A 72089-nucleotide genomic window follows, 5' to 3' on the forward strand; every position below is an offset into this window, starting at 1 on the left:
GACCAAACAACAGTAGCATGGATCGTAGGAGATAAGGACCCCGTGCAAGGAAAGGGGGGGGGAAGCAGAGCCCCAGACATCTGCAGCAAAACCACTCGCGTTCAAAAAGAGGGAGGCGGGAAAGTCGTTGGAGGAAGACAGGAGAGCCATAAGTGTTTGTTCTACCACGAGATTCAAGGTAGATGTTAGGAAGGTGGTATTTAGGGGATATCTGATGGATCGCCTCGAGTTGTAATGTCCTCACTTTGATATAATTTAATAATAAATAATTATAATAACAAAAGAATAAAAATTAAAATTAAATTAAAATATAAAAGAATATAATTAAAATTTGATTAAAGTTAATGAATGGTTGAAAAGTATGAAATGATAAGTTGTGACTCCCCTAAATATGAGGTATAAAAGGGAGAAGAGAACTCATTTGAAGGGGGGATAATTTGGTAATTAGAAGTGCATATTTGATTTAAATAGGAAGTGCAGATTTGATTGTGAAAGGTTGTCTTCCTTTCAAAGGGTGCTAATGGTGAAAGGGTGTGTCTCTTGCCAAAGGGCATACATGATGAATAGATGTGACCTTTACCTCACATGGAGAGATATAAAAGAAATGAATCAAAAGCATCCAAGGGAACACTATCAATCAAATTAGATCAGAATTATTATTAAGTTACAGGCAGTAAAATCCTTGTTCTTGGTGGTATGCATGGGGATGTGCTTAATATGCATGTTTATTATATGAAGTCTGATAATGGTGTAAATAATTATTCATCATGGATATTATTACACCTTACTTAAGTTTATTTAGGAAATGCATTTCATAGTAGTTTGGGTATGAGACACTTGGGTGTTTGTGCCACATTGGGATAGTGTGTAGGAGAATTTCCACCTTTTATGGTGTGATCTTGTTGTTACACTCCACATTTAGTGGGTGATCCACCTCATGTGGACTATTATATTGTTTCTCCTACCTACCCACAGCTATTTCCTACCTACCCTTGTTTCTTATTGAGCCACATGTCATGTTTGTGTGCTCACATATCCATATAGCTTTGCCTATATAAGCAGGCTCATATTCATTGTATGTAACATCGATTGATGATCCAATTGATCAGTATTTTCATCTTGATAGAATACAGTTTATTTCTATCATATATTTTGTCTCTCTTATTTGTGCTTTCCATTGCCTCTTAATCTTGGCAAAATCTCGCATGGTATTAGAGTTGGTCCATGTCTCACATGGTATCAGAGTCATTAGAGTGTCATTGGTTTGCCAATTGAGAAAAATTTAATGCTATTTGGGGTTTGCATTTTGAAGATTTTTATTGCAAGTTTTTATTGAAGCTTGATGGATAAAATATGAGGTCACCATTGGACTTAGGAGGTCCAAGAAAGTCAGTTTTGCCTTTTGTTTCATCCAAATTGGACTTTAGAGGCCAAATCTAGAGGCATTTGAAGTTTGACGCTGCGGCAGAAATTTTCCAAAAATTATAATTTTGCAGGCATTTTTCAAATAGTGGTATCTCACTCATCCGGACTCGTTTTTACGAGCAATTTTTTTTGTTTTGAGGTAGAATTTCGTGATCTGTACAGTGGTACAGGAGTTTTCAGATTTTCGGATACAAGTTTTTCAGAAATCATGAAATCCCAATTTTTACAACTTTGGAGGCTTCGTTTGGGCTCATATGGACTCCTTTTCAGGTGCTGGTTTTTTTTAAAGTGCATATTTTTCATCTACTTTCATAATCTGCCATCTGTTTGTAGTGATTTTAAGTAGAAATTGTACTTTCAGTATTTGGCCATTTTTGGCATATTTGGTACTTGTATTTTGCTTGGATCTCAGTTTAAATCACTAGCAGTATTTATTGAAGTCTCTTAGATCTCATTTTGAGAAGTTGTAAATTGAAATCAAAAGTCCACTTTGCCTTGTTTTGCAAGTGGCCCATTGTATACGCACTAAGTATAAAGTGTCAAAATCACCATTTTAGGGGGATTTCTTGATTGAGTATTTTGGGGGGGTATCTTGTGTGACTGTGCCTCTCTCTATCTTGTGTTTTTTCATTTTGGTTCTCCTAAATTTCCACTTTTAACTCCTCATAATTATGCATAATGGAAAATTAAGGCATAGAGTAAACTAAGGGAAAAAGGACTCATTCATTATGTAAATGAAACTATTACAGCACCACCTGATCCTAAGGTTGATCATAATGCTCAAATTGAATGGCTTACTAAGAATGCTATGGCACTTGGAACTCTTAGAAAGTATGTTTCAGATGACCTCATTTTTCACATTGATAAGTGTACAACAATTAAAGAGGCTTGGGATATTTTTCAGAAATTGTATGGTCAAGTTGATGAGATTAAGAGCTACAAGCTTGATAGTGAACTCACAACTTTGGATCCCAAGGATTTTGATACAATCCAAGATTATGTCACAAAAGCAAATAAGCTAAGAGCAAAGCTAAAGGATTGTGGAATGAACAGAAAGGATGCTCAATTGGTTTATAACTTGTTGGACAAGCTTCCTTCAGAGTATGCAGCATTTGTATCTAGCTTTCACACCCATAGGTTAGCTCAAGGTTCCTCATACACTTCTCCCTCATTTGATTCATTCACGGAGATGTTGATACTTGAGCAATATAAGTTGACCACGATAGGGATTCTCAAATCTTCAAAGTCACAAGCTTTGGTGGCTAATAAAGGGAATCAAAGTAATCAAGGAAAAGGCAAGAATCAAAAGCAACCTAAGTCAAAACCACAACAATATGGAGCACAATCTTCCTCTCCACAACAAGGTGATTCACCATTCTCACCTAAGAGGAAATCATATAAGGACAATCTTTTTTGTGGATATTGCAAAAAGTCAAGACACGATGAACATCATTGTTATAAGAAGGATATTGATGAGTTGAAGAATCTTCTTGAGAAGAATAGAATCAACCTACCTTCTAGAATGTCTACATCGGCTTCTTCTTCCAAGGATAAAGGAAAGGATCACTCTTTTGGGACAGATAAAGGAAAGAGACAAGCTCTTTGTGCTACTACAAGTCATGATTCAAGGAGATGGCTTCTAGATTCAAGGGCTTCTCATCATATGGCATCTTCATAGTCTATGTTTTCTACATTTGAGCCTTGCCACATGCCACAAATTTTGATGGGCAATCATACATACATGGATGTGATTGGGAAAGGATCTATTGCCATTGGGGATAACTCCTTCAATGATGTGTTGTGTGTACCCCACTTGACAAATAACCTTATTTCCATCTATCAAATCACACATGGGGCAACTAAGAAAATTGTGGAGTTCACACCTGATTCAGTTATCATTAGAGACTTGGAGAGTGGAGCTATCATTGCGACTGGGGTGGTTGATCATTCATCTCGGTTGTACTCTTTTTCAGATTTTGGTCCTATTGATGAGATTGGTTCTTCTTATGTTGATGATTCAGATTTTGAGGAGAACTTTGGGCATTTGAACTTGGGGGTTCTCACATGTGACCCCATTCTTGAGCCTTGCATTTCATCTCCTTCTATTGATATCACACCACCTATTGCACCTGATGATGCAGCTAGTGCGACAGTTTTGCCTTCTTATGATTCAGTGTAGCAGGATATTTCATGTCTTCCAGCTTCAGTTGATTGGGATGCCTACTTGACAGACATTGCAGGTTTGTTTGTGGACTCCTACATTGCAGATTTAGGAGACACCATTGATGACATTCATCTTCTCTTTGATGAAGATGATCCTTCTTTGATTGTTGTGAGGGATCACTCTGACCCTCTTGTGCATTCTCTACATGATCAATCTTTAGAGGTTGACATGATTGTGGATACTTTTGTACAACACTTAGAGGAGATCTCTTTATCTTTTGAGGAGACATATGAGTCTTTGGGTATTGTTCTACATTCATCTCCACTAGACCTTGAAGTGCCTTTTTCAGCAGTGTGGCACAGTTTACCACCTTTGGAGGGGGTACCTTTCAGCATCAACATGGGGACACTTGAGCAGTTTTCAGAGATTCCTTTCATCATGAGTATTTTTGCTTCATCTTCCCTTCATGGTTGGGGAGACTTCGTGGATACACCTTTGGTTTTGTTTCTTCCTAAGGGGAGGAATGTTGTTCGACGTTCATAGAGCAGTTTTTTCATTCATCTTCGAGCTTCTATCATTGGTGCAAATTCCAGATTGAGGGGGGGCTTCCTAGTCTCTCTTCTTCTTCTCTCATATGGGGGGGACTTTTTCCTCACATGGGGTTTTGTCCTTCACATACTTCTATGAGAGTTATTTCTATCTAGTTTTCATCTCTCTTTTGGGGGAGGGTTTTTTCCCATTGGGTTTTTCTCTCTTTCCCCACTTTGTGAGAGATTTCCTTGCATTGGTTTTCTTGCATTTGCATTTGTTCATGGGTACCTAAAATGGCCTAGTAGCCGGGACCCATCTTGCATTGCTTAGTTGCATTGTAGACTTAAGTGCATTCCCCTAAGTTGCACTTAAAGGGGGGTGTTGGTGTAAATAATTATTCATCGTGGATATTATTACACCTTACTTAAGTTTACTTAGGAAACGCATTTCATAGTAGTTTGGGTATGAGACATTTGGGTGTTTGTGCCACATTGGGATAGTGTGTGTAGGAGAATTTCCACCTTTTATGGTGTGATCTTGTTGTTACACTCCACATTTAGTGGGTGATCCACCTCATGTGGACTATTATATTGTTTCTCCTACCTACCCACAGCTATTTCCTACCTACCCTTGTTTCTTATTGAGACACATGTCATGTTTGTGTGCTCACATATCCACATAGCCTTGCCTATAGAAGCAGGCTCATATTCATTGTATGTAACATCGATTGATGATCCAGTTGATCAGTATTTTCATCTTGATAGAATACAGTTTATTTCTATCTTATATTTTCTCTCTCTTATTTGTGCTTTCCATTGCCTCTTGATCTTGGCAAAATCTCACATGGTATCAGAGCTGGTCCATGTATCACGGTTCTTATGCAAAATTTAATAATAATATTAACATAGACTACAATATGCATGACAGTCATACTTAATTTCATATGCATTCATAATACATGAAAAGATTATTATAATATCGGCTTAGTCTTAATTCATCTACTAAGTCCTATGAGAGGATAGGTTGGTGTGTGTAGGAAAAGGTGAGTAAATCTAATCACAAGTGATGGTAAGCTCAAAATGGGTAGGGACGTATGCTAGGCCTTGAGGGAATCTCCTTGTAGGGGGTGTCAACGCCCTATGAAAATGAATCCCTCATCTCTCATTAGGATTAGGGAAGAAGCTAAGATAAGCCTAAATGTAAAGATTGTTAATGTGATGAATACTAATTCATGTAATATTATTTAGAATTATAAAATAGAAACATAATACTACACAATAATATATGTTATTCATTTGGAAAATGGTAGCTTCCTAGTAGGGGACATTACACAAGTTGTATCAACCAAGGGAACATAGAGCACCTGTAGGCATAAAGTATCGCAATGCCTTATTTCCTCAAAATCTTTTAGCAACAAGCCTAAGTATTATCTTGATAATCTACAACCAATATTAGAAAAGCGTGGTAGAGCTTGTGAGCACAGACCACCGGGAAGACCACCATGTAAAATTTATGAAGACACCATCAAGTTAGAAGAGGGTGCAAATTTTATCATCACAACATCACACAAGAACCCCAAGAAGTTTAAGAATGACATTAAGAAATCTATCAAGAAGATTGAAATGTATAATTTTTGGGGATCTTGATTGAAATGTCTCAGATTAAGTCTTCTTTAATTATAGTATTTCATAACAATAAATCCACTAGACATTTCAATCAAGACCCCAAAAATCATGTATAATCATTAGATTGTGAAGATAGAAGAAATCTTAGAAGGGGAACATTACACTATCCTTTGGGATCACTTCACCACCATTTTCTCAGAATTACCCCCTTCAACTTTTAAAGTTTTAATTTCAAGAATGGAAAAATGAACAATATATGCTCCCTTGGGGCTATAGAAGTTTTTTTTCAGAACGTTGCCTATCCCCTTTATATATCAATAGCACACTACCTATATTACAAAATGTTCTAGTACATAATAGGGCAATTTTCCATATAAAAATCATGGTGTTTGTGCTTTTATCACTTCCTGTCAAATATACAGATTATATTTTATAGTCACTGGAGTAAAATGGCTACCTTCAAAATCCATTGAATAATATATACAATCAGTTAAATAAAAGCACACATGAAAATTGTTCCCATCATGAGCTACATCATTTTGTTTTTTTTAGTTGAAAGAGATTATCTCTCCACAAGTAGGCATTCTCCCTTCTTCTAGAATGAAAAAAACTAGAACCCAAACAAAGTTCAGATGTTTTTGATTAATTACACAACAAACTAGGGTGTAGCGCTTTACAAAAAGAAGTCCCAAAGGCAAAGAAATGCAAGCCAAAAACATGCCACTTACAACATTCCATAGGTCGTTACCAAACCACTTACAGCACATCTTGGGCCACGAACAAACCTCTGACAAAAAATAGACGGGCCACATCAAGAGTGGGTAGGACTTTTGCCCACAACTTGAGGAATAGTTTGGGAAGAGGAAGAAAGACCTTTACTCTGTCGACTAATAGCAACCCAAACAATACTATCATCAAGAACACCATTACAACACAAAATTCAAATGTTAGAAGTATTTGACAACAAAATTATAACTTTTTTAATGTGAATTGAATAATCTAGCAATAGATGAATTAATATTTAATCTCTTCTTCCATGATTCAAATTCTTGGGCCCAATCTTTCATAACTTCGTATATATCAATTTTTGCCAATCAATTATGGGAAAACTCATCAAAATTGAGATTTCAACATTCAAGCAAATTGAGATTTCAAAGATGTCCATAATAATATCTTTCACTGGAGAGTACACAACTCCTACTTTCACCATACAATATTAAAATTTATCTTTAATGAGTTAGGGCGGTGAGATACCTCAAATTTTAAAGCTATAAAATTGTAATGTCCCCTTCTTAGCTCTGAATTGATAGATGGATCTTTAGTCTATTCAAGAAACCCAAAGGCTAATCAAATATTAAATTAAGGTTTCCATCTTCAGGGTGGATTTCAGAGGGGTGTTTGCAGGAGTTTGGTAGTTTGCTCTCTGGGACTTTTTGAGTTTTCAGAGAGCTTTAGAATAGTGTCTCATACATTTCCATCAGAGGAGATTTTTGAACTTACTATTTGTAGTAAGTTACGATGGCTACCTGAATTGTGCTTAAAAGGTGTCTAAATTTACTTACTATTTTTAGCAATATGCTATTTTTTGTAGTATGATACAACACTTGGTTTTTATTTATGGTCGTCTAGTTTGAGGGGTGGTTTATTCAAGTTTCTTGGAGTTCATTTTTGGAAGGTAATAACTGAAGTAATTTTATAATTTTAAGTTCTTTTTTGACCCCCACACCTAGGCTCAATGACTTTAAGTTGTTCTTAAAAGATGTTCTCATGTAGTCATCCAAGTTGGGAATTATTAATATTTTTTATTAAGTTTTTTGTGCACATAAAAAGAGATAAAATAAAGCAAAACATTAATCTCGCATGGCTAGGAGAAGAGGGTTGATTCCTTTGAGAGAGCTATAAAAGTGAGTTTGTGAGGCTCATTTGGATATGCTAAATATTGAGATAACGAAGTGCTACTAAAATGCTTTCAAAGTCTTAGCTTCAACGTTGTATACCTTCCTAGCTGGTTGAAGTTTTCAGTTTGAAAGACAACTCCTAGCTGGTTGCAATTTCGAGTTTGAAAGACAACTCCTAGCTGATTGGAGCAACTTCATTCAGAGGTTGTCATTCGATTCAACGGAGAAGTTCTTGGTTTTTTTGGTTGTGGAAACCCTCTTGTTGATTTCACGTTCTACATTTTCATTCTTCTCCTATGCCCTAGGCATCCATTTGCTCCATTTTGTGTGATTTAAGGAGTGTGATTTTTAAAGCTAATCGGCCCAACTTGTTCATACCATGTTTTTGGGGTTGCATTGGAGTGTTTGCCATCTTTTTGGGTTGATCTTTGGGGCGGTTTGCTATCCTTACCTGGTCGTCCAGCCTCTGTGCTTCATTTGCTTTCAGTTTGGGCTCATTCAGAGGTGATTCAAGAGAGATATGAACATAACAATGATTTTCTGGGTAGCTGTTCAAAAAAATCAGAATATTGCTTTCACAAATCAGAGTTGGTAAATGCTATCCAAATTCCCTGTTTTCATTATATTTGTTTTGGCATCAGGTTTGGATTAGACATCGGGTTTGGATTAGACATTCTATAGATTAGCAATGATATTGTGTTGATATCTCTGAGTTTTTCATAGTTAGCTATTTGTATCACTGATTTAGTAGTACTAAACAACTTGCTTAATTTCAGTTTTTGAAGCTAACTCTTTCTCGCTGAATAAGTGGAAGTGGCTGGTTATACCACCCTTTTTTTGCTACAATAAGTTCCTAGTTATTTTCATTTTGTATTCTCCATTGAAAAGGTGGAAATGGCTGGTTATACTGCCAAGTTTTGTTTTCAATAAGCCTTCAGGTAATCTTAGTAATCCCCAATGAATAAGTGGAAGTGGCTGGTCATGCCATCAAAATGTAGTGCTCTTTGAATGTTATTAACCTCACGCTGTACAAGTAATCAAGATGGTTTATTTTTGCTTGTCGCTAACGCTAATGGGTACTAGTGTTGTGTTCATAAATGGAAAAAACTAAGAGAGATATTTCAACAATGAAGATTTAATGTTGTGATATGTATGGCTTGCTAGGTGAACCTTCTGCTATAAATCTTAAAAAACTTAAGCCTTTGACATGTCCAAAGAGAGAGTGATGTCTCTAAATTCCTCCACAGATGTCTTTGCCAACAATGCTTTGCCTTTGGGTGCCATTTTAATATATAGCTTGAATTTTTTAATCAAAATTGACTTGATCAACCACCAATCACCTTCATGATACTTTGCAATTTGAAATTTGCTCATAGAATACTCATATAATTCTATGAACTCAATATCTCCTTGAAACATATAAACCTCAGTGTTGAGTGCCTTTTATTAATCTAATTATTGTTACTCCAATCTCCATGGTTAGCCAATAATGATCATGATATTAATAATCCAGATTTTGCACCAAACTTACCTTCAAAGAATTAGCATTATATCTCTGCCATATGCATTTACTGTGCACATTTTCAAAATGGCATCTGTTTTTACACCAGAGAAGAGGAAAAACGTTGGCTTTTCAAATTTTCCAGGATGAAGACACATGTAAACATATTGTTTTCTGAAAGAATGGCTTTAATTAACAAAGATATGCAAAAGATCAAATAAGTCTACTAAGATTCACACATAATAATTGCAAAGAGATAATGCAGAATATAGATAGCGCATTCTACAAGAGATGTTTGTGGAGCAAGATGCCCTTATATCCAATATATGTAAAACACAATGAATTCTTAGCGTAGTGTAACACTTAGGATAGAAGCCACTACACATTATATCTACAAAAGATCCCAAACACATCATACTCTTCCCATATCCTTCCAATGATATTCAACTCCATTATATAGACCCCCTAATAACATAATGGAGGGGTAAACAAATAAACCCATGTAACCGTACCCATTACCTAGCATAATTAATTACTCAATATAACTAATTGATGTGTGCCACATGTAAACATCTCCATCAACCTATTAAAAAAATTGATATCATATCCCTTAGCACATAATAGTCCAATGATAACATTCAACCAGATCATGCCACCTTGATAAATCTTGCTATTCCGAAGGATGTATAACCAAGTAGACTCGAAGGTGAAAGATTCAAAAAAAGAAGTGCTAACTAAAATTTAACTAGATTGTGCCACACAACGCCATCTCGCTTTATAGGATATTTTAACATGAACAAAAACAAATAATTGTCAATCAGTCTCATGAAAGTATTTTAATGAGAATGCCACATGGCATGACATGATCTCACTAACTCAAGGGATTGAAGACCTAGAGAACAAGAGAAACCTAATCTCTAAGAACCTAAGCTTTCAAAATTTCCATGGAAGGAATTTGATAGCATTCCACCACATTGTGCAATCTCACTAGTGTGGTGAAATCCTATTAGCTTGGAGGTGATGAAGCAAGAAAAATCTGAACAACTCCATGAAGAAAACCCTAAAGACAAAAGCATGTGTAACAAGATAACAAGATGAGAAATTAATTGAAGCAGCCATACCAAATCCCCAAGGACGGGGTGTCTTCTTAGTCAATTTTGAAGATAATTGCCAGAACTTTGCATGCTGTGAAATGCCACCAAAATAAGATTTAGAGAAGATCTGCCAGGTGTTACAATCTCAATCTCGAAGTAATGCCAAGAAGCTTAAACCCATTACCAAAGAAGTTCCATTTGAAGATAATTGCCAGAACTTTGCATGCTGTGAAATGCCACCAAAATAAGATTTAGCGAAGATCTGCCAGGTGTTACAATCTCAATCTCGAAGTAATGCCAAGAAGTTTAAACCCATTAACAAAGAAGTTCCATGGAAAATAAAGCACCAAGGTATAAACATATGGCATGCTCATGGGAACTCAGAAAAACTAGTAGAGAGATCAAATTTATAAAACAAATGAAATCCCATGGAAAAAAGTATCAACAGCTAAACCTGTGGCCAAATCTCTGAACTCACAGTTTTCAACCAACACACAAAAAGTGGACAATTTTTAAAAAAAAGAAAGGAAAGACCAAGTTAAAAACAATCCACAAGTTACACTGACAATAGAAATCAACATGAAATGACAAGAGAACAAAATCAGAGTAATAAAGTTACTAAATATTTAGAAAATATCACCATTAAAAGCTTCGTGGCTCCAAAATGGATGACTTGGGCATGTTGGTAACAACACTTTCTTTTCTCTATTCTCTTTATTTGATGGGTGAATTTAATAAATAATACCCAAGGATCTTAATTATAAATAAAAATAATCAATAGATGATTACGTTCCATTACAGAAACAAACAAGATCACAATTAGAGATTCAGAACTGTATCATGGAAGCGAATTTAAGCATGTAGGTATACTCTTGCATGGCCAATCAGATTCTGATATTTTATTGGCTAACAACTAGGCACAGAAAGTTACCATATGTGTGTTCCTTTTTAATCACCATCACTGAAGGCAGGACAAACATTTTCCATTTCAGGCATGTTGGAGTATTGACAGTAATTACAAAGCATTTAATTGCAGAATCAGCTAACTTGCAAATAAAAGAATTATATGAATAATCGTACAGCCCAAAATTCTATTAGAATTTTTCAGTCATTAAGTAAAGTTCACAATTTTTGCTGCTTGTTTGTTTTTCTTACTTTGTCCCATCAAATGTTTCTTTTCAGTGCCTTTCAACTTCAGTGGCTCCATCTCAACTTTGGATGATAACTCATCCACTTTACTATAGTCAAATGAATGGCCATTAGCACTGGCTTTAATATTATTATCTTCTAAAGCGAAATCATCTTCTAAATCATCTCCACTACGAAATACAATCCGTTGCCCCTGCTCACCAGGCTTGGCTGCTACTGCAGGTTCTTTTGCTGCAGAAGTAAGCATTTAAAAGAGTAGTGGATCTTGTTAGATTATGTCTATAAATGAGTTAAACGATTTTTTCTTGTTTTTATATGCATATTATTAATGTTCCAAAACATCATCTCTGTGGTAAAAATACACTAGTTCAAAGTTACTTCAAACAATTTGCCTTATAGTGAAAAGTAACTTCTTGTTCAGACGAGAGCAACACTGTTGAGAGTTGACTGCATTTTCCCAATACAACTTACAAATTTGAAGTCTTGTTCTGCCTTGACCACTTGCGATATTCCGCTTAAGCTTCTCTGGGCAATCTTTCGCTAGATGTGTCAAACCACCACATACCTTACATGATCCACCCTGCTTTGCATGAATTATAATTTCAGATCTTAACCCAAAAGAATGTATTTCCTCAATTAAAACAATAAAAAGCAATAACATATTTTTTGTGTATTGACAGAGTAAAGAGGCAAACTTATGAGCTCAAGAATATAACCTAACTCAAACCAAAGCAACATATATGAAACAATGTCTTACCACTCCATGTCTGTTGTAAGAACAAAGCCTTTCTGACAAAACAGAATTTCCACACGACAAATAGAAAGAGCAAATCAAAGGTAGATGCTATTAGAGTACGTAATAAAGAATATTACACTTTGTGATATGTTAATATGAGAAAGTTGGGTGATGAAGGCAAATAAGGAATGAGACAGGCAAAAGAGGTTTCCTTGTTTCATTTTCATTTGGAAGGTAAGCGTCACTTTTAATAATCAAAAGGTGGCCATGCATGATAATTTTCAAATTTGTATGCAAATGGCATTGGATGGGCATATCAATAGTACTTACAATTTTAAGAATGTTAAGGAATTCACACAAACATTTTATTTTCTTCCGGTTCATGTGGGTTTTGACCTACTAATATTTTACAATTTTTTCTGAGCCTTACATAAAAACCACATGGTATCAAAGAGTATTCCTTTGAGTTTCAGCCTTTCAGGGATCGCAAAAAATTCCGGATTTTTGAGGGGGGTGAAATGATAGCTATTAAAATAATATAATAAGAATAATAATTTAAAATTGAAAATACAACAGAATAAAAATTTAAATAACTTTAACGAAACCAAAGAAGCTGAAATTTTAATAGTTAAATACAATGAGCCGCATTTGCAATGATTATGCATTGGTCCAGATTCCAATAATCCATCAATAATCATAACAGAATTTTCAATTCATCAGTCAAAGTTCAAAACTTAAAAGTCGGAGCTCACAATCACAAAATTGAAGTTCTTAAAAATGCCAGAACAGAAAATGCATAGCTGCATTGAGCAACTAGCTCAGAAATAGGCGTCATCATTTTTACAAAAATCTTCAGAGCTGCTCAACAGTAAAAACTGTTAGGTTCAACTGTCTCCTATTATGGGAACCCAACTAATCCTGATGGCATATCTTTCTCCTTATCAATCAGCCTCGACTCCTCAGACTCTACCTCCCACCCTTACTCAAGTATATTGCAATCAATGAGAGCAAGGCCTTGTATACATCAACAAACTTCTTTGCTCTCAACAAAGTGGATACAGCTATCTGATGATCAGTTCCACTAGGTAGTGTTTGTGAGTGTTTTATGACCGTCAACACAGAATAAAATACCAAAGGTACTCTATCCTCTCTTGAACAAAATCTCCAATGTGCTAAACTAAGTGATCAAAAAGTATACTCCAAGGTTCCAAAATGGGCAATTTTGCTATTCGGGATAGACTCAATTGGTTTGATGTATGCTGGTAACCCAAAGGGGACTCACGTAAATGTTCTTGGATTCTTGCTCGATTCCATGTTTTGCCAACTTCCTTCAACACTTTGAATTCGAATGCTATTGCTTTGAGCTCTTTGGACTTACTTCTACGAAAGCTTTTGAAAATAAAATGCAAAAGAGGAGGGTTTTGGGAAGATAATTCTAACCCTAGACTAATCCTATGAATTCAAGAGACCAATATTGCAAAGGTGAAATCAAACCTATCTTTGCTTTGCCAATTTCAACAATTCCACAAAGACGATGCAAACTTCTAAGGTACCTATTAAATTTTCACATTACTCAGGTTCGCCAACATTTCAAACAACAAACAAAGTAATAGAAGTTAAGTTTATCATTCAAGACTTCAAGCTAACCTTATACTATAATTGAAAATCATCCAATCATAAAATATATGAACTTAACAATTTCACCATAAGCAATACTATCAATCCTTCATTCATTTACTGACAACTTGCAAAATAAATCTATTCTAGTAAGAAACAAGATACCATGCTAACTCGTAAAAGCAACCAAGTATTCACCAAACTTCAATGAACTTTGTTTTATTACTTAAGCAATATCTTTGCAACAATTTCTCTGGAATTCTCCTTAACAAATGAAAAGAGGGTTTATATAGGCACCCCAATACAAAGCAATGATCCACATTGATCTAGATCAATGACCAAGATTAAAAGACAAAACCCTAATTAGGGTTTACTGCAAGTGCCCAACTAACTTTCAACTAATTGGTTACTTAACTTTGACACATGGCTCAAGGAGGAAGAGCCATTTGGAACATAGATGATATTGACACCTTGCAAACTAATCAATAGAGCCAAATTCCAAAATGTGAATCCCCTTGTCTCGTTCTCTGTCAACAAATGCAATGATCCTAGCCATCAGCGAATTTAGTTCCTCCATTGCTATGCTTGGCAAGGCATCCAATTGTACTCCCATCACATCCAAGGCTTCAATGCATCACCCAAAAGCATCCTCCCACTTGTCTTCTTGCCTTTGAAAACTATTTATGTAAATCATTAGGGAAAAATGTCATCTAGCTGATTTTCCTTGATAACCTCCATTTCTTTGAGATACACATTTTTCACTCTCCTTTAATTCCTCCAAATTTAATCCATTTGCATCATTGACCTTTTGTCCAGATAATTTGTCAAGTGATCTGAGGACCCTGAGTCATATCCTTTCAAGTGAGTTTTTCATATCCATGCACTCTTCCTTCATCTTATCAAATGCTTTTTTCTTTACTATCAAGGAACAGTACCATCTATTGAAAACATATGAAGCCCTATCATCGATAACACCCTCTTGAACCAACGATTGCACAAATACCTCTTTCAACACCCTAAGACGAGGTATTATCTTGTCTTCTACATCATGGAAATCTTCCCAATTCTCTTCTACTTGATGAGTTTCATTCATGAACATAATTATTCTATAATAGGTTTGAACAAACCTCTCTAAGAATTGCTCCACCTATTTTGAGGTATTTACAACACATCTCCTTGTTGCTTGACTTGCAATTCTCATTGCTTCAAGGTTGTCAACTGATCCCTGAGGAAGAGAAGATGATGGAATAAATGTCTCATTCTCTTGTCTTATTGGAGCCGCTATCCGTTAAATGAATTCTACAAGCCTCATATTCTCCACCTCTAATCTATCCTTCTTCTCTTACGTTTTATCAAACTTATCCTTAATAGCTCTTGATGTATCATCTAACTCTCGGAAGTCTTGATCTTTTGTGGTTGGTCCAATATCAAGTGTTGTGAACTCATAATCCATGGGGGTAACTTCATCTCTAGGCTTATCAACCTTTGGAACTGCCACTTGCAAGACCCTGGATCTTGTATCATCCCTGGTGATTTGAGAATACTGCTTTGGTTTCTTTAGTCTTTTAGCTTTACCAATCCTTTCTAAGAAGTCATGCATATTCTCGATTGGCTAGACCTCATCTACTGGCTTGGGCTTTTTCATCAAACTCTTTGCCAACCAATTTGGCATGGTAGATAGCTCCATTCCATCCTCTAATTGAATGTTATTATTGTCATTTTATGACACCCTTGGTCCATTAGTGAGAATCGATCAAAGATATGTTCCATGGACAAGCGCTGCCCCAATTGATCAAGGAGAAAAGCAGAGGAATCATGAAGTGTGAAGTGTTGCCTTGTCCGGAGGGAGTTCCTCCCTTGGCCTTTTCTTCCTTCCCTAGAACTCCAGAACCCCGAGGTTCCTAAGTTTTTTTTCCTTTGCCTTCTCTCGCTTTTCCCTCTCTGGAACCCCAAGGTTCCGAAGTTCCTTCCCTTTACTGCCTCTTTCTTCTTTTCCCGGAACTTCAGAACCCGGAGTTTCCGAAGTTCCTCTCCTTTCCCTACTGCCTCTCTCTTCTTCTATCCGGAACCCCGAGGTTCCGAAGTTCCTTCTTTTCTTCTCCCCTTTCCCGAAACTCCAGAACCCCGAGGTTTCGAAGTTCCTTTGCGCAGCTCCCTGAAACCCGAAGTCCCGAAGTCCCGAAGTGCCCTTCCCTTGTCTTCCCTGAAACTCCGGAACCCCGAGGTTTTGAAGTTCCCTCCTAGCCTTTCTTCCTTCTTTTCTTCGAAACTCCGAAACCCAGAGGTTCAGAAGTTCTCTTCCTTCACTTCCCCTTCTTCTCCTGAAACTCCGGAACCCCGAGGTTCTGAAGTTCCTCCCCTTGCCTTTTCTCTCTAGTTTCCCCAAAACTCCGAAACCCCGAGGTTCCGAAGTTCCTTTCCTTCTCTCCCTCTCTCTATCCCGGAACTCCGGAACCTCGAGGTTCCGAAGTTCTTTCCCTAGCCTTCTTCTAGTTCTCCGGAACTCCAAAACCCCTGCTGCATCTCTTTCCTCTTCCTCGGAACCCCGAGGTTCTGAGGTTTTCCCTTGTCTTCCCCACTTCAAGAGCCCAAGCTTCCAAAGTCCCCGGACTTCCTTCCGACTGGCGACACTTCCGGATGGCGTGATCAACACTCAAGGCTTTAAATGCTCCGACAGATTTGGTGACTTGTGCACTTTCTTGTGTGGAGCCACAATAGTGCATTTAATGTTTTTGGTAGAATTTCCATCAAGGAAGGTATGGGGCCATGCTTGGTGACTTATGTCATGTCTGACTTTGGAAGGTCAATCAATCCACCTTCTCAAGATTGCCTTATGTGGTATGGCTAGGTTGCTTGCATGTACAAGTCAAGTGCATGCACTTCCCTGCACTTCCAGACTGACATGCAAGGGTCATGATCACCCTTGTAACCATTTTCTATATAAAGGTTGCTAAGCCTCATTGTAAAGGGTTCTCTCCCTTCTAACTTGAGCTATTCCATGCTCTCCCACTTCTCTTGTATTTATTTTGCATTTATGCAACTGTAAGTTTGGCCATTGGCCTTATAATTAATTGAAAATCACCATTCTTACCTTCTTTCAACTTGTGAATGTTGTGTATGTTTTCCTACCTTCATCATAGGTGTATGTCTTGTGGCTTTTTTCTCTATATGTTGTGTTAACTTGTTTTCTGAGTGTGACTTGTGGGAATCCTTCTCCCCTCTTGACACTTAGCAAATTCTAACCTCCATACATGCATTGGAGTCACTCATGCAACTGAAGTTTGTGCATCTCTTGGGTGTTTCAGTTAATTCTTTGTGTCATTTCGGTGGGGAGAGGAACAATCTCTTCTTGGTGCATCACCTCCTTCTATTTCAAGCATTCTCTCTTCCCTTTACCTCTGCAAGTTGTTAGGATAGGCTTAGGAGTTAGTTTTGAAGTGCTGAGTTAGTTCAACACCTGCACCTAGATTGAGACGGAAGTCGGCCTTCTCCGAAGATTCAACCCCCTTGCGCAGGGTCCCACACTTCGGGGTTGTTTCCATGTTTCACAAGATTGTTAAGTTGATAGCTCAACAAGGGTGCAAGCTTTTGTGATAACAGTTTTTGTCACGCCCGGTGGGCCTTAGTTCAACATACATGCTAAGGATTCAGTGTTGTTCTTAGTGTCTCAACCTTTGGAGGCAACATCTCTCAAGCACTTGGGGACTCTGCTCAAAGTCCAGTTCTTGTTCATACGAAGTTCACAACCCCAAAGTCCCCAGGTTCCCAAGTTACCAACTACGGAGCTCCGGAACCCCCAAGTTCCGAAGTTCGCAAATCCGGAACCCGGGAACCCCCAGGTTCCGAAGTGCCTAAGTCCGCAACTCTGGAACCTTGAGGTTCAGAAGTCATGCAGTCCTAAGCCCAAGCCAACTAAAGGTTCGATGTGTTCTTCACATCATCAAGCCTTTGGAGGCAACATCTTTCAAGCACCTGGCGACTCTGCAATCATTTGGTGAATCTGTGGTATGTTATCAGTCTCTGGTTGAGAGGGTCTGTCGGCTCTCTTTAGGCATTTTGATAAACAAGCTCCATCTCTTTCAAATGCTTTAAAATGAGTTCATATCATGGGTGTAACTTCTATTCACCCCCATTCTATGAGAATGCCAGCCATTTTTCCCCTCCTTACCAACAGGACCGAACTAGGATTGCTCGTAGTTTCAACCCAAACAACTTCACTTCAGCAACAGGTGTGTACTTTCCTAATGCTTGCCACCCACCCACCCCTCCTCAACCTTCTTGGCAGCCCAACCAGCCCCAAGATGACGAAAAAAGGCAAATTGCAGAAATCAAAAGTGTGTTGCTTGATTTCACCAAGCAGCTGGAGGAGTTGAAGAGACAACAGTAGTGGGATTTGCAACAGGATCAGCTTGCTTATCAGGCTCAGCTTCAGCAACAACAAATGGGAGCCCAAAGACAACATGAGGAGTTCCTTGCAAGGCAGCTTGCCTTTGCTAGGAAGAAAGAAATTGAGCACCTAGCAGCCATAGAGATGCAGCTCATACAGGAGAAGGTTTCTGCCCCTAAGGTTCCTAAGTTTGAAATCCCAAGCTTCAGGCAGGGAGACCTCCCAAGCCTTCAACTCCCCCCCCTAGTTTTAAAGTTCCAAGTTTCAAGGGAGCTCCAACAGTTGTTATACAAGAGCCTTCTCCTCAGTGCCTTTTGCAAAACACCCCACCACCTAGGCCCTTTCCTGATGCTATCTCCCTTTCTAAGGGCGGACCTGTTGTATGGAGGACGGATGGTTCCCATCCTCATCATGACGAAGGGATTCAATCAGCCATTGGTGAGCCTTCATATGCTCTAAAGGAAGAGGAATCGGCGATGCTGCAGGAGGATATTGAGAATAATCAATTGCAGCAGCAAGTCATTGAACATGAGGAGTGTGAAGGTAAAGAGGAAGACATTGTCCTCTCATTTGCCAATCTTCCTTCTTTATTGATCGTGAGGAGAAGGATATGTCTATACCTCCCCTGGTGGTAGCTCTGGAGCAACATGCTAGTCTTGAGGAGGGCACAAGGGGTAATGTTTTTACTACAGATTGCATGGCGGATGGATCGTGCCATGAACCTGAGGTTGTTGCATTCTGTTGCCAGGAGGAGGAAACAAAAACAAAGAGATAATCTAAAGATTTTAGTTCTTCTTTTGAGGTGTCTCATAAACCTGAGATTTGTGTTGATGAGTTGGATATCAGCACATGTGATTATGATGTATGTTGGTTATCCCCTGTCCCTAAAAATGATGATGTTGAATCTGAGGTCTTCATTCAAGGTGAAGATGTTTCTTTTAGCATTAGAGATGATGTGCCTGAGCTTGAATGTTTCACTTGGGACCAACATGCCAAGTTTGATGACGTTGAGCAACAGCATGTTGGCCATGCCGACAGTCTTTTGGTTGCTCAACTTGACTGTATACCCGAGCTTCAAAGTTTCCAATTTGATGTGTCTGAAGAGCCCCCTTGTGCTGGCCAAGACGGAGATATGGTATACTTTTCATCACCATGTGAGTTCGAGGCATTTTCCTTTGGTTTCAACTCACACCAAGAAGAGATCGGCTATTGTGAGAAAAATGATGCCCCCTTGTATAATAAAGATGCTCTCTTTTGCAAGGAGTAGTTCTTTTGATGCTAGTCGACTCCCAAAAAGCTCCTCCCTTGCTACTATGTGTATACTTCATGCATCCCCAGATGTCTCAGGTGGCAGTTTTCTATGGCTTCCCTATAGTTGCAAGGTAAATGGTGAAGTGTTCTTTCACCACATGAGTGGTATGTGTGATCTAATACATGCATGCAAGAGATTTCAACCATTGCAGCTAGATGGTCAATGTAACAATGGTATGAGGGGGATCAGCTCCTTCAAAAGGTTCCTCTTTGACAGAGGAAAAAGCATCAGTTACCTCTTATTGTAACAATGTAAATATTAGTTAGGTTTCTTGTTTTCCAAGAAGTACACGAGCACAGGTTGTTCCCCTTCAAAATGGCTGATCTTGATCCTTTGCAAGTTACAGAGGAGAGAATTTTTCTTCTTTCTTGTAGTTGTGACTCAATGCCCAATGGATGCTTAAGGCTTCTGGACCTCATGCTTAGCAGGCAAGCATCCTGCAGAAATCGCAAAAAATGTTGTCATTTTATGACACCCTTGGTCCATCAGTGAGAACAGATCAGAGATATGTTCCATGGACCAGCGCTGCCCCAGTTGATCAAGGAGAAAAGTAGAGGAATCATCAAGTGTGAAGTGTTGCCTTGTCCAGAGGAAGTTCCTCCCTTGGCCTTTTCTTCCTTCCTCAGAACCTCGAGGTTCTAAAGTTTTTTTTCCTTTGCCTTCTCTTGCTTTTCCTTCTCCGGAACTTCGGAACCCTTCCTTCCCTTTGCTGCCTCTTTCTTCTTTTCCCAAAACCCCGAGTTTCCAAAGTTCCTCTCCTTTCCCTGCTGCCTTTCTCTTCTTCTCTCCGGAACCTCAAGGTTCCGAAGTTCCTTCTTTTCTTCTCCCCTTTCTTGGAATTCCGGAACCCCGAGATTTCGAAGTTCCTTTGTGCAATTCCCCCAAACCCCGAGGTCTCAAAGTTCTCTTCCCTTGTCTTCCCCGGAACTCCCGAACCTCGAGGTTCTAAAGTTCTCTCCTAGCCTTTCTTCCTTCTTTTCTTCGGAACTCCGAAACCCTAAGGTTCCAAAGTTCTCTTCCTTTGCTTCCCTTTCTTCTCCTGGAACTCCGAAACCCCAAGGTTTTGAAGTTCCTCCCCTCCTTGCCTTTTCTCTCTAGTTTCCCCGGAGCTCCAGGACCCCGAGGTTCCGAAGCTCCTCTTTCCTTCTCTTCCTCTCTCTATCCCAAAACCCCGAGGTTCGAAATTCTTTCCTTAGCCTTCTAGTTCTCCGAAACTCCAAAACCCCGAGGTTCCGAAGTTCCCTGTTGCGTCTCTTTCCTCTTCCCCGGAACTCCAAAACCCCGAGGTTTCAAGGTTTCCCTTGTCTTCCCCACTTTGGGAGCCCGAGCTTCCAAAGTCCCCGGACTTCCTTCCGACTGGCGACACTTCCGGATGGCGTGATCAACACTCAAGGCTTTAAATGCTCCAACAGTTTTGGTGACTTGTGCACTTTCTTGTGTGGAGCCACAATGGTGCATTTAATGTTTTTGGCAGAATTTCCATCAAGGGAGGTACGGGGCCATGCTTGGTGACTTATGTCATGTCTGACTTTGGAAGGTCAATCAATCCACCTTCTCAAGATTGCCTTCTGTGGTATGGCTAGGTTGCTTGCATGTACAAGTCAAGTGCATGCACTTCCCTGCACTTCCAGACTGACATGCAGGGGTCATGATCACCCTTGTAACCATTTTCTATATAAAGGCTGCTAAGCCTCATTGTAAAGGGTTCTCTCCCTGCTGGCTTGAGCTATTCCATGCTCTCCCACTTCTCTTGTATTTATCTTGCATTTATGCAACTATAAGTTTGGCCATTGGCCTTATAATTAATTGAAAATCACCATTCTTGCCTTCTTTCAACTTATGAATGTTGTGTATGTTTTCTTACCTTCATCATAGGTGTATGTCTTGTGGCTTTTCTCTCCATATATGTTGTGTTAACCTGTTTTCTGAGTGTGACTTGTGGGAATCCTTCTCCCCTCTTGACACTTAGTGAATTCTAACCTCCATACATGCATTGGAGTCACTCATGCAACTGAAGTTTGTGCATCTCTTGGGTGTTTCAGTTAATTCTTTGTGCCATTTCGGTGGGGAGAGGAACAATCTCTTCTTGGTGCATCACCTCCTTCTATTTCAAGCATTCTCTCTTCCCTTTACCTCTGCAAGTTGTTAGGATAGGCTTAGGAGTTAGTTTTGAAGTGTTGAGTTGGTTCAACACCTGCACCTAGATTGAGAAGGAAGTCGGCCTTCTCTGGAGATTCAACCCCCTTGCACAAGGTCCCACACTTCGGGGTTGTTTCCATATTTCACAAGGTTGCTCAGTTGATAGCTCAGCAAGGGTGCAAGTTTTTGTGATAGCAGTTATCACTTATTCTCTCCTCAAGGTGGAGATTACCTCCTCATCTATTTTATCATTGGTGTTTAGGATTTTAGTATCCTCTCCATCTTCAAACCCAAGTGCATCATCTCCTTCCACGTAACCTATGACTGGATAAGCTTGCTCTTGAATAGACTCTAGATGTTCCTCATTATAAAGTTCAAGTTCTTGTTCATGGTATGATTCATTCTCTGCAATAGATGTTTCCTCCACTATCCTGGTGGATGATGTGCTCCTAGCTAATCGAGTAACACTAGCCTTTTGCTTCCTAGGCCCGGACTCTTCACTTGCAACTTTTTTTTCCTTTTGTTTGAAAGCTTTCAACCATCTCTTTCCTCTTCCTTGAACCTGGAAATTCGCTTTGAATATCCTGCCCTTCACTATTTTCAACTTCTTCATTCTAGCTAGAGAGAACCCCAACATTGTCTAACTTGGTGTAGGTAAGAGAGGTACCTTCTTTCCTCAACTTGCTGATTTGGCGATCTACCCACTCCTTGGAGCTAGCTTTGATCTCTTTCATCAATGTATTCAAATCTGTTAACTCCAGTTGTATCCAACTTGGTAATAAGATGGGTTTACTTTTGTCTTGTTCATATTGAGGATGCACATAGTCTCCATTATCTTTTACTTGATCGGGCATATAGGAAACTAGTCACATTTCTTTACAAAATCCACTAGGATTTTGGACCACATCTTCTTCCTTACCCCAAATTCATCTATCAATTTGGACCAATTGTCCTCCAATTCCACTACATGTTCTTTCTTCTTTCCATGAACTCTCGAATGTAGACCAAAATTTGATCTCACTTTGTACCCACCAAGCTTGTAAAACTACAATTCTGAATTAGTTGTCTTGGCTGAATGCACCCCTAGCTTGTGTTCCTTCTTTTGAATGGAGTCTAAGTGTACCAACTATCTTGTTACCTCGAGCATGACTACCTTATTTGTTGGGTAACTCGGAAGTTTGTATAGAGCCTCTGAAAACCCTTGGATCCTTATGTAGGTGAAGGTTGGAAATTGTATGAACCACGATCCATACATCTCTATTAATGCCATGTCCTCCTTGAATAAGCTCTTATGAATTCCTCCTTGAAGCGATCGGGTGGCATACATGAGAAAGGCATCATTAGTTATCTTGTAGTTATCCTTATAATGCAACTGCAGATGAGGATAGCAATCATACACTTTGAATTGGTTACTCCTAGGCCCCATTTCTCCTTTACATATCAGCCCTCTATATTTTGTGTACCGGGCTAGGATATACACCATATAGGAGCTCATGCAAAAGGCCTTTGTTCTTTCTAAGTTTCTCAACTGGATGTCAATGTTATCACTTATCAACTTAGCCAATTTATCATTTCCAGTCCCAATACAATCTCCTTTATGTATGAGAACATCCACACTTCAAAGAATGCACCTTGGGAGGTACCCATGACCCTGTTCAGCATGTGAATCATATCATTGTATTCTCCTTTGAAATTGGTGCAAATAAGCCTCTTGGTAACTTGGAATGATGCTTCTTCTATTCCTTCACCCAATTAGTGTTGATTATACCCATGCAGGCTTCTTGTGTTTGATCAAGATTGCTTGTGATTCTTCTTGAATTCTACTCAACATCTTTTGGCAGCAAGGAATACCAAACACGTCCCTAACCTAGTCCTTAGTGAGATAGGCCAAGATTGCTCTATTGGGTGCCTTGATGGATCTTGTTTGTGGATCATACCTCTTGGCACATTCGACCATCAACTCACTACACTGAACTGCTGGTGGGGAACATATTGCATGATGAAGTCCACACTTGAACATGTTGGTTACTACAGATGAGGGCATTGCATCATGTGTGCCAAACAGTCTTCCCTTGTATTAAGCCATGTTGAATTGCTCAAGGTTGGTGTCTCCAACCTTCTTCCATTTAGATGACATTTGGGATTCAGGATAAAATCCTGTAAGGACCTCCTTGACCTGAGTCCTCCTAATTCCTCCTCCCATATTCTTTGGTGCAGACATGGTACCTGTATGAAGCTTGAAATCAATAACATTGACTAAAAATTTGTATTGCAAAGAGTGGTGAATCAATTATCAATTCCAAAATCGTTAAGTTCTGATTTTACATGTGATTCTTAGTTTTGGAAAAGACATGATAATCAAAGAAAGATTTGAAAATAAAAATCCTAAAACCTGACTTTCGATACTCAAACAAAGGTCTGATTTTACATCTGAAATCTGGTTGCCAAAATCTGGGAGGATGCCTTGATAATCCTTGCTTGCAAATGATGAAGGCTTTGTTCTTTGATCAGCCCTTCTCCTTTCCTTTTATTTGCGATTTGAACTTGTGCAATTCCCTTTGAAAATCGCAAGCCTGATGGTTGTAATCTTCGTTCTGCCTTAGAGAAAATTGATCTTGGACTTCGAATGGATTAATCGCTCTTCCTTAAGCCTCCTTATAAGCTTGCAAGCCTTCTCTCAAGGAGGTCGGCTTATGTGATTTTTCTGAAAAAAAAAAATTGAACTCTCTATTCCTCCCTTCTCATAGGCGATTTGTTAAAAAAAGCTTGCTTTAAAGGTTTTGATTTGTTTTTTAACGACTGATTTGCAAAAAAGCTCAAAGGGTGCAACTTTATTTTGTTTAATTTTCTTGCTTGGATTTTGCTTTAGCATTAATGGAAAATTGCACCTCATAGGGATTAATTTGTCCTTATGAAATGCACTTTACCTTTACAACCTTATTTCCACATGGAAAAATCGACTTCATGAGGTAATTAATCTTATTCCATTTAATCTTTATTCTTCACTTGGGAAATTAGACCCCTAAGTGGATTTTTAACTTGGGAAATTCGACCTCCAAGTGAATTTTCTCTTTGGAACTTCATTTTACCTCCAAGTGGAATTTCAACCTCTAAGTGGATTTTTAAAATTTTCTCTTGGGAACTTCATTTTACCTCCAAGTGGATTTTCGACCTCTAAGTGGATTTTTAACTTGGGAAATTCAACCTCCAAGTGGATTTTCGACCTCTCTTTGGAACTTCATTTTACCTCCAAGTGGATTTTCGACCTCTGTGGATTTTTCTCTTTGGCTTAGGTGGGGTTCATGCTTGGAGCAGGAATTTCTACACTTCCTTGGGGAATTTCTTTGCATGGTACCTTTCCACAGTAGTAACCTCTAATACTGGCATTTTCTAAAAATGGAAAAAGCAAAAAAAGCAACTTTCTAACAATAGATAGTTGTCCAAAATCAACCTAGAAAGTTGCATTCTCCTCCATTAACCTGTCTGAACACCTCTGTAGCATCAGTATATCCTTCCAACCATGCTGACACCAACCTGAAGACCAACACTGGTTGTAACATTGTGAGGGTGACCTATTTGTCCTTCCTAGTCAAGACATTTGAGGGCATCTCTAAACCCCATGAAAAACCCCCAAAACTCGACACTTTGCATAGACAAGAGACCAGAGACTAAAACTAAGACACCCTCTCACAAGCAAAGGTTAAAAACAGGAAATTATTGTTAAGCTAAGGCAATCTAAGCAAAGCATCTACCTAAAAAGCGAAAAAAGTGGGGGTCCCCATTTGTAAATGGGGAAATGTGTGAGAAAATCACAACAGGTAGTAACAAACTAGAAAGCTGTGAAAAGAGGTCAATTGCAAGCATATGTAGCAATCTTAGAAGCCCATATAGTTGCCACCAACTAACAAGTTTATCCTGTGTGGAAGTGTGTTTGTACATCTTTTCTAAACTCTTCCAACCATCAAATTAAGTAAATCTAATCCACTCAACTCTTATTAATTAAGCTTCCTCAAAACTGTACATGTTCTTGAGGGCCTTCATGAAGCCTTTCTCAATCTCCTTGTCAACAATGGAAACAACTCTACCAAATGTAAATGGGTATTGAGCTTCTCCCGCCTCCATTGAATGATGGGTTGAGATTGCTTGTTGTAGAATTGTATGGTGAGATTTCTCCCACAAATTACAACTTTCATCTTGTCAAGCACTCTATCTATGTATTCATGGGTCTCTCCCAAGGTTCAATCTGTCAAAATTCCTATATCTGATGATGGTGAAAAGAGGGTCAATGATGTGTGTTGGTTGCATATAAACATCTGCATCTCCCTAGCATTTGTCAGAACCTATTTGATACAAGCAATTTCGCCAATGTCTTTCAATTCACAGCATGCGCACAACATGGGATCTAATAGATGTCTCTATAGATAGCCTTAATTATTTCCTTGCTGCATACATGGTATCTCCCACAATCAGGCATCACATTAGGACCAACCTCCTCAATATCATCTCTTGAAATATAAAGTTGGAACTCTGTCAAGCCTCTCAGAAAAATCAATTTCCACAACAGAAAAATAAGTTGGATAAAAAGTTTACTTCGAAGATTCTAATTCAATATGCTTATTGTAAAAAAATTGGCTGTATCTTGGCTTTCCTTCAATGACATAGGCCCCAATAGAACCTATATTTAACCTATCAAAAAAAATGAGTAGTCAGCAAATATTTCAAATACTCAAAATGAAAAAACCTCTCCATTTATAAGCATCACCTTTTTTATAACAATTTTATATTATGTCTATTTCTGGAAGTACTATTACTCTCATGCTTCCCCAGTCATTGTCAAGTATGACTCATGTGACTCTTCTGTTATACACAGATCTAATCTTATGGGGCTATCAGCTTCCTTCCGTTAGTCTACACTGCAACTTTAACAACCACACCCATCTGATTCCCTTGCTGTTCAAGAATGCTCAGGCTCAATGATCAGAGGCTAATATAGGCAATTCATAAAGTAGGGTTCTCAATTTAGGGATCTGGACCAAGAGGTCTATGCTCAGATAAAGGCCAGCCACCGTAACCATACACAAGCCATATCAAATTTTAATTATTGGAGTGATTTTCAAAGGAAAAACATCAAATAGTATCTTCAGCATGGTTCAAATGAGCAGAAACTATAGGCTTCCAATCAATTTGATGACTAATCTATGAAATCCAAATCAATTTTAGCACCAGGTACCTATTCACACCTTCAAACAAACCCCTACAATGTCTTCTTTTTTTACTCTTGAGAAATCCCACTAAATCCTTGACCCTACCAGTGTCCATGAAAAAATTGTTCAACTTACCGTTTGCCACCAAGCATCTACATCTCTCTTAACTGTTAGGTTTCATCAGTTTTTTAAGGACATGAATATTAATGAAACTCTCAAATTTCAATCTTTGATCTTCCAGAAACTCCATTGGCAGACCTCAACCCTCAACTTACGAGAATGCTTTTGGATACTCAAAAAACATAATTCCAAAGTCAGAAATAAATAAGATTTATCAAATAAAGATACGAAACTCATACCTTTGGATATATTCCATGTGAGTTTGTTGGGCAATTCTTACTCAAGTGTCCACGTTCCTTGCAGAGAAAACATTCTGCAAATGCTGTTCCTCCTGCATCAACAAACTACCTTTTAGTTTCTTCAAACAAAGAACTAAGAAACAAAGAGCAGAACTCAAAGGACGTTTGTAAATGCCTTCAGGAGTGGAATGCTCTTGATAAGCTATAGGAATTTATTATAAGAAAAAAACAAGATGGAGGTTTGACATTATAGTTTCTAATGTTACATCTTCTTTAATTGTTTCTTGTTTCATGATTTACGATATTTTATTTTAATCAAACAGAGAAGAAGAGCATCCTTTGCAATTTGAAGTAAGCTTCAGAGACAGTTTCACACCTAAAAAAAATGTAATTTTACATTTACAAAATTAGATCCAATAAACATTCCAAGATGGTGTTTCTCAAAAGGTGCCAACCCAAAACAGCTTTACAATAGGAAATTCGACAGTTGAATATGAAATCAGTACAATGATTATGTTATAATAACCAAGAGCTAAAAATGGTACATAATATGTTTGAACAGAAAACACCCTTTCGATCAAAGATAACACAATAATAGCAAAGTATAAATGATACAACATAAGTATCAAAGACAATTTGATGGTGTTTCTAAAAAGGTGCCAACCCCAAACAGCTTTACAAAAGGCACTTCGACAATTGAATATGAAATCAGTACAATGATTATGTTATAATAACCAAGAGCTAAAAATGGAACATAATATGTTTGAACAGAAAACACCCTTTCGATCAAAGATAACACAATAATAGCCAAGTATAAATGATACAACATAAGTATCAAAGACAATTTATGATATTCAACAACATGCTCCAATAAAAATGTGCATATAAATGCACAAACACAAACTATAACTGTACACACACACATACACAAACATGTTTTTGAATTGTCTTAAACTATGACCCTTATCATGCCAAAATATTAGCCCATATGACTCTTAATGTTGACGGCACCAAAAACATGGAAAACAGACATAATTTTGCTAATACACACAAGACAAAATAGTCCACAAATCTACTAATCATATTTGCACTACATGACACCTGACACAACCCTTTACTGACCAAATATGTAACAAAAAGAACATAATATTTTAGAACAAGATGCTTTTCTCAATTTGTCAGCTCAATTCTCCAGATTCTTTTTTCTTGGATGAATGATCTCATTTTTATTCTGGATTCATTTGGTTCTATGGACTTTTCACATCTTTTGTTCCTACTTTAAATATTCAGAAACCAGTATGCATAGAGATTAACAATGTAAAATTTGAAAACCGACATAAACATTAGTGTCCTAACCATTGTTTAAAAAATCACAAGGACTGGCAAGTGCTCACCTAAAGGTATTGCCAGTGAATAATTGTAGGAAAGACTGCAGCAGTTTTTTCACACCTCTTCACCAAAAATCACAATGCAGAAAAATTCACCAGCATTTTGAGTTAATTTCATTCATTTTATTCTGACAAATAACAAACCATGAACCTTTCTCCAGCATAGACTAACAGTGAGGGCTTGGGTACAATAACCAGTGCTGTTTAGATTTTAAGGGTTATGGTGTCTGCAAACTTAAAAAAATTCAGGTATTATCATTACTCATAAGTTACTTCTAATTTCTTCCTTTCATTGTTTTGTGCAGACATGTATTATGATGTGTTGATTTTTTTTAGCTATTTTGTTTTAAGCTTTAAATTTAAAATTTTAATTTATAATGATTATCTATGGACCATCACAAACATTTTAAAAAAATTTAGTGACTGTCACCATCCCATGACAGTCATTTTTTAAAAATAGAATGACTTTCATGTGCTATCTGGCATCTGCTATACATCTAAAAAAATTAGATCAACATATAGCCCTATGATGAAGAGATTAGTGCTGAGAAGCTTGATCAATAGATGTCTCAGAGGAAGGTATACTTCAGTTTGCATAAACTATCTCCTCGTCACCAAATTTCTTTTGCTAGGTTAAATCTTAAGGGCATGCTCTTATGTGGTATGACAGCTATGCTCACTCTTTGGAGATTCAAAAAGTGCCACCCACCACAAAGTGGGGTGATTCTAAGACATTAGGTAAGCAATTCTACCCTATATACCAAGAAGAAGAAAGAATAATGCAATGGCATCACTTTAAGCAAGATCAAGGGTAAAAAGCAAGCAGGCTTATACAAGAAATTTAAGGAATAGAGTAGTTGAAATTGGCAAGGATATAATGGACCTTGAAGTGCCAATAAGAAACACTGGTGTCAGATCAGTCCTGATGACTCAGCCCAAAGATATGGACAAGGCATATGCCCAACCGCACTACCTTGAGCTAGACATAAAGGGGGCCTCTTCCTACAAGCATAATCAGCAGGATAAAGAGCAGCAGCTTGGTGGCAAGAAGAATGAAGATGGTAATATGGGAAAAGCAAGAAAAATGCTACATTCACCATCAATTCAAAAGGTAGAGGTGAAGGAGAAAGTCCTTGCGGAAATGATTGGCACATCGAAGTAGGGTGTTAGAAGCTACATTCGGAGTTGGAACCATCTTGGGCAAGGAAGAAGAAAGGGAAGAATACCAATTGCACACAAAAAATAAAAGAAATGGAGTGTGGCTCAGAAGTTGATGAGATGTCAAGGGTATAAAAAGAGAGGATAATAGCTTACAGAGGAGAGAGCTCACTCAACTCTTCCACATCAAGATACAAGTAAAAGGTAAGAAAGTGGATGTAATGTTCGATATGTGTTCAAACCAAATCTCAAAACTCTTCCAATTTGGTTGGTGAACTCGGTTTAGATCTCTTAAATCATCCTCAGCTGTAATATCCCGATTAATTTTTTTTTAATAGACAATGAATTTCTATAAAATGGATAACCCAATTATCAACCCCGGTCTTTTAGAAACAGTTGTACCCAAACTTGCTATATATTAAGCACAGACATGAATTTCCAGTTATGTAGATGAGCAGATTGAATCACAGCTTGTTTGGATGAGTCACCATTTGTAGAAAAGTAATAGATTCCTGAGAACCCTCAACCCTTCTCCTCAAGGATGAAGCATTGGTCCACTTGGTGGTTGTCTGCTTTCTTCCCAATAGCAATTTGACTTCAATCTATTGTTGTACAATTATATGTCACTGGTCTTTGATGTGTAATAAGAATTGCAATCCTTGTGATGTATGCATGCGATTCACAACCCTTTTTAAGACTTTCCCTTCACTGAAATTTCATATCGAATTCAATTGTTGTCCCTGCAGATTGGAATTCAAACCATAAACTACACCTATGACTTCCGCTCAAGGGAGAACATGATCAACTAACCTTCAATAAACTTGTATAAAATTACTGATCTACAATATGTAGTGTTGCTTCCTTCTTGAATGTTATTGTCTTAATTATGATACACATGTGAATTGATGGGTCTGGGTTTATCGAATGATATCAATCTGTCTGTCATATTAACTCATATGCAATCCCTGGATGACATTGCCCGATTTTGAATTAGGGGTTTTCATCCACTAATTTAGTGATAGAAATCAGGGGGGTTTTGTCCTCTAATTCTCGACATAGAGGTGTTTCATCCTCAAGTTATTTGAACCTAAGTTCAATGCTCCAACAAGAACTAGAAATCAGAATATATAATTCTTCAACAACATATACCTCCTCCTCCTTGTTCGACCTTTCTTAAATAGAATTGCCCTCCAAAACCCAAAACTCTTCAAATTTCCTTCATGACCTATTGGGAGGATTTTTTTTTGAATTAACTTTAATTATAAGTAGCCTTTATTTAGTACTCTATAATAACCTCATGATATAATTTATGCAGCCCCTTTTGTGACATTATGGCCCTCTTAATTGTATGACGGATGCTTGTGTTATTCCAAGTTTAATTTTGAAGAGGGAACATTACAATCCACCCTTCCCAAGATTGCTTGTCCTCGAGCAATCGCAAATTACGATGCTGAAGAATTTCCACACCCTCCAATGTAGCATACTCTTCAAGAAGATCTATCTATCGGACTAGATATTCAGTCACTATTTTGTTCCTTAGCTTTTTTTTTTCTTAGATTTAAAATAGCCTCAAGACCCAGAATTAGTTTTCCTTTAGCATCCAATTGGGGTAGCTCTATTGAAGGAATAATTTGACTTCTTAATGCTCTTTTTAAATAAGAGACATGAAATATATCATGAAACTTATTGATCTCTAGTAATTCCAATCCATATGCAACCTCCCCAATTCTCTACTAGCTTTTGTAAGGGCCATAGAACCTTGGTTTCAATTTATTTGCTCCGTTGTGCTTCAAGGAAGACTATTTGTAAGGTTGTAGTCTCAAGAAGATCATATCACCTACGTCGAATGTTCTTTCAATTCAATGTTGATCAACATATAACTTTTGTTGATTACGTGTGCTCTCTATAGGTTTTCCTTCAGTGATTTCAAAATTCCCTAACTTTGCTTGATTAAATTTCCTTGATGTTGAGGCCATAGCAGATTTGGAGAATTGGAACAGACAGTCAAATGGACGGAAGGGCCACTGGCATGGATAGCATGGATGGAGGGCCAACTGGACCAATAAAACAGATGCTATCATTTGGAGATTCATTTTTTGGCATAATATCTTTTTGTATAGAAGATCAGATATTGTCAATCTTTTGCACAAATTTTGTAAAGATGAAATTACTGTGTAGTCCTCTTGAATGTGAATATGTAGCATGACAGTAGGATATTAGAAAGTTTATAGATATGATGTAAAACATTCTCTTTCCATACTTAATATAAAAAATAATTGTTAATTTTAACATTTTTAATATTTTAATATTTTTTTAATTTTTAAAATTTGATTAGTTTTGTTAAATGTTTAGTTTTATAAATGTTAATTTGCTCTAGCATGATAATTATAGACATTGTTATTATTTTAAATTTATATTGACTTCCAAAATGTGTATATTTTATATCCACTTTTAAGTTTAGATTTTCTAATCTATTTGATATTTCCACGTATGCCTTTATTTTTTAGGTTGAACTTAACACGAAACATACTTAAAATACAATAATCTTTAAATATATATATATGTAATTTTTACTATTTAATTCTAATCAAAATAGTAAAATTCTAAGTTGCCAGTTCTGGTACAAATTGGGTACAGCTATATAACATAAATTCAAAAAATTATAAAAATATATGGAATTGAGAATACATTTGATTACTGATTAAACAATTACAATCAGTCTAACGACAAAGATTACCGAAAATGAGTTTCAAAAACACATGTCAGTTGCACCATAATTAGGCAGCGTGCATATATGAATTGCAACAATTTATATCAACGGTTTATTGTTAATTAATGAGCATTTGGCATTTTTTTTACAGTATTTTAGGTTCTTGCCTATGTGCTAGTTCTAGTACAATAAAAATGCTGAGGAAAGGAATCCACCCTGAGGAGCCAGAACAATAGAGATACTGTAGACCTGAAGCCAAACTTAACAGTAGTAAAGCATACAACTTCCATCTAAGCAAACTTATTTTTGGAGATATCCATTTCTTAAGAAACTATGAACTCAAATTTTTTGGTTCACAAGAACAGACATCATATAAGGCATGCAACAGATGATAACTTCAAATAATGCAACACAGTAATTATGAAGAGTAAAAGATCCAGATACATCAAAAAAGCTCACTGTACCAAACGTAAGTGTTTATGGCATTATCATCTGTATTATAATGCGAAGGCCCTTACCATTTTTAATTGGCTCAGGGCATTTAGAGAGCCGATGTCCTGTCTCACCACAATTATAACAATATGCAGTTTCTTGACTTTCTTGACTGTTAGGACAATGCTTCAAAGTGTGGCCTCGTTCCCGACAAAGTAAACATATCTGCCAGCAATATCAGTGGTACTGTCATGATGTGTAGCAAGATTACTAATGAATTCTTCAACTAAAATTATGATTAGAAACTTCAACAAAGCAGGAATTCAGAAAATTAAACGCTGCAAGATTGAAACATTGCCACAGGCTGGCAGTTAATAAAGGAAAAAAGATGCAATTGCAAAATCAGGCACAGAGCAATCTGCATAAATGTAATTAGCTGGATTGATTCAAATGATGTTGACTGTAAATTTGCAATGAAGTAACAAAACCATTGGGAATTCCATGAAACCAAAAAAACAATTAAATTGGAAGGAAGCAACAAAACCTTAATATCCAGATTCAATGAAAGAAAATAATCATAAATAAAGGGTATGAAATCTACCAAATTGTAATGGAAGTTTATGGTTTTTCAGACCCTAGGGCATTGATCAGTTAAGGACATTTAAAGAGTTGTTTTTATACCAGTTCGCTTCATGAATACTAGATTATTCCTGAAACAGTTTGACCAGATGTTTTATGATACTTTAAAACGCAGAAGCAGATCACAATATATCATTTATCGGCCCACACCCCAATTTTTTTATGAATACTTTAAAGCACAGAAGCAGATATCTTTAATTTTTCCATGATTTTGGTCAAGAAAAAGTATGGTACTATGAGAATGTGCATCAATTATAGAGCATTCAACAAAAAGACTATCAAGAACTTCTAACCAATTCCCAAGATCAATGAGTTGATAGATGGAGCTTCACAATGTAGTGTACTCCAAGATTGATCTATGATCAAGTTATCATCAAATAAGGGTAAGAGATGAGAATGTGCATAAGACAACTTTCAAGTGTCCTTATGGGCATTATGAGTTCTTTGTCATGCCATTTAAATTGACTAATGCACGAAACACATTTCAATCTTGCATGAATCAGGTGTTCAATAAGCAGTTTAGGAAATTTATGCTAGTTTTCTTTGATGACATCTTGATTTATAGTAAGACATGGGAGGATCATCTAAGACACATAGATGAGCTACTCGGTATTCTAGAGCAGCAATCACTGTTTGCCAAGGCATCAAAACATGAGTTTGGGTTAATAGAGACATTATATCTAGGGCATTAAATTAGTGCCAAAGGGGTTCGCATGGATGATGAGAAGATTAAAGTGATCATGGATTGGCCTTCACCTAAAATTTAACACACCTTTAGAGGGATTTTTTTATTTTTGCAGCTATTATAAGAGATTCGTCAAGGGATTTTCATAGCTAGCTGTGCCATTGATAGACTTGATGAAAAAGGGAGCTTTCACTTGAAGTGATTCACCACAAAGCTTTTGATATGCTCAAGGAAGTAATGAGCTCATGTCCTGTTTAGGCTATTCCAGATTTTTCACTTCCTTTTGTTTGAGTGCAATGCTTTAAGAGAGGGGATCAAAGTAGTTTTGATGCAAAACAACCAACTAATAGCATTTGAGAGAGAAGTTTTATTCTATCCACAATAAGAAGATAATAGCCACCATGCAGTTCAAACAATATTTGGTTTGTGGGAGATTTGTGGTCAAAATAAATCATAAGAGTTTGAATTTTTTCCTCAATCAAAACAATTTGAATGATAGACATCAAAAGTGAGTAAGCTACAGGCCTATACTTTTGATTTGAAAATGTTAAAATAAAGAATAATGTTGTGGTTGATGCATTATCTAGGAAGCCTTATTTGTGTTCCATGACTGATGAATTTGCTAATTGGATGGCCTCTGTAGTAGCTAAGCATGCCAAAACACATTTGCTATTGATATATTGGATGGTAAGCTACAAGATTACAAGTACTAGGAGGTTGATGAGCTCATCCTCTATAGGGATCAAGTGTATTTATTCCAAAAGTGAAGATGGAGCAAATCTTGAGGACATGTAATGACACACCATTAGCTGGTCACCCAATGTACTACAAGACATACAAGCAGGTGAGAAAGCATTTTTGCTAGAGGGGCTCAAGAGTGATGTTTTGAGGCATATTTAAGAATCTTTGGCCTGTCAACATACAAGGCAAAACGTGTATTTCCAGCTGTATTATTGCAGCCACTACCAACTCCACATCAGAAACTGGGGAGTATCTCTATGGATTTTATCACAAGCCTTCTAAGAGAACAGGGTAAGGATTGTATTTCCGTGGTAGCTGATAGACTCCCAAAGCATGCTCATTTTATGCTACATCTTCAAAGTATAAGGCTCCTCAAGTGGCTGATTTGTTTATTAAACAGGTGTTTATACTTACATGGGCTGCCAAGAAAAAATTGTGAGTGACAGCTGGTTCAGTAGTTTGTTTTGGCAAGAAATTTTTCGATTGATTGGTATCGAGTTGATTCCAAGCAATAGTCGTCACCACCAAACGGATGGACAAGCAAAGATTGTGAATAAATGGATCAAGCTTTTTGAGGAAATATGTTACGAGACAGCATATAGCATGGATTAAGTGGCTCCAACTTGGGGAGTATTGCTACAAATCTACTCATCATATGTCTATAGGTATGACTCTTTTCAAGGAACTTTATGGTTATGATGCTTTTTCATTTGTGGATTTGACTCTTTCAAATAGTAGAGTACTTAGAGTTAAAGCTTTTGTACAGCGAAATTTGGATATTTTGACTGCGCTTGAGGAGAATCTACAATATGCCCAATATCAGCAAAAAAAAGTATGCTGATCAACACCATTCAGAAAGGACTTTCCAGTTTGGAGACATGGTCTTTCTGAGGTTACAACCTTATAGGCAATCATCCCTCAAAGGGAGTAGGGCAAAAAATCTTAAGCCACAATTTTATGGACTTTATAAGTAGGAGAGGTTACATATGAGCTAGAACAACCGACAAACAGCAGAACACACCATGTTTTTTATGTGTCATGCCTTAAAAGGGCTCTTGGACAGCATGTTACACCTTCCTACCACCCCTTGATGATGAGGGGAAATTGATCCTAGAGCCTAATGCTATCATTGACATGAGTGTGAGATGACTAAGAAATAAGGTCATTCTAGAATATTGGTGAAATGAAAAAACCTTCAAGTCGACAATGCTACATGGGAAGGAAGGGAAATTTTGACCATACAATATGAAATCGCTTGATGGCAAGCAATCAAGGGAAAGGAGAACTGTCATAACCCTTTCCTCCGGCCAACCCTAACACCACAATACGGTTAATTAAAAGTGTTTTTCAACCATAAGACATATACATTACAAAATATAAATATAAAGGGTAGGCAGCTCATGCGCCCTATATGGAAGCATATTTATATAATTTCTTGTGTTGGATACACACGAATTCATTTTTTTGGCGAATTCCGTTTGATTTCAAAAGGCACAATGACGAAAACCCTACGTTTTCTTGTCAATTCTGCTCTTACCTACAACATTCCAATAATATCACATTTTAAACTGCATATGACTTGGAAACAATATTGCATCGTTAAACCTTCCTCGAACTAGGCAAGAACCAAGTCAACATTCCAAACCATTCAATTGCCACTCAAGAGGCATCTTTAATCAAAAAGAAAGTCAACGATGCTAGGAAGATTATTGTTTGCCACAAATTGACATAGAAAAGCAAGAAGAGCCAATAGGCAACCAAGGCAATAGTGATCAAGGTGGTGCAATTCATCTAGTATTATTGGCGAAGATACCTCTCAAATAACCAACAACCCCCAAATAGGAGACACTCAACGCAATCACCTCTGCAATTGCATCCACCCACAACCCCCAAATAGGAGACACTCAACGCAATCACCTCTGCAATTGCATCCACCCACCCTGCCTATAGCTATCAAAACTATTGCACCTACAATCAGATCACTATCCCAGCTAAGCAACATAGGAACAACACATTGCTCATAATAGGTGACCCAACCAATGAAAGAAAACTCCCAATTGTAAAAGGTGTGAGGGGCTCAATTCGACAATTGAATTAGAATAATTTATTTCCTCTAGTTACTCCGAATAAGTGTTTTTATGTAATCCAATGAAAAGCTAGTGATTTAAATATAGGAACAACACAATTACACAAAATAAAATGGAAACACCAATTAAATGAGAAATGAGACCCAAACTTTTGTGGGGTGTAAGAAAAGGTCTTTCCCCTACATTGAGTACAAAGGGCAATGAACCCTTCCAAGACTTCAAAGGTAAACAATGTAGATTGTTATTGTATAGGCATCAAACGTGGTTGATTATTGGATATCTTCGTTATTGCCAAGATGGGCATTTCTAATAGTCATGCAATAAGCAAACAATACTTTTGAAAATCTCAATGTCAATTTGATAAGGAAAGCATCGTGTGCATTTTACACAACTAATAGGATCACAGGTCACCTATCTATCCACTATTGGCGACATCCAATAATAAACCACTTTAAATGCTTGCATCAAGACTTTACTTATGGATGAATCATGCCAATGCAAACTAGCACCAAGGTCAACCCTACATTTAGGATAGTGGTGCCAGCCTTCTAAACTCAACTTCACGAGCCAATTATTGTCCAATTGAATAGTCTTAGATTCCCACATTGTTTGTTGGCTAGCAAGTACTAATTTTATAATGGTTGATCAAAGGTATTTCCACCTACAGCCTCCATGTTAGAGGGATCCAGCCTCTTTCATTGATAACAAATGCAAATACAAAAGTACCTCATCAATTCATTAGAGATCATTGTTCACACTATAACAATAACACCAATTCTTCTCCAACTATTACTCATCATAGTGCCCACATTGAATGTGAAAGATGGACAATACTACCAACTCCAACCCAAACCTATTTCCTGGTAAGTTAGACATAAAGCATTCCAAGCTGACATATTCCTTTATGTTTGGTAAAAATGAGGTTTGAGTTCATCAAACTGATTATGGCATGACTCCCGTTGGATGGGTGTCAACAACTTACTCCAGAACACAGTTCTATAATCTAAGACTGTCATTCTTGCCTTGGCACCACCTAGCTGTATATAATTAGGAAAGCAAGAGGTCTTACCCAATCAAACAAGTGCCAGCTGATGCCGCAAACACAAAAACAATTATTTTCCGAAAAAAAAAAACCCACACATAGTATATGGCTACAATTTGAAAAAAGGCACAAATATTATCATTATCGACTTCTATTTTAGGTCGATTTATTGAATTTATGGATGTTTAATATGATGGCATGGTCAATGTATTATGAAAAAGCTGCTGATCAGTGAGTATTATTTTTTTTGAAAAAGTAGAAAATTAATAAATAGCTACTATAAAATTTCCCCTAATGAACAGTTCGACATTCAACCTCCAGGACTAAGAGTTGGGACCAACAATCAACTTAATGGAAAAGCTTTATCTAAAATAGACCCCTACTCTTTTCTGGGAATGAGAATATATATTTTGCAATTCGACTATTTAGTTTTGAGGCAAGTGACAGTGATCTCTGATGAAAATAGGGCATGGCCACAACCGCATGTGACTACAGCACATTTTAGAACAGGTCATTGGATACTGAAAAATTTCTTTGTGGCTCATTAAACGGTAGTCGGTACAATGTAATAATACTTATTTTCTAGAACAAATATTTTCGCAGCAATAGGTTTGCCCAAGCTCTGCTAATAACCTCTCTTATCATTCGAGGTTTTATAAAAGATATAAAATAATTAAGTTGGCACAAAGTAAGGAAGGAAAAAGCTTACCTTTTTGTTATCTGCTTGAGCTTTTTGGGGGCAGTACTTTGCAATGTGATCTTTGGAGTGACAAAAAAAGCACCCGTCTCCTGGTTTCATTCCAGGCACTCTCAGAGGATGTTTCCCCAGGGTTTTAGTCCGCGCTCTTTTGAATCCCTTCTCACCCGCTTTTCCTCCTCCTCCTTCGCGCTTGCGCTTCTTCTTCTTCTTGGTGTTTTCATCTCCTGCTGGAGGAGGAGGATTAGGGTTTGGGTGAGACTCTATAAACTTCTGCCGAGCCAAACGCTGTCTCTTGTTGCCCATGCTGAAGCTAATGCCGACAACTCTATTCGATTTGTCTCCTTTACGTAAATCTTATATCGTCAGAACCAGCTCTCAAGATCTATCTAATATGCACTTTGATCTTCTTTACTGTGATCTCGCCGTCAGCGAGAAAAATTCTGTCAACTCCTATGTTGCTTCTTGAGCAATGTTAACTAGGGGGCTGATCCCTAATATACCAAGAATTATAAGCAGCATCATAACAGCATTAAGACAACATTTTAGTAGGAGTCATTCAAATATTAAAAACATACGAAGAGTTTGAAACAATAAAACAAGGGGAATCTGACCAAAACAAAGATCAAAAAGAAAAAAAAGAATTAAGGGCTGACTTGCAGATTCCAATCATCTCAATGATCTTATTCTAGACATTGTACATAAATTTATAAAGCTTCTTGGCCTCCTCTTTATCCACATCATCAGCAGCAGTGCGCTTCCGTAGGAGGGAGAGATATAACATCGAGCTATGCAGCACCTTATAACGACCTTCCAGTGTGAAATACTTCATAATTATCATACAAATCTGGTTCCAAGGGTATTTCAACTCTTCTAGCGAACCCACTTTGCATTTTCACCAATTTCTCCTTGCCCTTGAAAAATCTTTGCAGCCCCTCATTGTTGGCGACATGACTGGTTCTCTTCCATCTCTTCCTGTCCAAGGAAAGGTTCGTCAACTAAGTAATAGATTCTACAAAGACATCAAAAGAGACCCCCCCAACAGTAACCTCCCCCTCCCCCCTAGTATTAGTAGAGAGAGTGTTTTCAAAGTAGACATGAGCAGCAACACACAGGATGTGTCGAGAGTATTGCACTTAGCAAAAATAGAAACAAGTTTTTCGCAAGAGTCGGAGATTTTAATAATGATTTGGTGATCAAGGTGCCTTGTAGCAAAATTATTACCATAATTGTCCTTGGGAGTAGGAAGTTTGTGAGAGCCACAAATCACCTCTTGAGATATGACTTTAGGCATGTAGAAATCATCATGAAATCGAAACAATATCGATAAGATTGCAAGGAGCACGTGGCGCAATTTGCATGCAACAACCAATCAAATCTATCCAACCAAGTTGGTTGATTTGCATGGGATCACACTTCAGATCCATCATAAGGAAATACCCAAGAAAAGTGTACCAAAAAATAATTGTGGTGTACACCTCACACTTAGTAGCCATGTTGGCAGTCCACCTCAGCAGACCGTTGGTGCTGGTCATCAAAGGATTGTACTTATTCAAATTTGAAAAATAATTCCTCTCGAGGTCCTAGAAAGGCAAAAGGAGAATGCAGTAGAGAACAAAGGAGAGTTTAATCATGAGGAGTAAGCTTAGTGCACTCTCCCTTCAAGAGGGAGTTAACATTAAGAGGCAAAGAGTGGGGATTCCTCCAGTATTTTAGACCTGAGTCCATTAATCCGAGTGTTGCAAGAGCATCAGCAACCCCATTTCCTTCTCTATAGATATGCATGATGCAGAAGTAATCAAGCCCTTAAATGAGTCTAAGGATATCTCTGACGATATGTAATGCCCTGCCAGGAACCCCAAAGGAATAACCACACATCTAGGCAACTAAGGGTGAAATAATTTTATTTTTTAAAGTATAAAACACATTAAGTGCATTAACTACTACATTGCACAAAATAACACAAGTGGAATACTTACACCAGAATTCCTAAAGGGTTACCAATGAAGATTTAAAACTAAAAGTTAAATCCCACGATTACGATTAATCCAATTAATCCAACATTACTCAATTAACATGAGAAACCATATACAATAACAGGTCACACCATTTAAAGATTGAAAGAGTATCAATATAATTTCTTTTAAAATAAAGTGCTTACACATATCATAATGAAAGCTGAAAAATAACATCCAAATCTCAGGGTTACATTGACCATAGAAATACATGGCTTCCAAAATTACATTAAAAGATAACATCTAAATCAATTACAAGGTTACATAAATTTATTGATACAATTGACCACATAGGTCTCATAATAATAATTTCCAACATGAAATAGAGTATGAATCACGAACCACAGGAAAACCAACGAAGCCAATCCTCGCATGAAGGTATGAACAAGAATATCCAATGGGAAGTGGCACTACCACCTAACCATGTGATCCCAAAATGGAATCACCCCACCATGCCAAGAGATAGAAGAGAACCCTCAAGCAAGCATAAACAAGACAAAGACAACAGTACAAAATGACTCCACAATACTCCACGTGACTCGAACTCACAATACTCTAGTGACCCTAAAGAGAGTGTCATCGCATGGCTTAAGATGGTTACCCTAGGTAGGCCTCCATAGGTCCCAGCCCCCATCCTGGGTTATCTTGGTAACCTTTCCCAAACCCCCAGCTCCATCTAAGCCTCATGCGGACCCTACCAACCCTTCATGAAGACAAGGTGGTCGGTTTGCCATTCCAAGCCTTCCCACTACATCTTGAGCCTATACAAGCACTCAACCATGTGCGGAGTACAATATCTTAATTAATATTACAATTACCCACCCCCTAATCAATTACTAGGTTATCACTTATTAACAGACTTTCGAGGGGTTATCCTACCAACCACTTCGCGTGTGACCCCCACTCGAAAGCCACTCTCTCATAGGACACTAACAAACATGATCACTCTACGAGGACCATATGGCAAAACAAAAAGTCATAATACCACTATCCAAATACAAGTGGCCAAAAACAAAGACATACTAACCCCTGGCTAATCATAAGGAACAAGCACTACATGGTTAAGACAACGAGGTCATACTACATTACTTGGTCAAGAGATAACAAAATACGCCACAATAGGATGACTGACATGAACAAGGGATAATAACCAATTAAACCCCCTTGCAAGAAAAACTAAATTCACTAAGGCCCAACACAGTCAATCTTTGAAAAGAACAACAACATATATACTTGCAATTTTCATCGTTTAAATTAAACAAATCAACACCATGAAAAAACTACGAGAAAATCAAGTCACATTGCACTGATAGGGCTAGAAATCTAACTAATCACAATAATCCATTTAATTATTTTAATTTTGAAACAATAACAATCACAATGAAAAAATGGACAAACACTTCCAATTTAAATAGCTCATTTATTCTAAGCATCATTTGATCTAAAAAAATTAAACCATTTTATTAAATTATTTAAAAAATCAATAAAAACTATTATATATAAATATATATATAATAATTTTTTATTTTTTTTTTGTCGGTAATAATAATTTTTATTTCATTATACAATATATTTCTTACATCTTCAAAATGTCAAAAAATCAGGTTTTCATATGTTCATTTAGCCCGACACATATGCTTACAAACCTTCAAGCTCCTCACATATCCATCCTTAGCAATTAGAGCACCACCAACATTACAAAAAACCACTCACCTACCCTTCACCCTCGAAACCCATAAAATGCTTTATAATTTTGTTACTGAAAACTACAACTGCTAATCAAACCCATAACGAGTTTACATAGTTACTGTTAATCTTATAAACCCTATTTGAATTCTAAAAAATGAATTCCATTACACATCAAAAGGACTACACCCACCTATCCCCTCGCCTCCACCAAACACCAGTCGGATATTCGGAAGTGTTCATCTACTGCTGCCAATTGCCTTGGAATGTCCTCCGCTTCCGCATTCCTTTGCGCCTGCCTTTAGGGTGCGCCTTTGGCCATGCTTTAATGAGGTCATTCTCTTCCATCTCGTGTTGTTGAATCAACCTTTGCAAATTCTTATATAATAATAATTATTAACAATTAATAAAATACAAATTTAATCATAAACATTAATTTATCCACAAAAATTAATTAATACATAAATTTGTATTAAAAATATTATTTCACACTTTATTATTATTATTATTATTTCTTTAAAAAAAATAATAAATAAATAAACTTAATTATACAATTATTTATTAAATTAAAAAAATGTATGAAAAAAACCTTACCTTGTGGTGGGGCCCACGACCCACCACTGCAACCACATGCTACCACAGCGCTGCAGGGCAGCAAAGCCTGGTAGCAACTCTGTCTGCTACCACACAGCGCTGTTGCTTGGGGTGCGTGGCTGGGTCGAGCCCAGCTCCCCGCCACGCAACCCAATACAAATAAAAAAAATAAAAAAATTAATACTTTATATATATATATATATATATATATATATATATATATATATATATATATATATATATATATATATATATATTCTTTATTACAAACTAAAACAATGTAAAGAAAATTATTGGTAAAAAAAATATTTCATTTTAAACGAATCTCTGTGACAAAACAGAGAGTATGAAAACTATTTTTTTTTTTAAATTTCCTTTCATAAAAGCCCAATTGACTGAAAACTCGAGAGATTGACAAATTCCAATTAAAATTTTGGGCAAAATAACAATGGCAATGGACAGAGAAAGAGGAAGTTTTAACTCAATTTCTTCACTCGTCTATTTTTTTAAAAACTTGAAACACACTTAGAAAATCAATTCCATCCACATGACACAAATGGAGGAAATGATTACAAGCTAAATTTTAAACATGAAATAGACAAGGAAGAAGATTGGAGAAGCTTTCAAAAACAATATTGAACTGAAATTTCATTGAATCTCATAGCAACTACTCCAAATCAATTTTCAACTACATTTTAAAAATCTCAAAGCAACACACAGGAAGAACCAAATTTCTCAAACCCAATTCCTTCTTCCAAATGGATTTTCAAATTTGCCTTCCAAAAATAATCTCCTCTCTTCCAGTGAATTCATAGACATAAATTCAAAAATATTTCAACCTAAACTTTTAGGTTGGAAAGTTTTTCCCCAACCAATCAAAATAAAGCTATTAAAAAAAAGGAAATCTGATTTACCTTTTTCCATGAATTAATCTTTTTTCTTTCAACAAATACAAAACCAAAAGTTAAATAGAAAGGTAAGAGAGGAAAAGCTTTTACTCATTTATTTTACATTTACCATTTTCTAAAAGACTTTAACTTAACATGGCATTGGAAATTTAAATAGGAAAGAATATACTTGCATCTTTATCCAATATTTAATACAACTTAATACAATATATATTAAGCAAATTTTACCATTTAATTCTAGCAACTTCATCTAATTAATCAAATCAAATAATCAAGGCATATTAAACAACTATTACACCATCACAAAAATAGCATCATTCACTCACTTTAACAACCATTTAAATAATCAAAAGCACGCAAAATGGAGAATGATCAAACGACGACACACAAAGCGAAAATACTAAAACACTATGACTCGCATACCGGTCAAACGGGAAAGACGACCGACTGACAACACTCACATGAGTGTGATTGCGAGTCAAGTTAGGGTCCAACCACTATCTCCTCCACTCCCATTGGACAAATAAGGTATGCTCAGACCTGTGAAACCAGGTGGAGTCGATACCCCGTACCTACCTAGTACTTGTACCGGCAATGTCCTGCATCAATGAACCACACATGCATATAGACAAATATATAATCAAACACAACACGCACACCGATGAAGGAGAATCGTGACGTTCCCTGTCTCACCAAAGTGAGTGAAGGAAAATCATCCCCTCGCATCCCATATACATGCAAACACGCAACATATGAATAACACATCATATATGTAAGGTAAAAGTGTCAGTCCATGACAATAATCCATACAAAAATAACATTAATCATAAGTACTGAAATACTGCAAGAAAGCATACATCGCATATCCAAAACATGAAATAACATCGAATAAGGTCTGAATAAAGTATAGCAGCAATGTATCAATTGAAGTCAAACATAAGTCCAAAAAGAGTTTGATCGAGGAGGGGTACTGCACGATACCTTCAATCGACCAGTTGAGTCTATTTCGCCCTTTGATAACATAAATTATAAGCTTAGAGGCTCTAATAAGCCTAAATAATGGATCTATTTTGATAGATTTTTTATATAATACTCCTGCCTAGGTCTTGTGATTAGATGACATTTGGATTATAATACTCTCCTAAGTTGATACCTTTTAAGTGTTTTTGAAACTGGTTTGACTTATACATAAGGATGTCATATAATGGTTTTAAATGATTTATCTATGCAAATATTTAAAATCAATTTAAAATATGGTTTATATTATATCATGTTAGCATTCGTATATACACATGTTTGTTGTGCACATTGATATCATGATGCAAGGTCAGCAAAGGTGAAGTAAAGACTAAATGGCGGTTTAAAGGAGCATCAAGTATATAACCACAATGCAGACCCAGTCAGAGAAATGCAGTAATGATTGAAACCACTGGACTGATTCTTCAGCAGACTAATTTATGAAAACATTTATAACTGTTCTTAGTGGAGCTTAGATCCAGGAAGCAGTCATGCTAAATTTTCTCAGCTGCAGGACAGATGTTGTTCTGTTTTCCTGCAATGACTTCTTCTTCTTCTCTTGTTAATAAATCATGTTCACTTATTCTGTAGGAATGTGGTCGATCAGTTAGAAGTTTGTTATAAGTTTTCTTATAAATAAAGGGATCTCTCTCCTCTCAAAAATAGGAGAGAACGATCATAATATTTGTAATACGCAGTCTTTTGGTATTTTATGTATTTTTTACAGTCAAGATGAAATAAAGAGATTGATATGATTTTGAATGCTTAAACAATTGTAATCTGAAGTTTTGGAGATACTCACTCAAGGGGGGCCCACTTGGTGAGTAATCTTTTGTATGTTCTAGTTAGTTTTCATACTTCTATAATAGTTGTTTCTACAATTGTCTGTTCCTACAGCCATTGGAAACAGTTCATGTGTCTGTTCCTACAGCCACAGCAACAGAGTAGTTCTTGTTGCTTGCCAGAACTTTATCATTTAACAGTAGTTGTTTAAAGTAATTTCCAGTTGTAAGATTAAGTATTAGTTCATTGAGATTCTGTGTGTTTGCTTCAGAAGAATTTCCTTTCTTGCAGTAATATAGAATGGTTGTGATATGAACTTGGCACACATACAGTGCTGGCCCATTTCAAGTTTACTTCCCTGGTTGATAAATAAATGAGCCTTTTCCACAAGAAAGTTAGCTATTCAAGGATATTCAATCTCTGAATTGTGTTTTATTACCTAGTTGCAATTCCAGTTGTGAGGACCAACAATCCCCTTTAATGTCCACAGTCCTTATGCCCATGGAGAGGGCGAAACGAACCCCCCAAGCCAAGGCCATAGCTTCCGCTTGATCGCTGGAGTGGTCGTTCAAGTTCCTCGTATAGGCTGCAACCAGGGCCCCGCTATGAGTTCTAATGACACCGCCCCTATGTTGTTTGGCGCTCTTCTCCTTGAGGATTTTGAGTGTGAAGAAAATAAACTATTGTTTTCTTAATTATTTACATTAATTGAATAAACTCATGCGATTAGCAAATAGTTAACCTAAATAAAAATAGTGGAGATTTGTATGAAAATAATTTAAATTAAATGCATGTGTATTTGGTTCCAATTTTACATAGAAATCATAAATAGGTTCTTGTTGTGTTGGTCGGGTTGAATACTTTCAAATGAGTCAATTAAGGTTCAAGTCTTGTTGAATGCAAGGTAAGGATGTTAGAAAATTATTTCATTAATGCTTTGAAATTTAGGATAATATAAACTCTTCCATTAATAAAATTGTTTGCTTACTTTCTTGAGTGTGAAACTAATCCTAATACATGGAAGTGATCTTGAAGTTTGCAAACTTGATCTAGTTGTTTTCTATAGACTATAATCTACTTGCCTTGAGTTCTAGGAATTTATTACATTGCGAGGTTATCGGCTTGTCCTTGGTCAAACTCCTAGCAAACCAATTTCTTAGCTCTTAGTGATAGATTCAAAGGTAGCAAACAAACATGCAATAATATGTATATGTATATGTATATGTATATGGGTGCATGTACATATATTAAAAAAATATGCATACGTATTCATGTATGTGTATGTGTATGTGTATGTGTGTGAGTGCATGATCGTGATAGGTCAAATAGTGGCAATAAAAAAAAACATATTTTTACTTAGTCAAAATCTTGAAACAAATATTTGACTTTTTTGTGTGAATCAAATAAAAAGTTATTTTTTGTTTGGTCATACTAAACCAACACTGCTATTTGTTACTAATGGATATCCACTTTGACAAAATAGATATGATAAAATAAATATCCATTATTGCAGTGCAAATATTTGTTATCTAAAAGCCCCAAAAAACACACTTTAATCAAATGGGTGTAACTTTACATTGCTTGTTGAATTTTTTATTTTTTATAGGCATTGAAAAGATGATTAAAAAATCTACACAATTGATCATGTATTTTTTATAGATTTTGCACAAAAAAAATAGGTACAATCTTTCTAAATTCATCCTTCATTTTTTAAACTACAAATGCTCACAATTTTTTATATGAAGTCCTTTTTTCGTGATGTGTTTGCAGCAATTGTCCCAAAAGGCTTGAAACATAAAATGAATAATCAATAATGAAACATTTATATTTGGTGTATTTAGAATAACAAATTTATATAAATCATCATAGAAGGCTTCCTTATTTTTTTTGATCTTATGCACACCTTTCCCCGAGTAGAGCTAGGAGAACATGTGTCCCTTGCAACGTAATGACAACTCTTCCAGGGTATTTTTAATACTATCAATCATTTAATACTAGAAATGAGTAGAGAATATGAATCTATAAAGGTGGGAAGAAGAGTAGTAGTAGACATTGTGTAAGGTTGAGTCCAAACTCAAAGGATGAATCCATAATTGTGGATAGACATAGACTAAAGAACTTACCCTAGATAAATCAAAAGATCAACACAAAATATAATAAATTAAACTAATATGAAAATCACATCTTACGAAAAAAGAAATGGTGATATAGAATCATTTTTTAATTACACGTTATTTGATCATCAAATCAAGTACCTTGTTTATTTATTTACTTTTCATACCTCGGCATGGGTAATCCCACGATAATGGGTTACAAATTTTGGTACATCCTGATTTTGCCTAAAATCACACATTTTTAATAAAATATAATGATTTAAGCTTTGAGAGGTTCAATTAAATAAATTAATTGAAAAGGGATAGATCAAAGCCTCTTGGATAGAACCTCTCTATTCTTAACCCATACCTTCAATGGAGTGTTATTTGCCCTATCAAAATGCTGACAAAAAACCACTTGTACATTAGACTTTGGAGGTCAAATGAATTCATTTAGAAGTTTCATTTTGTAACTAAAAAGTCCTCATTATAAGCTTTCCAAATAACATAATTTTGAATATATTTAATTTCAATAATATATTTATTTTTTATTTCTTATGAATGTAGGTTTTTAATCAAACATTAAGGTCTTTGTTTCACACATGCGGAAAAAATAGGAAAATAGACAAAAAAGTTGTAAAAAACTATCTTTTCCCTAGGTACTGATATCCTTGTTTCAACACAAAAAGAAGTTTATTCAAATGTGAATACAAAAAGGTTATGCATGACATAATACACCTCTATCCAAATTACAATTGCTCTGACTTCAAAAATTAATTAAAAAAAATATATGTAACAAAAAAATTATGAAAAAATATCCATACACTGTATATTGGTGTGTCAAATCTATATTCTAAAAATTAGAATTTAACTTTCTATACAAAAATATTATGCATGACATTATAAATGTCACTTTTGAAAAATATTGATTTCCATTAAAAATAAATTATTATAAGCTATGCAAAAATGTGCACAATTTATTTTTAATTTTTTAATAATATATATTTATAATCTGCACGAAAAATCTCACAAACTAATAGTTTTCTTCATCTTTAAATTATTAATGGTTTAGCTACTATGAGTGTTAGAAAGTGAAGATTTGGTACAAAATACTGATTTCGATGTCAAGTTTGGCCAAAAACTGTAACCCAATATTGTGGGATAACCTGCATTTAATACCATAAAATATTAGCCCACCCAAGAACAACAATCTGCAAACCAAAGAACCTTCACAAAATAAGAGAGAAGCAACTTGAAAGATGTTATTTCACCAATATGAGAAATGAAATTGAGATGATACAAAATGCACAAACACTTCATATAAATAGCAAAGGTGTTTTGAGGTGCGAGCTATAGTCGGCTAGCTACCTACAACAAAAATCAAATACATTATAAAAAATATTAAATATTATGTGACTAATATCTAACAATGAGATATGTTGGCCACCTAAGTAAACTTAAGCCTATGTGAGTGGAATAAAACCACATTCGCACTAACACCCTTCCTTAAGTGCAACTTAGGGAGTGGCATTATTATGTCATATGGGTCCTGACAATTAAGCCATGTTAGGTACCCATGCACAACTACAATGCAATGAAATCTCACAAATGAAGAAGAGGAGAAAAACCCTATGGGAGAAAAGTTATTTTCAAAAGAGAAATTTTGTGGACTAAGAAACCTCCAAAACTATGTCCCAAAACATAAGAACATGAAGAACATCGGTGAATCACAAAGAAGTTGTAGACAAATATCAAAGGATGACTGACATGGTGTTTTAACTGAAGAACCTCCTCTAAAATAAGATGATGATCAAGATCAAGAAGACAACAATCTGCATGAGTTCCCCAAATGACACTACTCAAACAATGATTAGATGGCAACAGTTGCAAAACATTTGTCAATTGAAAATACAAAAGATACATGAATATACATGAGTGACCTCAACATCACTACTCAACCAATGAAGTTGCATGAGAGATCACATCAACACTACTCAATCCGTGAAGTTGCATGAGTGATCTCATCATCACTACTCAAATAATGCAAGTTGAAAATACATGTGCAATAGTCTAAACAACCATGACCAACTAAGGATAGAAGGTTGCCTCCACAAAATAGGAATGCAAGAGTGTATTAGCTCAATCCAAGTGAAACCAAGGAAGCATTAGCACAAAGGAGAAGCATGACATGGCCATTAATATTGTGTGTCACCAAGCAATGCATGAAGGAGATGATACAAGAACTGAAGTTGTTAGGATTTAGTTGACATCAACCTTGTAAATCTTTGTATTAATTATTTTCCTATTGTTGTTTGTAAATTAACCATAAGAATTGAAATTGTTGCACCGACAATAATAAAAGATCTCATGTAAAGATGAAGTTACCTTCACCATTTGGACTTTGAGAAAATGACAAAATAACTAAGAATCCCATTTGGTATCTTCTAATTTTAGGTTGTTGGACACATGTAAGGTGTTGTAAGTGCATGCATGATAGTTATCACATATGTCATAGGTTATCACGAGTCACTATGAGTGCATTTATGACATATGATTGTCATATTGGTCCAATTTAGTGAAATACCTTACAAAAAATTTAAGAACATTTGTAAGTGGCTATTTCAGGTTACATGCATGATTCCAATATGGTGGGTCATATGGATTTCTACCATGGTGGTTTGGCACCTTTTTTTTGACCCATGTCAAGGTTCTATAATGGTAGTTTATGCCTCCATAAGTCTATGTATTAATAGATTGAGATGGAGATGAGATGAGAGCTCATTTTTGTACACAAGTGTTGTTGGATTGAAGGTTTGAGAGAAGGAAGGAAGGATTCTAGGTAATAACTCTTTCATGAAGATAATACAAGCATTGGCTTCTCTCCTCAGGTGGAGTTTTTGGGTTTCTTCATGTAAATCATGTGTTGTAAGATGTTCTTCTTATGTTTTTGATTTATAATTTTCTATTAATTTGATCTTATGATAAGTAATGCTCATTTCCATGATGTTTTATGTTCATGTAAGATAGGCTTATTAAGCATGTTAAAGTGGTGATTTTGGCATAACAAAGAGATGAATATCTTAATGGTTTCTCGTATTAAGTCAACTTAACTTTCATATTTGCATACTATCACATACTTTCATTGGGTATAGTTTAAGCATTGAATCTCATCCATACTTTTATAGGATTAGATATTATTGATAATTTCCAACAATTTTCCAACACAAGTAACCAAAAGAGTACATGTAACTAAGAAAAGGGTGTGCAATAACAAGGCACACATACATGAGGCAAGAATCCCAAAGATCTTGTTGTTGTTGTGGAGGGACACTCACTTGACAAAGCTATGAGTGGCAAACCAAAAAGGCACTACACAACCCCCCATTACACTTTATAATATGGTAAGAGTACAATAGTATGGTAAACCATTTGTGCAAATCACCCAAAATACATGAACAAGATGTGACACTTTATCTTAGTGAGTCTACAAAAGATGCTCAAGTAATATAAAAGGATAAAAACATTGTATGTACATATGATGTAGCCAAAATGAAGCTAACCCACACAAACAAAATGTTTCCAAGTGCCAAAACAACCAAGAAATTAACCCAAGTGTCAAAGCATAAGATCTTGAATTAATTGTACTTGGGAAAAAATCTAGAAAATTCACATGGATAGATTGAAAGTGATATGGAAACCTTTTCGAATGCCATAAGAATTGTGAGAAATAGAGAAATTGGTCAAAAGTTATGAGCTCGGGAGCCTGAAATGCACTTATAACTTTGACAGGCTACAAAATGCACCAACAATAAAATCTGAAAAGCTACCTACATAATTGGATAGTGCACAAAACCACCTTTTTGATGATATCTTGTTTGCCAAAAACTAACGCTATATGCCTAGGTTACACCCGATTGAAATAAATTTCCTATATAGAGCCCAAAAGTGGTTAGAAAGGCCTACCCCCTTTAGCTCCCAGGGGATAGGGTTTTGTCACCCATGTGACAACAACTCTATCATGTAGAAAAAAGGGACCTGTCACCCAGGTGTCGACAAGGATGAGGGCCTTGTGGAGTAGTGACAATAAGACCTAGCGAGAGAAGGTGGTGGCTCCACACACTATCCCTCACATCCAAAACCACGACCCATAACAAGCAAAAGTAGCTCTATTGAATATAAAGAATAGAAAAGTGACTCCCACTATCAAGGTGGGATAATTTCCAAGGCCAAAACTCATACATATGGCATGCAGACCCACCATCAAGTTGTCCACCACCAATGTGAAACCCGAAATGATAGACTTTAAGCAAATACTCGAAATATTTTTCATAATATATTAAATCATGCTAAAAAAAATGATTCAATGAGCAAGGAAAAATTTAGGTTATAGAAGCATGTGTGGTCTCATGGCCTTCTTGACAAAAGGTAAGCCTGCGGAGGTCCTCGTTGAAGAATGAAGTGCTGGCCTATGAGAAAGAACCTAACCAATGAAAAAATTGGTTAAAAGGACAACAATAAAGCATGATTAGAGAAAAATATCAACCATAGTCACAAAAAATGGAAAGAGGAAAATAAACGATCACAAAACCGTGGAAAATGTTGTCCAAGTGGGTATGTCGTACTAAGGAAAATTGATTGATCCAACAATAATAAAGAACCCTCAATAAAAGATCAGACAAATGAAATAAACCTCAAACCATCATGTATACACCACACAAATCACCTAACCAATCAAATTTTAAGTCAAGCAAAGCAAAAACTTGCCCACATAATTGAAATGACGACCACTTAAAATCATAGGCCCAAAGCAAGAAATTTGCCTACCAATGTGTGTCCAACCAAAATTGAAGGCACAAGTTGCAAAAAATAAAGGGTTGACTAAGTGAATTTTTTTTGATTGATGAGAATAAGCCTCAACACTTAAGGTTGTGTCTATTCTGGCTCCAAAAAAGATGAATCTGCCAGACTAACAAGACGTGTTATGCATTCTTCGTCGCCGGCTAAAAAATCTATAGTTGACATTTATGACTAACATCGCATGTTAGTCGTGTCGTACCACTTTTTGGAGCCATAATAGACACATCCCTCGAGAGATGGGCTGAAAATTTCAAAAAATCGGGCGATCTCTCGAAAAAGAATGAAAATTGGCAGGGAGATGGAAGAGAAGAATTGAGCAATACTGGTGAAAAAATAGAAGAAATCGGAGATAAAATGGAGAAATGGGAGGCTCTGGAAATTCACGGGGACCACGGTGATGAGCGGGGTTAAATTAGGTTTACGGCGGAGGATATATTTGGGGTGAAGGGGTAAAAATAGGGTCATTTGCATTCGTCTCCATAGTGATTTTAGAGCTCTGAGAGTGACCATCTTGAAAGAGAAAGCAATAGTCAAGATGTTGATACCGATAACAGATCATCGGCTATAGCGAGTTCATCGATTTCAGTGGCCAAATGACTATGGACCAATGGTATGTGAATTTGAAAATTTGTTTTTCATGTATTTTTTATATGTTTTTGGCCTTGTCCAAGTTGAGTCAAAACAATAGCGCTAAAATTGTGTTTTGGCATCATTGTCAATTTATCTAGTGCTATTGTGCCGCTATAGCACTTTTGCATAGTGGTTTTAGCGCTTTTGCTTGTTTAGCGCATGTGCATAGTTGTTTTAGCACTTTTGTGCGTTTAGTGCTATTGAGTCCTACTTGTAGCGCTATGGTTGTGATATAGCGTTTTTGCATAGTTTTTCTAGCGCTATTGTGTGTTTAGCGCTAATGTGTAGTTGGTTTAGCACGATTGTCATCATAGTAGCGCTATTGTTTGTAGAGTAGCGCTATTGTTAGGAAAATAGATGCCTCGGTGTTTAGAAAGAGAATCTCTTAGTGCCAATGATGGATGGATGGAGAGGGGAGTTGTTTTGAACCATATCAGCATGTTGAGACTTAGGTCATTAAGATAAATGTGTGTTGTAGTCTAGGTGTGCCATGATTGCTTACCTGTTGAAACCCTAAGATACTTGATCAAAGTATCTGTTGATAGTCTAGGTTGAAACTTAAGAAATTTTGAAACAAAACAATTGATGATGATGGTTGATGCACACGTGTAGGAGGAGCTTCGCGTCTTATAGATGCGGGAGAGGCATCCAGCCACACAAGTGTTGTGAGATCGATTGACAGAGGCCGAGGTTGATTGCATTACAGTGATAGGTCTGTATGATATGATGTATATGCCCATGATTCAGACGAATCACAGTTTGATGACAACATTAGCAGAGCGGTGGCACAATGAGATGTGTACGTTTCACCTAGCACAAGGGGGAGATGATTGTTACACTAGAGGATGTGTGGCCCATCTATCACACTCCCATTCGAGGAGAGCTGGTGACATATGATCGAGCGTGGGGGATAGTAGCAGTGCAGAGATTTTTTGATGAGGATGTATTTATTCATGATGGCTCGATAGCATGGGAGGATATAGTTGCGTTATATGAGCCACTACCTGTTGTTTTATCGGGTATTGTTGGGGGCTTGCTATGCCCAGATCAACGATCTCATGGACTGGTCATGGGTTGGGGCCAGGTGATAGAGCAAATGATGATTGAGGGGACCCGCTTTGCATGGGGACCGTGCGTTCTGTCGCACTTATATTGGGAGATGCATGAGGTAGTATATCGAGAGGTGAGCTCACTGGGAGTGGGGATCACATTGCTACATATCTGGGCATGGGAGCTTTTACCTGTGACCCGACCGATGAGTCTGAGATTTAGGGTAGTGGATCAGCCCTATGTATATATGTATGGCGATATGACAAGTCAGCCCCACCCGAGGAAGTTAGAGTGGTGGTGGCGGGCGCTTGATGATTTGGATATAGTGATCTAGAGGCCTTATATTGAGTGCGAGCCCTGGGAGGATGATGCAGAGACCTTGCCTTACGTATTTATGATAGGGTACCTGATTGGTAGGATAGCCTACAATGTGGAGAGACAAGTACCTGGTAGAGTGCTGAGACAATTTGGACGGAGGCAGGGGTTGCCGAGTGGGTCTGGAGAGTATGCATAGGTGGTACAAGAGAGGTTCCTATGGGGGCCAATATTACCTTATGATCAGGGTTTAGCAGAGTTTCGAACTCTACAGGCGAGACCATGGCAGATGAGGCCAAGGGTAGTAGATGCAGGTGCTACTGATGAGTATACGTAGTATATTGCAACACATCTGATTCCTCGCATATCAGATCCAGCAGAGCCGATTCCATCATTTGAGGAGGAGAGGATACAAAGATGGAGGAGGGGAGGAGGTCGTGGAGTGGTAGTAGGAGGATGAGGGAGAGGTGATGGAGGAATAGGGGATGGAGGAGGAGGTGATGGAGGAGGAGGAGGTGGGTGTGGGGGTGGTGGATTTGGAGGGGGTGGGGGATTTGGAGGTGGAGGTGGATAGTTACAGCAGAGAGGGAGAGGTGAGTAGCCATTGCGATTGTCACAGGGGCCTTTGATGCAAGGAAGAATTAGATTAGGTGGCAGGGATATGGGGGAGGGGGAGGCTTCTGTGGATACAAGAGAGGGTGCCACTGGAGGAGAGGGAGCTACAGGTGGAGGAGATCTGCGGGATCATATGATATTATTTTTGCAGACTCGGCTAGAGGATATGGAGGCAGAGGTTGCAGCTAGATATGTGCAGCTGTTTGCATGAGATTCAGAGTTGACTGTAGTGCTGCGGGAGAGAGATGATGCAGTGGAGAGATTGATGGAGCTGCATGAGAGAGTATGGGTTGGGGTAGGAGCACAAGGTCCTACTGGGGAGGTGATGAGGGAGATTCGGCGAGCGCAGGCGGAGATAGAGTATTGGTGGGGTTTATATAAGCAGGTGGTGCCAGCCAGTTGGTGAGTACTGAGCTATTCACAGATGCGTTGGGCGAGATCAGAGCGGTCTCAAAGGATGCAGAGCAGTGGTGGTGTGATGGGTCCTCCACGACGAGATAATGCAGGGGGTAGTGGGGGAGCAGGTGGTGATGGTGGTGTTGGTGGTGATGGTGGTACATCATCTGGTCAGAGTGGCATTTGAGAGAGCATTTATGTATTGTATTACATTGTCATTTTGGACTGTGTCTTGGATGGCTCTTGGTAACCAATATTGTTGACTTCATTATACTCTGATACATGTATGTTTTTGCGATATGATATGATATATGAGTAGATCCCATATTTTGTGATTATATGCATGTTGATGATATGTATGGATTTATACAGGATGATGATCTATGGTTTATGCTTAGATGGATATTTGTACTTGCTATATGTAGGTGTTGATGAGATGATTCCTATATGCATGTTATGTTTGATTTATATGATGCCTATATGCATGTTTATGAATGTGATACTAACATGTGGATGCAGGTTTATATGTGCATGATGTGTTGGTGAAATGCTTTATGTATGTAATGCCATGATGATTATGTATGCGTAATGAAATCATACTAATGATGATATAGATAGTACTTGTGTTTTATGTTGATGAGATGATGATATATAGTGATGGTTGATTATTTTGAATAAATGATTTATGTAAATGCATCTAGATGGTTAAAATGAATGCAATATGGATAGACAAATGCAAAGTACAAATGTCTATGTGATGATATCTAAACGAATGTATGTGTAAAATGTATAAACCAATGTTGAGACAAATGGTTTTGGCTTGTGATAATTCTAAATGTTATAAGATATGATTAAGTGAAATGATAATGTGATGATAATGCAACTAATGGGTAATGAATAACTATACCTTAATGCAATTTAAAAGGATAATGAATGCATTATAATGAATCCTAAATGAAATCGTTGTAAGATGAAATGAATGAGTATATTCTCACACTAGATGGATAGATAAATGCATTTTTAACTAATGGATAGATAAATAAATGTATGCAACTAAAGAAATCTAAACAAATGCATGGTAATCAAATGTAAATGATGGTGAATGATGAGTTTAAATGATACTAAATGAATACATAGTAATGGTTAATAATGATAATATGTAATAATGAGAAATGTATACAAATGAATATAAATGTCATGATTTTTGTAATGATGAAATGATGTAATGATACTAATGCAAGCCAATGAGAATGAATTTTATGTATGCAAATGCAACTAAATGATATGAAATGCCCTTTAATGAATATCTAAGAATGAAGTTAATAAAACCTATATGCACGTACATGATAATGAACTAGGTTTATTCAAATGCAACTAAATGTAATGAAATGATAATGCGATGTGCTCATGATAGATGAATGCAAGGTTGTTTAGACTTTGCATGATGCACTGATGATGTATCAGAGAATTCTGTCGTGATTGTATCCAAGACCAAATAATGTCTCATTTTTACAAACTTGTTCACACTTGCATGCAAAACCATGCATATGAATAATGAATGATCAAATGGATGGGTGATATGCAACGAAATGCAATATAAACAGACGAGATGAAATGACAATCCATAGTTCTTTATTTTCATTATTGAGCATGCTAGTATCAATCTTGGACGAGGTAGTAGGAACCAAGGATGGAGCATTGTACCTGCAAACAAGCAGCATAAATAAAGAATAAAGAATATGGACCCTCCATAATGGTTCATGCTCATATGGTCGAGGTATACGTTGTAGTCAGCAATCCATAGTGATTCATGACTGTATTTTGCATAAGATCGCGTAGCTTAGTGAACTTCCCACATAGACACCATTAGTACATGCCCCAGAACTTCATTGGAATAATTTGCAGAAGATACACAAACGAAAATGATACTTATGAACCATCTCGACTACTCTAATCACTTGTGGATATCCCAGAGTAGTGTAGGAACCTAATATAAATGAATAAATAACTAACAAACCGACCAAGTACTTGATAGCTTTAAGCAGAATTTTCTTGTCAAATAAAAATGTTAGCATGTCTTTGTTTTGGTAAGGAAGGATGCATTCGTGTTAAGACAATTGTGTGTCAGTGTTGAGCGTTTTGTTGGTATGATAAGTGGTCATCATTTGAGTATTTCACAATGTTTGTTTGGTATCTGTGTGGATGCATATGTACAAGGTGTTGCCATGTTTTTCTAATTGATTTTTGATGTTTTCCGATGTTTTTGGATTTTATGAGTGTTTTTGAATGTTTTTGGTATTTTGTGAGATAGTTTTGAATGAATAACCCAATGAATCACAAGTAATGCAGATTCTACTTCCATCAATAGGTTAAGGACATTGCCCCTAGTTTAGACATGAAGTATTATCCTTGACTGCAGATCAATAACAAGCCATCGTTTTGACTGATGGATGAGTGGATGCAATGAATGTGATCGCAACAAGTCTGAAAGACAATGGAGCCATAGCCTTTACGAGTGGTGCCTGTTTGCCAGGTTTTCACCATCGCACTTACCCAAGGTGCCACCAAAGTGGTTGTTCACCATTTGGATGCATGATTTGTCTTTACTATTTTGATTTTTTTGTATTTTCTTTAGGACATTTATCTGAATGTTTTTGTTGTTTTTCTGATATGTATGGGAGCTTGATGCTTTGTATAGCTTATGTATAAAACCGTTTGAGATGCATGTTGTTGATTGAATCTGCTAGCGGTTCTCCTTCTGAAGTAGCCAACTGATATGCCTCGGACCCAAATACAGTAGTGATAACATATGGACCCAACCAGTTTGTTCAAACTTTCCCTGATGTTCTTTGTTTGGTTGGTTATGAGGATTCTCTCTGAGAACAAGATCACCTACCTCAAATGTACAAGGTCTAACTCGATGATTATAGCTTCTGCTCATCCGCTGCTGATAGGCTTTGAGGTGATTGTATGCAGCTTGTCATTTTTCATCAAGTAGCTCTAAATCTTGGAGAAGGGATACTCTGTATTCTTCATCATCTATGAGATTATGCAAGGAAACCTGTAGAGATGGTATCTCGACTTCAATAGGTAAAATAGCCTCTGCTCCATAGACCAGTGAGTAAGGAGTTGCACCTATAGGGGTTCAAATGCTAGTTTGATATGCCCATAGTGCTGGATTTAATTGAACATGTCAATTATGACCAGAATCATTTACTGTCTTCTTGAGGATTCTTAATATTTTCTTATTTGATGCTTCGACCTAACCATTGCCTTGTGGGTAATAGGGCGTGGAAAAGCGGTGTTGGATGTGAAACTTCTCATAGAGCTCATGGACATCCTGATTTTTGAAAGGAAGACCATTATCTGTGATGATGGACATGGGTACACCATACCGACAGATGATGTAATTAGGGATGAATGAGGCGATCTGCTTGTCGGTGACTTGGGTAAGTGGAACAACTTCAATCCACTTTGTGAAGTATTTGGTGGCGGTAATGATGAATTTGTGGTCGTTGGATGAAGATGGATGGATTTTACCCACAAGGTCAAGTCCCCATTGATAAAAGGGCCATGGTGTTGTGATTGGTTGCAATTCATGTGCTGGTGCATGTATCAGGTCTCCATGAACTTGGCATTTCTTGCATTTTTTGACAAAATAGTAGGAGTCTTTTTCCATGGATGACCAATACTATCTAGCACGCATGATCTTCTTTGCTAAGGAAGGACCACTTGAGTGAGTCCCACAAATTCCTTCATGTACCTCTTCCAAGGCCTTTCTTATCTCATCTTGTTCCAGACATTGAAGGAGAGTACCATCAAGACTCCGTTGGTATAGGGTTTCAACAATGATGGTATATCGAGCGGTTTGGCGAATAAAAGTTTTACGTTGGTTATTCGATTGGTTAGGAGGAAGTGTGTGATCACAGAGATAGGTGTAGAACTCACCGTACCATGGGGATTTAGAACTGACAAGGCGACATATCATCTCGGATTCGGGGATATCGCGAGCGGGAATCCAAAGTTGTTCTACCAAGAACTCATAGCATGTTGAATTCTGTGGAAGATCTAGGAGAGATGCAATGGTAGCCATAGCATCAGTAGCCCAATTATGATCTCTAAGTATCTGCTCAAAGGTGATAGTGGTAAATGATGCCTTTAAATTTTCCACCATTTGTTTGTACGACATGAGTTTATCATCCTTGGTTTGATATTCATCGATGACTTGTCGGATGACCAGTTGGGAGTCGCCATATACTTGTAGCTCTTTTAACTTCCATTGTACAACTAGTTGGAGTCTTGTGATCAAGGCCTCATACTCAGCTATGTTGTTTGTGCATGAAAAATTTAGCCCATAAGACTTCGAGATGCTGTCACCTTGAAGTGTGATAAACATAATGCCTACCCCCGAGACATGTCTAGTATAGGAACCGTCAAAGTATAGTTTCCATGGTTGTGTTGTTGTGATCATGAATATCTCTTCATTTGGAAAATTGGAAATAAGAGGATGATCGCCTATGAGGGGTGCATTGGCCAACTGACCTGCAATAACTTGGCCCTTGATAGCCTTACAGTCCACATACTCGATGTCAAATTCACTTAGAATCATCTCCCATTTAGCCAAGTGGTTTGTCAATGCTAATTTGCTGAGTAAGTACTATAGTGGATCGATCTTTGCAATGAGTTGTACTTTATGTGTTAACAGGTAGTGCCTCAGTTTAGTGGCTGCCAAGATTATTGCTAGGCAAGCTCACTCAATAGGTGTGTAATTGAGTTCATAGCCGACCAGTGTGCGAGAAATGCAGTATACAACACACTCTTTCCCTTCTGCATTATGTTGAGCCAGTAGTACGCCCAATGTTGTATTTGTTGTTGAAATATAGAGCAATAGAGGTCTACTCGGATTAGGTGGGATCGACAATGGTGTATTCATGAGATAGTCTTTAAGCATCTGGGATGCTTGTTGGCATCTGGTATCCCATTGAAAGCGGATGTTTTTGTGTAACAAGTGTGTAAAGGGGTGACACTTATCTGCCAGTTGTGCAATGAATCTTCGGATGGATTGTAGCCACCCTTGGAGTGTCCTTAGTTGTCTGATATTATTTGGAGGTGGCATGTCCATGATTGCTTTGACTTTTGTTGGGTCGACCTCAATGCCTTTGCTTGAGACAATGTATCCTAGAAGTTTCCCTGAGGTTACTCCAAAGACACATTTCTTTGGGTTGAGTCAAACATGATATTGTTCCAATCTATCACAGATTTTATCTAATATTTCCAAATGACCTTCTCTGGTTAGTGATTTTGCCAGTAAGTCATCAACATAATCTTCCATTATGGTATGCATCAGATCATGAAAGATGGTGGTCATTGCTCTTTGATAGGTTGCTCCTGCATTCTGTAGACCAAAAGGAATTATATTCCAACAGTATGTTCCCCATGGACATGTGAAGGTCATCTTATGTTGATCCTCTAGTGTGATTTTTATTTGGTTGTACCATGAAAATCCATCCATGAGAGAAAGCATGGCATGTCCTACTATTAGGTCTACAATTATGTCGATGTTTGGTAGGGGAAGTCATCTTTAGGACATGCCTTGTTTAGATCTCTGAAGTCAGTACAGATACGGGTGCCCCCATTGGGTTTGCCGATAGGAACAATGTTGGATATCCAATCTGCATAATCAATTGGTCTAATAAAACCAACATCCAGGAGTTTCTTAAGTTTTTCTTTGACGAGCACAACTATCTGAGGGTGCATCTTGTGAAGCTTCTGTTTGACAGGCTTAGCTTCTTTTGCTACAGTGAGATGATGCATGACTAAATCAGGATCAAGACCAGGCATGTCTACATATGACCATGCAAAATTGATCTGACGCTTCTGGAAGAATTCGACAAACTTAGGTTGTTCCTCTAGAGTTAAAGAGATGCCAAATGTATGTGGTGAGGAGTTTCAGAAGTCCCTACGTTGAATTATTATTTTTCTTCAATAAGGATTGTTGATCATTCCTATTATGTACTGGGAGGGAAGATGTCAAACCTTTCATCCTCAGGCGCCTAAGAGAGGTTTTCACCATTGGATACACTCTTTCTTTTTTCTTTTGTGGGATCAAACTGTGCCACAGTGTGGTTTTCACTGGAAGATCCATGTTTTATTATTATATTTTTGCAGCTGAAAGGTTTGGCATCTGCCCCAAAGTATGTTGCGCTTTTAAGTTCAATGGTGAATCCAACTTTGTGAACCCCACTTGGTATGTTATCCCGTAATTCCAAAAAGTCAATGATCACCTCATCATTTTGGAAATGGTCAAGGCATGGGGGATTAGATTGGTTCCATTCGATGAGTTCAAGATGGATAATGGGCATTACCTTATTGATTAGGTTAAGTTCATAAGAGGTGTTAGTGAGGGTTAAGACGTTGTGGTGAAGGTCATTGATGGTACTTTCCCTGTCAGAATCGAGTGTAGGATGTGACGTAGGGTCTGTGGAAGATGTTTCCAGTTTAGGAACCCAAGAGGTTTTAATCTGCGCTTCTCCATAAACAAGGATTTTTTTGTGAGGTGGAGGGGGTGATGTGTCTTCCTCATCTGAAGTATTGAGATGTACTAAATCAAATTCCCACTCATGTGAGTTGGTCTTTGAGTCGCTTTCTAGTATCTGATTACTATACCATCCTGGGATGTCCTTTGAGTTAAACAATGCAGGTGTGATCGGTTGATGTACCCTTGTAGATGAAATGATTAGTGTTGCAGGAAGGTTTATTGGAATAAATGAATCCGATATTGGGAGTATCGGCATTGTTGAATATGTTGTTGCTGAGGGAATTGTCAGTGTTGTTGATACTGCTGGGGGTTCTGATACTGCTTATGGTGCTATTGATGCAGTTGTTGTTGCTGATAAGGTTGTTGTTGTGATTGGTGGGATGATTAGTGTTGTGGATGATATTGTTGGGATCTTTAGCCTTAGTGGGGTAGTTGGTATGGTGCTTGGTGCTACTGATATAATCAAAGGAGACCTCTTTAGAGTTTTAGGTTGATATAGAGGTTTGTTGGGTTTCCCTTTGAATTTGAGCTTAGGAAGGATCTCCTTTTGAAAGCCTAATCCCATGTTATCTTTGGGCTTTAATTTCGGTTGCAGCGGCTCATGTCGTCCTTTCTTGAAAGGTCCCAAAGCACTTTGACCATCATAACCCATTCTTTGTATAATGAGAAGGCCTTATCCATATTGATCTGTGGGAAGATTAGCTTGTGGGATGTTCATGGTGATAGGATCTTTATAGATCCATTCTGCTAAGTCCTCATCTCTGGTCTCTTCTTCTTGACTCTTTCCAAGGATAAAAGGCATCAAAGTGCATGCTAGTTTGACCAGTGGTGTTTGAAGTAACCTTTGAGGTTTACCATGAGTTCTAGGAGAAGTGGGTAGTTGCCCAACACAAAAGAGGTGGCTAAGATTGTATTCCCCAGGACCTTCCTCTGCCATTTTCTTCTTTAGCTTCTCTTGCTTGGGTATACTGGTGTTTGAACTGGAAAGAGAGGCTGGACTTACATATGATGTGGATGGGATAGCTTCTCTATTGTTAGGAATGGTAATCTCTGGTTGATGGTTGATATTGTTACAATATGAAAAGGGATTTACATCACCCAGGATTGTAATTTCCACACCATTATGAGGAAACTCGATACACTGGTGGTAGGTGGATGGAACGGCTTGCATGGCGTGTATCTAAGGTCTTCCTAACAACAACTTATATAGCACAGGAAGGTCCAAAACTTGACATATTATATGCTTCACCACTGGGCCCACTCGAATTAGTAACTCAACTGCTCCTTTGGATGAACGCTCTGCATCATCATAGGCTTTTATAGTTATCTTTTTGCGAGGATCCACTGATTCAATTGCATATCACAATGTTGTGACCAATTGTAATGTACAGATATTTAGGCCTGCTCCATTGTCGATCAAGACTCGCTTGATCCTATGCTGGTTTATAAATCTTTCAATATGGAGTGAGGCGTTATGAGGTTGCTGGAAGGATGTATTGTCACTTTCAGAGAAAGCGAGACATGGTTATGACCTTAGATTTCCAACTATAGCTTGGAATTGATCTGTATTTAGATTTGCAAGGACTAACGCCTCTTGGAGAGCTTGATCCAAGATTGTTTTATGAGATGGGGATAGTGCAAAAGCTCTAAGATGGAGATAAGTGTGGGCATCTTATCTAACTGTTCCACAAGGCTATACTGCTTTGGTATGGAAGGAGTGCCTTGTGGAGCTGCTTTAATGGTGATCTTGTTGCGACGCGTAACAACATTGCAGGTAGAGCTTGGATTTTTAATGGTAATGGTTGCAATTTTTTCATTGGCATCATATAGGTGATTCACAGTGTAATTATAGGCGGTTTGCATATAATCGATTGTATCTGTGTTTCGCCCTGAAGTGGAAGGACCCCTTTGATCTTGTGATGGAAGTGGATTCTTAAACATAAGATGATCATTATTTATAGTTTTTGGATCATGTCCTTCAATTTCAATCTCACCTCGGTCAATAAGATCCTAAACAAGATCTTTCAATCTATGACAATTGCTTGTTTTATGCCCTTTCCCTTGATGGAATTCGCAGTGTTCATTATCCCTCCACCATGAAGGTTTGACCTGAGGTTCGTAATTGGATGTTTTTGGCAAGGTCACCAGATTTGAAGAAACCAACTGACATAGCATTGTTTCAATAGGTTCCCCTAAGGGAGTATGTACATTTTAGTTTATAATTTTGTTGGCATTGTCTTGGTTCTTCTTGTTGAACATTGCGTCCTTGATTTGGTGGGGGAGGAACCGTGTTGGTCTTAGGAGGGGGGTTTTGGCCTACAAATCGGACCATAGGTTGTACACTTTTGATAGTCCTTGCATCTACAACCCCGTCATTGACGATGTTTTTGTTTTTATTCCAGAAGTTAGGTTTATCACTGTTGAATTACGGGCGAGGCACATCTTTGGGTTCATTGTATATTTTGATAAGCCCCTTTTTGATGAGGGCTCATTCACATTTTAAACCCTTGGTGATCATGTCATTAAAGGACTTTGTGCCTTTCATGTCTAGGTGGAATTCCATTTCTTTGTTCAAGTTGGAAATAAATATTCCTAGTTATTGTTCAGGTAACTGAAGAGAACGTGTGCTAGACATTTGAAGCCATCGTTGTAGGAAAACTGAAAATAGCTCTCCTGGTTTTTGCTTAGTGTACATAGATAAGCCATGATGATATCACGTTCAATGTTATGTGAGTAATGTGCAAGGAATTTCTAGACCAGTTCTTCAAATGTCCTAATGCCGCCTGGTAGTCGGGAAAACCATGATGTGGTTGTCCCTCCCAAACTTTGGGGAACAAGTCGCATTAGGTATGTGTCCTCATATGCCACTTCTAGGCAAGCTGAATGAAACTCTCTAACATGATCGTGAGGGTCTCCTTTTCCTTGATACTTTTCAAACTTAGGTGTTTCAAACCCTCGTGGAAAAGGTGGCATATGTAGGTTCCTATCAAAGGGATAGGGACAAATATCATTAAGTGAAAACTGGTTTGTTTTCATACCACTGTGGAGTTGTTGGGCGAGATTCTCGACTTGTTGCCGCAACATGTCAATGTCATTTGGAGGAGGAGGAGGTGGAGGATTTCCTTGATTAAGGTTGTATCTGATGTGATCTCGTCCTCTTCCATCCTCATTACGACTCTGGTGTTCTGATGCTTGCCTTAGTTGTGCTATATCAAAATCAGACGGTAGTTTGGCTCCCTCTTGGGCAAGTCTTAAAAAGTGAGCATCAACATTATTCCTGAGGGTTTCGTCAAAAACTCGATTGAAGAGAGGGTTGTGTTGCGCCATTTCTATCCCTGCAGGAGTAAGAGTACTTGGATTTTCATCATTTGTGTTTCCTCCAAGGGCTTCTTGGAATTGATTGAGATTTTCCTCCTCTTCCTCTTCAATTTCTAGTTGTCTAGACCTTGATCTGGTTTGAGCCATTTTGTTTACAAGTTTTTGTTGAAGTTTGGTAAAAATGATGATGAGTTGGTGATGGAATGAAAGATTAATGTTTGGTGAAGTACTTTGCATGTGGATCTCTAGCTCTAAAGGTAGATGTTACCAAAAAAATTCTTGGATTGCTTGTTGTGTTTGGTTGACAATTTTTGATATGATAAGGTTTAGAGAGGCATGAGATGTGTTACAGACCCAACTACCTACTAATGAGAGGATTCACTCATAGACTAGTTTTGACCTGCGTATAAATGCCTCTTACGATGAGTTTATCCTAGATGTAGAGACATTCTAAAAAGTGACATGTTGTGTTTGATTCAAGCAATATCTAAGAAGAACTTAGGACAAGATCTCTTTATGTTTCAAGAGTTGGAATGGATTGATGATGGGTGAATGTGAGAATGGATGAAATGTTAACTTCAATAGAAACTTTGTATTACAAAAGGAACAAACTCTTCCTCTTCTCTTTCAGGGGTTGGTGGTTCTTCTCTAGTTGAGTTATATGTGATGCAAATGTCTAGAAAGAAGGCAGGATTGATTTTGCCTCCCTTGTTTTTATGATAACTCAAAGCTCTATATTGAGTAAAAGCTCTGCGGTTTAAAGACTCTTGATCAAACTCGTTGGATTTTCCTTGAAGATATAGACGCATGTGATGTAAGAAGGTTCTATGTGAGACAAAAAATTATCTATTAAGATAGAAGAATTTCCTTCTTTTGATGAAAGCCTTTGAACTCAATGGTCTTTTCTTCAAGTTGATATGTTGATGAAGATTCTTCTTTCTCAAAATGTGAAGAATGGTCATATTGTTTGATACTTTGTTGTTGCACTTTGTTTTTTATCTTTATTGGTATTTGAAAATGTTTGTGTTGGATGAATACTTGTTGTGGAATTGAATTTTGATTTTTCTTTGACAAGAAAACAAAGCAAACACACAAACACAAGAATGTTGCCTCAAAAGGCACAAATAAGTGTGGGTCTAAATCAACCCAATCTTTGGACTATTTATGACCCTTTCTTTCCAAATGTTTTTGAGTATGTTTTTCCAAAAAGAGCCTGCAGTCGGCTTTGTTTATCACTGGTCTTGACACAAAATACAAACACTTCAAACTTAATCCCTAAGGTCAAATGGCCAGTTGTGATAATTTCAGCTCACATCTTGATATTTCTTCAACTTTGGTACTACATACCTTATGAATCCCGCCATGGCAGGTAAGGATGTGATATACTAAGTCTTGCATGAGCATAACAAATAGATGATCCCATTGATGGGGGAGTCACCACTTTTATCAAGCTACAAGTAGCCTTTCAAAAAGTTATGTTTCTACTCAAGGAAATATGTATGGTGAGTATCTTGGGAGCAAAACCTTCTATGCTCTTGCACTGAATTTATCACAAATATCCTCAGTCAATAGAATGGGTGGGCTACTACATAAAGGTGTTTAGTAATTTTCGATGTCTTTGGACATAAGTTCATTCTGCAGTGACTCACTTAAGAGCCTTGTAACTTGTTGTGGGGCCCATTTGTCCTTTTGACAAGTTACACTATAGGAACAACTATACCCAAGGCTACAACTTTCGCTCACACCTGATTTCTATAGCGGCTTGAAGGATTTACCATGCGAGATCGTTCCCAAGAGTGATGTGTCTCTTGGTAGGCCTCTCTTAAAAATATAAACTTTGAGTGTTACTAACACTTTTCTCTTGCACCTAGGACCACGAAAGCCAAGGGAGAGGATAGTGTGTGTTAGAAGTAGGACCATCTGACAAACTTTGCACAGGTGTGCCAAACAAAAGACACTTGTTCTTTTAAACTCATCATTGCAATGTGATCTAACTATTTGGAGATGTTGCTCCAACAATCATCGTGTTCTTTTTATCCTTTAATGGCAAAATGTTTTGTAATTTAGGAATTGGAAATCCTGGTCAACTGAATTAAGAGCACGTTTTGCTTTGAAGTAAAATCGCTTTGAACTTAAAGGAAAAGTGACTTGTTATTTTTAGTTTGCCTAAAACAAAGTGTGGATTGTGAATTTTAGTTTGAGTTGATGCAAGAAAAACAAAGTTTGTCTTATTGATTTTAAGCACTAAAAATGAATTTTGAAGTTTCCTAACTTGCAAGAAAAGCAAAGTTTGTTTTGTTGATTTTAAGCACCAAAATGAAGTTTGAGGTTGATTTTTAACTTGCACGAAAAGGAAGTGAATTTCTAAAATCCTAAGAAAATGGGGTTAGTTCAAACCAGCACAAAAAAACAAGTTAGCAAAATCCGCATACATGGTGGGCTTCTACAAGCCTAATTTAATGGTTTTTTGGTTACAAGGTATTTTTTTACAACTCTCTGTTACAATAGCGTTACTTTTTGTGAGAACAGAAGCGCTATTTAACATGAAAGCACAACATAAAATACAATAGTGCTAAATGAAGTGCTAATATGCAAAATAAAAGGACAATAGCGCTAAAAGAATCGTTGTCAAACAGATTTACCTCTTTCAAACAGAGAGTCAAAAGCGTTAATACTAGAACAATAGCGCTACTTGAAGGTCAATAGCGCTAGAATAGGATCGAAATCGCTAGTTTGGAGACAATAGTGTTATTAGTGGGAACAATAGCGCTAAAATACCCAGTTGCGATGGTGCTAAAGCGAGAACAAAAGCACAAAAGCGCGACCTGTGTGTCAATTAAAATATTAAAAAATTAGTAGTTTTTTTTTTTTCAAAAAGGTTGCTCTTTGATTGATGTCGGGTTCACCAAATGATGCTTTGCAAAATGGAAGGATTAGTTATGATAACCAAACACAAATAACAAGAAACCAATTTGTTAGTGTTGAAAATCACATGGAAAACACTACCCTAAGCAAACATATCAAGAAAGACACTACAAAACAAATAGAAAGCTTAATGAATCTACAAAATATAACTAAACATCTCCATATGCTATCTACCATGCTGGTAGCTTCTCCTTCCTTGTTCCTCTCCTCTTCAAGTTCCAAATAAGTGTAGCTCTCAGCAGTTTTTTGCACTATGGATGCCTTATGGAGGTTCAAGATTGAAAAATGATTAATCTATGCTATGCAAGTGTGAACAAAAGCTAAAATGAGAGATTATTTAATTAGCTAGTGTTGATTTTAAGCCAAAAGAGTGAATATGAATGATTTATGCTAAATGATCTCTATCTAAAAATGACTATAAGGTAAATGCATACAAGTTTTTTAGGATCTAGATTATGAAGAAATGAGCTCTACTTATAGGAAAAATGGAGCAATGGATGGTTGAGATTGAGTAATCTCAACAAGGGTCGGGATTGAATGGTTTATGATCCATATGAAGACTTTCAATCCAATCCCAGGATGACAAATGTCAACATGAGATGGGTTGAGAGGAGAGGGAAGAAACATTAAATGCTTGACATGACTTGAGGGTTAACCCGGGAGGTAAGGTTAAGGTTGAGTTGAATGGATAAATTCATTATTCAAGGAATAATGCTTTTATCCAATGGATAAACTCTTGTGTAAGAGTTAGTGAGAATAACCATGGTCAAAGCAATAAATGCTTGAGGAGACACATGGGTTACATGAGGGTTGAGTTAGGGGTCAAAGTCCCTAACCATGGGTGCAAGTGGATTTAACCATAAATGGTCATGTAAGAGCCATTAGTGGTTTAGAATATTTTAGAGGTTAGCTTGTTGAACACATCAAGCCTTAAATGCTTTTCAAAGACTTTGAAGTCTTTGAGAAGTGACTTCAAGTTGCTTAGGAAGGTGACAATAATTAGGGGATAGATTAGGCTAATTAGGAAGGGGTTAGAAGAGTCTAGAAGGGGATTTAGGATTGCAAGTGGGTTTGGTGGGTGAGGGAAAATAGAACTTTTATTAAAATAAAATTCATTTATTTCAACAAATAGGTGCAAGTTGCATTTTTAGGAGAAGGCAAGTGGGGGGGATTTAATGATTTAAATAATTTTTTTATTTAATTTATTTAAAAGAAGAAAGGGGATTAAATGAAATAAATAGGATTTATTCATTTAATTGATTGTGAATTTAGTTTAATGAATTAATTAAAATAAATTGAATAATTTATTTAATTAATAGGAGAATGTTTGAAGATTAATTAATTAAATGTTAATTTAATTAATTGATGGCTAATAGGTTTTTAATCAAATAAATAGCAAATATTCATTTAATTAAATTGGACAGATTTATATGACTACAGTTTTTATGATGGATTTGTGTATGTGACTGGAACCGTATCCATGTTGATTACTTGAAGACGTGTTTTGAATTTCTGATGGAGTTTTGCTAATGTTTTAGTAGGGTTTAAGGACCGGTGATGAATTCACTCAACCAGTAATGATTTCTATTGTGACGGTGATTAGCGGCGAGTCTACAAGAAGTTGGTAACATGACACAAACCATGTGAAAGATTTAATTGTTGTTTTGGCATGATTCAAGGAGGAATTTCTTGGAAAACAACAAAACGCTTAGTAGAGTGTTTTGAGGATACATATTGAATTTTCGTGATGGGTTATGATTAATCAATGGTTGATAGTGCATTGTAATTTATTGTAATGATCTGTATAACGATATGTGATGATCTCTTATGGTTTGTATTGTAAATTCAAGATGTAATTAGGTTTTGTGGTCGACCTAGTTGAGATGGCTATTTAGGGTGACACAACTGATGTTTCATGTGTCAGTGACATTAGGAGAATGAGTTAAGCCATCCCAGAGAAGATAGAGATTTTTCTGAGTGTTGCAAACTGTGAAGCATAATTGGATCTAATTTAGCAAGCTAAAAGTGCAAAGTAATAGATCATTTTTCACTGTTGTTGTTCTCTAACAATTACAACAGCACAAATCCCTTAACTAGGTAGGTCCTAACAAGCCTTTTCCATCCAAGTCCCCTAATAGGGCAGCTCATAAAAGAGTGTTTAAATCCTCTAACCAGGTTGATCCTAATAGATCATTAAGCTCCTAGCTGGAGTGATAGGTAAATCCATTAACCGGGTGACTCTCAATAGGGTCTACTCCTAATCGAGCATATTGTAAGCTCCTAACAGGGCGTACTTCGAAAGAGTACAACTTATTGTGGGTACCAATCCCCACTGTGGTTTTTCCCATTTGGGTTTCCACGTCAGAAATATTGGTGTTCATGTGTGGAATGTCTTTTCATGGTGTTTATGTTTTCATGCATTATTTTTGATTACCGGTTATGATACGTTTAATTATGTTTATCAGAGATCTGAAAGTGATTACCAGTAATGTTAATAAATTGATAGATGAAGTATTCTGATTTGATAATAAGTCAGTATGAGTATGTGTTGATTAGATATCTAGCTGGTGTATATTTTGATTAATAAGATTGCATACTGCTAAAGGGATAGATTCATTGATTTCAAATCTGTTGTAAATGGTTTTTAATTTGAAGTTATAGATTGTCTTAATACTGATTCACCCCCCCCCCCCTCTCAGTATTAACTGTATCCTTATAGGATTAACAATTTGTATCAGAGCATGGTCCTCTGTGTGTAGAAAAGCTTAACCGCTTGAGGAAAAGATTCTGAGGAAGACAAGATGATGAATAAAGAGGGTCCAAAATTCAACAAGGATAACTATAAGATCTGGAAAGACAAAATGAAGATATATCTCAAAGGTCTTGGTACTCAATACTAGAAACATGTTGAAACAACATATGTGGCTCCTACTATTGCTCCCTTGACACCAGATGAACTTAAAGATCAACAGGAGAACATGCAAGCCCTTGAAGCTATTGTAAATACTTTATCTGATTCTGAATATATTGATGTTAAAGGATTGGAAACTACACATGAGGTTTGGGAAAAATTAGAAACAATTCATGGAGGAGATGAGCATATCCAAAGAGAAAAAGAGGAAAGCTTGAGAGGAAAATTTGATGATATGAAAATGCAAGAAGGAGAAAACATTGCATAGTATGGTCAGATAATTAAAGAAGTTGTTGGTGGTATAAAAGGCATTGGTGGTAAAATTGATGATGATGTTGTGGTAAGTAAAATGCTCAGAACTCTTCAACCTCAATATGCTATTAGAGTATTGGAAATCCAAGAACTGAGATCCATTTCAAAGGATAAGGTAACTATTGACTCTTTGATTGGTAAGCTTACAACCTTTGAGTTAAATACTTTTGACAATAGTGTGGCAAAATCTACTGAATCTAGTTTTAAAGCTTCTATTGCTGGTTCATCTATTAGAAAAGGAAAGAATGTATGTCAAAGTCATGAGTGCAAATCTAGTCATGGAGGTAACAGGGAAAGTGAAGACAATGAAGATCAAGTATTGGAACTTGAAGCATTGCTAGCCAAGAGATTTCCAAGAGATAATGGTAAGTATAAAGGAAAGGTACCTTTAAAGTGTTTCTCTTGT

General features: G+C 37.1%; 1 protein-coding gene across 2 annotated transcripts; it reads right to left on the bottom strand.

Annotated features, from left to right (window-relative positions):
* Window positions 1-9856: 9856 nt before the first annotated feature.
* Window positions 9857-39269, bottom strand: LOC131079469 (uncharacterized). Of its 2 annotated transcripts, XM_058017435.2 has the most exons (7): window positions 38733-39269; window positions 32916-33054; window positions 27142-27233; window positions 11859-11967; window positions 11394-11618; window positions 10423-10464; window positions 9857-10329 (listed from the first exon to the last, which is right to left on the bottom strand). In XM_058017435.2, exons 1-7 carry the CDS (start codon window positions 39024-39026, stop codon window positions 10292-10294), a joined length of 939 nt encoding a protein of 312 aa, XP_057873418.2. In that variant the 5' UTR covers window positions 39027-39269; the 3' UTR covers window positions 9857-10291. The 2 variants fall into 2 exon arrangements, with proteins under 2 accessions (XP_057873418.2, XP_057873417.2); XM_058017434.2 differs by having other exon boundaries at window positions 9857-10464.
* Window positions 39270-72089: the final 32820 nt, after the last annotated feature.

The sequence above is a fragment of the Cryptomeria japonica genome, chromosome 8, assembly GCF_030272615.1.
Source record: "Cryptomeria japonica chromosome 8, Sugi_1.0, whole genome shotgun sequence".
Taxonomy (NCBI): Eukaryota; Viridiplantae; Streptophyta; class Pinopsida; order Cupressales; family Cupressaceae; genus Cryptomeria; species Cryptomeria japonica.

What these genes read in the sequence shown, in the direction of transcription:
- LOC131079469 (XM_058017434.2), bottom strand. Translation starts at nt 39,026, where the DNA reads ATGGGCAACAAGAGACAGCGTTTGGCTCGGCAGAAGTTTATAGAGTCT. An exon ending in CACATGGAATATATCCAAAG is followed by an intron (nt 11,968 to 27,141) that starts GTATGAGTTTCG and finishes CATGCAAAGCAG; the next exon opens with GGTGGATCATGTAAGGTATG. An exon ending in CAGAACAAGACTTCAAATTT is followed by an intron (nt 11,619 to 11,858) that starts GTAAGTTGTATT and finishes TTACTTCTGCAG; the next exon opens with CAAAAGAACCTGCAGTAGCA.